Here is a 72,089-nt window from a genome sequence, read left to right as displayed (position 1 = left end):
ATAGCCCCCCCCCCCCCCCCCCCCCCCCGTTCGGCGCGAGACAAACCCGATGCAGGGGTTTAAAAAAAAAAACGCATAGTACTTACCCGAATCCCCGCGCTCCGGTGACTTCTTACTTACCTTGCGAAGATGGCCGCCGGGATCTTCATCCACAGTGGACCGCAGGTCTTCTCCCATGGTGCACCGTGGGCTCTGTGCGTTCCATTGCCGATTCCAGCCTCCTGATTGGCTGGAATCGGCACACGTGACGGGGCGGAGCTACGAGGAGCAGCTCTCCAGCACGAGTGGCCCCATTCAGAAGGGAGAAGACCGGACTGCGCAAGCGCGTCTAATCAGGAGATTAGACGCTGAAATTAGACGGCACCATGGAGACGAGGACGCTAGCAACGGAACAGGTAAGTGCATAACTTCTGTATGGCTCATATTTAATGCACGATGTACATTACAAAGTGCATTAATATGGCCATACAGAAGTGTATACCCCCACTTGCTTTCGCGGGACAACCCCTTTAAATAGAGCCAGCTGTCTTATTTAGGATGCTGCTAAACTCTCTTCCCCTCCCTTTTTTTTTCAGCTCCCATAGAAGTCTATGGGAGCCTCCAGCGTATCTTGGCAAAAGATAGGGCAAGACCCATCTTTTCACGCACAGTGAAACACTTGTGTGTATAAGACCTTGGGCTGGTTTGACGCAGCCGAGAAACTCGGCGAGATTTCTGTGTTGCGAGACGCAAAAATCTTGCGCGAATATGAACCTCATTCTTTTAAATGAGTTGCTCGGCCCGATATCGCACTTGCCCGTCTGTAGGTAGGCTTAAATGGTATCATGAATGGCTTTTCCAGGCAGCACATACTGACATGTCACACATAACATGGGTAGCTCATGAGCACTAATGGAAGTGATGGAACTAACTGATACAGTGCATTGTCTGAGCAGACCTATTGTACATATTTCAATAGGAAGCAAGAATAAGCCACTTTCCGACATGTCTGTCAGCACCCACAATCAGTGGAAAAAAGGACTGGAAATGCTGAAATCCAACATTAGACACATTAGATTGTTGGCTGATGCCAACTGTTGTGAGTTATATACTGGGCTTTATATCTTGGGCTTCTAAATTCAGTACTTTTTCCCTATTAATTTGCTTTGCAAACAGTGATTTAATTCATTTACTGTTAGACTCCACATAGAGCGGCATTTGTGTCATATTTTTAGAACAGCATATCATAAAGATAGCTTATCCCCCTGATGCAACCTCACTTCTACAGACCTGCCAAGTTACACAGTCCCACCATGTGACATAAAATTTTTGGATAACTACACGCAGTCACATGGTGATCCGGGATAATCCCGTAGTGAACTGCGACCACTGCTAAAAGAAAATAAAGACAATAAAGAAGGAAAAAAGGTCTGCTATCCTCAGAACCATGATTGGTTTCAGTTCAGTGGGAAGTACTATATAAGGCCACTGGATTAAAGCAAATTATAGCAAGAATCTCCTTTGTTTTGAGATGTACAGACACTCATTATTTGGGGGTCAGTCACCGAGTACCTCCATCTGCATAGACAGAAAAGGGCCTATAGGTAGGTTCAGTCCTGGTCCCCAGCCCCTACTTGATTTTACTGACAGTTCTCTGCTATTTTGTGTACAGCACTGCTGAATACTACTAGCTTAGCAGCTGACATAGGGTGCATTCACATGTAGCTGATTTACTGCGGATTTATGAGCAGATCTGAAGCAGATTTCACCCCTTCAACCCCTTAGGGCTCCTGCACACTGCCGAGAGCGATATCCGGCTATGATTCACAGCCCAATATTGCCCTTGCAATGCTTCTGAAAAGCCCTGGATGCTTTTCACATAGAAGAAGCCTCACATCACTAGGGGGCTGAAGGAATCCCCCATAGCAAGGAGAGAGAGGGAGGTAGAGCTACAGGGAATCTCCTAGAGATCTTCCCATATTTGGAGAGATAGGGGGCAGGGCTAGAGGGGGCTCCCCCGAGAGCAGTTGTGAAAGGGGGCAGGGCTAGAGAGGGGGTTCTCCTAGTGATTCCCTTCTAGCCAGGAGAGGGGGCGGGGCTAGAGAGGAATCACTATGCGAACCCCCTCTAGCCTTGCCTCCACTCTCGTGGAAGCCTTAGGAAAGCTCTCTAGCCTTGTCCCTATCTCTCCAAATATGGGGAGATCTCTAGGAGATTCCCTGTAGCTCCGCCCTGCTCTCTCTCCTCGCTATGAGGTGATTCCTTCAGGTCTGCTGGCTGTTTCGTGATCTTCTCCTATTAATTTCAATGGTGTCAGCGCTGCTCCCGCCGGCCCCATTGAAGACAATGGGCGATATGGCTAACAGAAAGAACATGCTGCGATTTGTTTTCTGCATCGCAATGCAGTGCTATGCAGGAAAACCGCAAATGTGAATGAACCCATTCCATAAAATGGGTTTCATATTTCTGCAAGATTTGTGTGTCACACAATACACGAATCTCGCACGATTTTATCGCCAGTGTGCAGGAGCCCTTAAAAGAGTGAAATCTGCAGCAGATACGCATCAAAATCTGTGACAAATCAGCTACATGTGAATACACACTCTGCATTAATAGCTTCCATTAAATGCCTGTTCCGTGAAAATCTTCTGACATGTAGTTAATGGAGGCTTTTAAAAAAAAATATATCACTTTTTATTGCGATTTTTTTTCATTTAAATTTTCAATAGAGTTGCATACATTTAGATTTTCAAACAATTTTCTACAATATTGCATTTATATCAATAGCTTTTTTGAGAATTGGACTTATAAGTGACAAACTTCATTGTATAATTAGGAGGCTTTGATGGATGCCTAACAGTAGCTTTCATCATCCATAGGATATAATGGAATCCTTTAAGAAAAAGTAATTTGTTAAATCAATGCCATTATAGCCTTGGGGTGATGGAAGCCACCGATAGGCCTCCATTTATCGTATGCATCAGCCATAGGGTATGATGATATTCTTTTAATGGATACATCATGAAAAGCTATTGGAAAAGCTCATGATGTATCCGTCACCACATTTCTGTGATGGGTGCCATACCATAGAATCTGTCATCCACATGTGTTTAATGGATATGTTTTTGTTTTTTTTATAAGAGGAGTCTGGAAGAAATATTGTGGTCTGCTGCGTTATTCCATCCAGGAAGGAAAAAAAGCTAAAGAAAAAACGGTATTCCTGAGGGATAGTGTCCGAATAGAAGCCAAAAGGGCCTCCATCTGGTGAAAGGGGGCCTATGAACCTATTCGACATGTGCAATGCAAGGCTTCACAGAGCATACATCATACAGATCACAAAAATGCAGTGTGAATGTAGCCCAATGGTGACTTCACATACAGAGATTCTTGGAAAACTGTCACAGAACTTTTTGATGCAGTGCCAGATGCCAGAAATGGATCCAGCAGGAAAGAGACGTGTAAGACTTCCTTTATATTTCCCACTCCTATTATAGTCGTGTCTAACCTTGGCTCAAAACACTGTGGACTTTTTTTTTTTTTTTAAGTTGCGTGTAAAATCAACCTTACAGATAAATAGATATATGAAGTTTTAAGACTTTGGGGTTAGAAAAAGTCCAGAATATATAAGCATGTGGCAATAAGATCTCTGTGGTTTCCATCTACTCTTCCTGTTTTGAATCACTGATCTAAGCTCGGAAGCAAATGTCAAATCAAGTATAGGAAGTACTGTGTGCTCCACTGAGAAATTAGTTTTTCAAAGATTTCTTTTGTATTTTATGTACGTCTTTAATGTCAATCATTGTCCTGTGTCTTGCATTGAATGGGGCTGAGCTGCAGTACCGCTAATGAATACATACAAAAGTGACACTGCTTTTGCGGAGGGGGGGGGGGGATCTTTTTTAACTCGACTCATAGAGCTTCCTATGATGTTACGAACTTTTATTTTACTGCCTGAAATAACTAAGAGCCTTTTCATACAGAACAATTCTAATTAAAAATATTGTGGAATTGTGCAAATCTGATGATAATCTATTTAAACTGAGCGATCAGTGATCTGCACATCGTCCATCGTTTATGCAGCATAAACGATGGACGATGAGTGTAAATAGCAGCTGTTCAGTACTGAACGGCCGCTATGTTAAGTCAGTAGACAAGGGTGGGGAGTGAGAGGAAAGAAATCTCCTGCAGCCCCCCTACTGTGAGCCAGCGATAATAGCTCACGTGCAGCAGCACGGGAGCTAGTATGTGCGGGGACGAGTGTCGGGCATCATTTGCCCGACACTCATCCTGTCTAAGTGGGCTTTAAGACTACCAATGCATAGTCTGATTCTTTTAAAAAGGCCATTAATGTATGATCAATGGGGTTAAGTTGCACTACTGGGCACAGCGGCCCCTACAGATGCGATGCCATGCCTATGTAAAATATTAAGAGAATGCTACCCCCCTCAAGGTTCCTTTACACTAAAGCAGTAGTCATTCAAGTGAATGGAGGTGGAGTGGGCCAGGATCGTTCCCGACCCCCGCCTCCATTCACAGTCAACAGCTTAGTGACTCCTCTTTAAACGGAGCTGAAAACCAAGCAACTCCAATAATTAAGCAATTTCTTGAGAGCCATTGAGACCCAAGGATTCTCGCTCAAAATCTTTTGAGCGAGAATCATTGGGTCTAAATGCACGGACATCATGCAGTTTTTGTTAACAATTCGCTTATCGTTGTCTTTCAGGAAGCCGAGAGACAACGATGAGTCTCATCAGTGCCGCGCATTGAGTTCGCAGTGGGATACCTCTGATACTATTGTTTCAGCTGGTATCCCGCTCGGAGAACACAGCAGAAGTATGCAGAAGACAAGTGGTCCAGCTGTGTTCTGTATACCCCGCTCGGAGCGCTCAGCTGTATACCGGCTGAGCACACTGTGAACACAGCAGGAGTATGAAGAGGACAGCGCTCTAGCTGTGTTCTGCATGTCCTGCTCGAAGCGCTCAGCTGAGTGCTCTGAGAAGACAACAGCTGTATGCAGAAGATTTAGACACTTATGCAAAGTGAACGCTCAAAACTGTCACTCAAACTGCCATTTGAGCAAATTTTCAGCGATTATCTTGCCGCACAACAATAATGCACACAACGATTATTGCTCAAAAGATGTCTTTTGAGCGAATTTTGAGCAATAATCGTTGTGTCTAAATGGGCCCTTACTCAGTGGCCTGCTGGTGACAGTGTGTACACAGGATGGTTTTCGTCTGAATTAGCTGTTTCCAGTGAGAATTTGGGTTATTACCCCATGCAAAGTACCCTTCAGGTTTATGGTCAGCAGGGATCCTAGGGGTCAGGTCTCCACTCATCCAGCATGATGGCTTACCCTAAGGGCAAGCCATCAATATTCAAAGCGATTGTGCCATCATCATCCTATTAGGTTATACTAATGTCATAGAGCAAGGTCCACCGCTCGTGTCTCTCCCCCCATGATTTAGAAGATTTTTTTCACACTGTGTTATTATGTACCAGTTTTTATATTTAACCAGGCCTGCTCATATTAGTTTCCGAGGATCCTCCGTCACGGACTACCATTACATTTCATAGAATGCTGAACGGATGGCCGGAAACTAAACAGACCCCATTATAGACAATAGGATCTATTCAGCACCATTTGGTTCCATCTTCAGCCAGTGAATTCCCATTTCCTGCTCCCATAACAGAGCAGGAAAACCCAAAGTACTAGAGTAAAAAAAAAGTGTGCAAATGTTTGTCAATATTTATGAAGCATCTGCACAACTCAATTTTTTTTGCATTGAGCTAAAGTTGTGTTTTTAGTGGAAGGTCAGTAATATTTCTTTATTTGTATTTTTAAATAGATGGCAAAAATGGATACTATTATATGCTATCCGCTTCAGGCTGCCTGTCCACAGGCGTTGCGATATCCCGTGGTGGATCTCTGTCGCGAAAGCCGCCCTTGGGGAGCAGGAGCCAGCTGACAGATCTCCACGATGAGCCCATCTGACAGATAGGCTCACTGTGGAGAATCGCGGCTATTTGCAGCATGCTGCGATTTGCCTCCCGCGAGCAGAGAGTTGCTATGATTCTCCGCTTGTGGACAGGAGGGCTGCGCTTTCCATAGCAACGCTAGGGAAAGCGTTCACTGCGTTCCCTGTGGCCGGATTATCGCCGCGGGGAATGCAGTGAAAATTCGCCCGTGGACAGGAGCCCTAACAGATCATCTTATTACTTTGTATTCTGGCACATCTTGTGCTGTCCTTGTATTATTAATGAATGGCCATCCTATAATGCTACATTTCTCATGCAGTACCCCAAGTAGAGTAAATGTCTTACTGGTTATGGCCTCCTCCAGAAAAATAATCTCTTTGCCATGGGGGCCCTGATCAATCAGCTGTTCACCCCTTACTCCGCATTCTGAAATGGATTGTCATGTTGGCACAAGCCCAGAAACCTCCTTTAATAGTAAAACACCCCTCTTTCAGCCAGTGTTTCCACTCGGGATGACTCGGTATAACCACAGATTGTATGCTTGTCCCCTGACTTCAGCGATTGCTGGCTACGCAATATGCTGCTCAGGAAATGTGGTCGCACAGTGTTGATAACAGCTGATTATGAAAAGTTCAGCAGTTGTAAACCTCAGTAATCAGTTCAATGTCGGGGAGCCGCCTCACCTGACTTCAAAAAGTAAACTGAAATAAAAGGATTTTCCTGAAATCTTTTTTAATCATCTGTTTGAAAAAGCTTTGTTCTAAGTCAATCCAACAGCGAGTGACAAGTGAGCATAACAGCAAATGTTTGCTTCAGTCGTCGAACTTTGGACACTAGAGCCCTTGTTTGTGCTCTTTACTAAACTGGTTTTGGCTAGACGCTCTTCACTCATACATATTTTTGGCAGAGAAGAAGGAGCCTGCACAGTCTATTTGTCTTTCTTTTCACTGATCATTGCTTAATTGGTTGGGGCATATGTGTCTGGATCTTGCTGTTAAGATGACTGAACACTCAAGAGATCCTACACATACAAGACACTAGTTGAAGGGACCGTCATACTGTTCTCCTATACAGATACAGTAAAAATGACTTTAAAAAGCTAAGATCTCTGCCCAGTCCTGTATATCAACAAGAGATAAACTCATCGTTTATATGCATTAGACTCACTAAATCATAGTAGTGGTAAAATTCCATATACTGTAGCTTAATGAGACAAGTGATAGCGCCAACTCATACCCTCTGTCTTCCAGAGGCCAATGGTCATATACGCCACCTGCATAGCTGCTGTTGGGATCCAGCATTTTCCAAGAGGTGAGCAGTACTCGGCCCTAGATTTACAGTATCTTGTCCTCTAATAGGTCTAAGTTTATCGACTTCGATGCAACTCCATCCTTTTAACCCTTTCCAATCCAATTTGTATCCTGGTTTTCCTAGGGGGCTTACTCTTTTTCTGCTATTATACAACGGCGCTATATGCTGGCTAAAGCCAGTACTGCATGAGATGACACGTTGGATTTGCTCTGACAGCAGAGAGGCTGGCAATATACAGTAAGAGAGCCCCTACGGATGTCTTTCAACATCGGAGCTGTACAGCCTTAAATCATAATGTCTTTAGAGATCAGACAATGGATTGGAAAGGGTTAACATTATTCGGCGGATAGGACCTTTACTTTTATTCCACTATTTTATCTTTTTGGGTTTTTTTTCTAACCCTGCAATACTACACCATCCCGGACTGACGTTAATAGTATACTTGGGTGAATTTTCAACTGTTTTTTTTTTTTGTTAACATAAAACTAATACTAAATATATGAAGAAGATAACTCATTTTTCAAAAGTAGTTGCACACCACTTGAGAAGTATATCATCATATAGATAAGAGCTCAGTACAGTTATTAAATTAGTAGCACTCTGATGGCACCAGTTTGAAAATTATTCTAATTCTATTTATGGCTATTATGGGTGTACATTTCCTCGAAACCACACCAGCCCTATCACTTGTAGTGTCATAAAACACTTACTTCCGCCCACAGTTTCACTTCAGTAGGAAGTAAATATATATAATATATTATCAAAAACATTGCATATTTTAAAAGGCTGCAGTCAAAATAATAGGAGCTGGTGACTTTAGATCATTTCACTTGCAAATAAGGGCTCCTTCAGATGAATGTATTAGTGCCATGTGGGGCGTGTCCCCCCTCCCCCCGCCATGTGAACATGCCGTGCCTATGCAAATACATAGAGCAAAGTATGCAGGCATGCATACAAGCAAGTCTCGTTCACTGCCCAAATATACTGCGCTGAGGCGAACATTTTTGTGCATACATACATTCGTCTGAGGGCGCCCTCAATTACATTTTATTCCACTCCAAATCCATTTGAGTAAGGCTTACACAGTTTTTGGCAACTATGTTTGGTGTATGAGGGGATACCCAAAAGGAACAGGAATCTTCTTCTGGTGGGCGGGGTGTTACTAGTACAGGCTTCTGTTGCTAGGTCTGCGGAACCCTTTTGAGACAGAATGGTAGCCAATGTTGTTCGGGAAGGTTGAGTTCAGCTCCAGTGATTTTTTTTTCAACAAGTTCAGTTTTTCACCTATTTTGTGATGGCTGATTCATATGAGAAACATGAAGCTGTGAAATTTAGTTGTTTTTTTTCTACTGCTCAAAACAATTGTTAGAAAAAGTTGCACAGAGCAAGATCGGATGAATCCAGAGGGTGAGGCAAGGGTGTCATGTTCCTTGTCAAAAATTCCTTAGGCGCTCTCACCCACTGGTGATAGGTTTTCTAGCGATGCGAGAGAGTGAAAATGCATGATTATGAAACCAATGATTTTCAATGGTTTCATTCTCATTCGCGATGTGTTCACTCAAGCCCCATTGAAATCAATAGGAGAAGAAGATCACACAACAGCCTTGGAATCCCCCATAGCAAGGAGAGAGAGGGGGGCGGAACTACAGGGGATCTCCTACATATCTCCCCATATTTGGAGAGATAGCCTGGGAAAGCCCCTTAGCTGTGCCCCCTTTCTCCGAGAGTGTTAATGGGGCTAGAGGGATTTTCAAATAAAAATGGCATGCCACCATTGCGTCACCCTCTGTATTCACCCGAGCAACTTTTTTTTTCTTTTTAATGAATGCCATGAGCAAAAAAATGTCATACTTGCACGCTGTTCATATGAGTCAGCCACCACGAGATAAGTGAAAAACTGAACAACTTGTTGAAAAAAAAATCATTGCAGCCAAATACAAACATCCCCAACAACATTGGCTGGCATACTGCCTGAAAAGGGTTCCACAAATATTCATCTAGCATCAGAAGCCTGAACTAGTACCATGCCGCCCAGCAGAGGAAGATTCTTTTTTTCTTTTCGGTACCCCCTTGTATATACTCATTAACCAGCCACGTGCCATAATGTCCTTTGACATATCATTAGCCAGTTTACTTTTGCAGACCATTTTATCAAATATTATGGTAAAGAATAGTTGACTACGCCTTTACAGTATTAACAGATCCTGATAACACATATACCTTGTGTTCCACTTAATTCTAAAATGGTATTCAATAGTAGACTTATGCATGTGTTTAAGCATATAGTTGTAGACACCTGAAGCAAATGTCAAGGACCTTTTATATGAGATGATTGGCCTGGTGTAATGAGCACTGATCGACAGAGGATAACAATCAGCACTCATTTACTGCCAATCATACATAGAAGGTCTTTGGTATAGAGATGAAAGAAGGTTAATGCGCTCATTTGTCCACATTCAGCTGTCACTGGTTGGCTCCATTTACATGGGGAGATGTGCAGCCAAAAAACCAAGCATTTCTATGCTATAATGAAAGCAATTATTACCCAATGAATGAGGATTTGCTCATTCACCAGCTGACTGTCAACATAGTTACACAGCCTGACGTTTGGGCAAACATTAGAGATGAGCGAACGTATCCGTTTCGAGTAATTACTTGATCGAGTACCGCTATTTTCGAGTACTTCAGTACTCGGGTGAAAAGATTCGGGGGGTGCCGGGGGAGGCGTGGCGGCGCAGGGAACAGAGCTCCCCCCCCACTCCCCGCTGCAACCCCCCACTCACCCACGGCGCCCCCCGAATCTTTTCGTCCGAGTACGGAAGTACTCGAAAATCACGGTACTCGGGCGAAAAAGGGGCGTGGTTGAGTACGCTCGCTCATCTCTAGCAAACATACATTCTGAACCTCTAAAGATGACATTCATCAATGTGCAGAAAGATGCAGTACCGGCATGCAGTGTAGACAGGGCCTTATAGAGAACATTCATCTTAGGACTCTTTCCCATGATCGTAGGCGGTTTTATGCATGAATGGGGCACAAAACTAACGTTTGTGTGCCTGTTCAGACGGCACGGGCCCAGGACATATACGCTGAGGCCGCAATGCTGTTACCTCCTCTTCTTTCCCCCGCACCGACTCACCTCCTCTCTCCTTCCCTCTGGCTGTTTGCAATAGTGGGTGGGGCAGGGGCAGGGGCAGGGCTAAGCACCCACCCCCTTCCCTTGTCTTCAGCCAGCAAAGGAAGGGGGCAGGGGCAGGGCGCAGCTTAGCTCCACATCCTCTCATTGCAAACAGTCAGAGGGGAGGAGAGAAGAGAAGGGAGAGGGAGTTTAGCAATCACGCTTCTAAATTCTCTCCCACCTCCCTTGTCCGACTGCTGTCATTGGCTCCCATAGGACTCTATGCAGTGGCCGACATATTCCGGGCACAAAGATAGTTCCAGGCCTATCTTTGCTGCCTGGCGCTATATTTGCCAGCCGGGCGCTTTTACGCTGCGGGAATATGACTGTGTGATCTGATGCATTGAAATCCAATGCATTAAATGGTAGCGTATGTTGGCTGGCCATGAAAGCGGCGGTCAATATACGCTTGTGTGAATAAGCCCTTAGGCTACTTTTGCACTTCATTTTTTCTATATGTTTTATTATTTATGACTGATGCCACTAAGTGGCATCTGATAAATAGGCTACCATTGTAAAAAAGTTAGCATGAGATACATGTTTTTTTTTTTTAATGGATGCCTCTGCACAGAATAGCTCAGTGTCCAGTACTAGTCAATACAGTAAAAAAAATGGAGACCATGACGGTTACCACTCAAAGAGAGCTCAAATTAGCCTCTCTTGGGTAAATGGGGAAGGGTGGGGGGAAGAAGTGGTCTATGGTTCTGTTTAGCATACGCAACAGGAGCCATGCTGCTGCATATGGTAAATGTATTGTTTCACAAGTGTTCCAAGTAGCTTTAGGGCCATTTTGCATATAACAATTATCATTCAGATTCTCGCTGGATTGCAGGAACCTGTACGTCATTCAGTGTAGATGTCTGCACAATCTAAATTAATAATAATAATAATAATCTTTATTTGTATAGCGCCAACTTATTCCGCAGCGCTTTCAGGCATGGATAAATGCAAAACAATACAACAATTACAATATAAGGTACATTGGGTTAGACACAAATGGTTTGGGGGTGGTACAGGAGGTGCAGGGGTTGGGGAACACAGGCAATAGGAAATTTTATGTACAGATCATTTATCAGAAGGCAAACAGGGTGGAGCACCATAGGGAGGGGCGAGGGACTAGGTCAGGAGATTTGGTATGCTTCCCCGAAGAGGTGCGTTTTTAAGGCACGTCTGAAATATCGTGCATCGGGAATTGTCCGGATGCCTTGGGGTAGAGCATTCCAGAGGATGGGTGCTGCTCTGGTGAAGTCCTGTAGGCGAGCATGAGAGGTTCGTATTACAGGGGCGTTAAGTCTGAGGGTGTTAGCCGATCAAAGTGAGCGCGCTGGGTGGTGTACTGACAGGAGGGAGGCGATGTATGGTGGCACAGCACCATGCAGAGCTTTGTGAGTGAGGTAGAGGAGTTTAAATTTAGTTCTGCAGTGGATGGGCAGCCAATGCAGCGACTGGCATAATGCAGAGGCGTCTGAATAACGACTGGATAGAAAAATGAGTCCAGCTGCTGCATTTAGTATGGATTGGAGCGGAGCGAGTCTAGTGCGGGGGAGGCCAATGAGTAGCGAGTTGCAGTAGTCGAGCCGGGAGTGGATGAGCGCAACCACGAGCGTCTTTAGCGTGTCCGTGGTTAGGAACGGACGTATTTTAGCAATATTTCTAAGGTGCATGTGGCATGTTTGGGCCAGAGATTGGATATGGGGGGCAAAGAAGAGGTCAGAGTCCAGTGTGACCCCAAGGCATCAGGCATGCCGTCGGGGGGTTATGATGGTGCCAGACACTGGAATGGAGATGTTGAGGGGAGGTCGGTTAGAAGGTGGAAAGACAAGAAGGTCAGTTTTAGAGAGGTTTAGTTTGAGAAAAAGAGAGGACATAGTGTTAGAGACAGCGGACAGACAGTCGGTGATATTTTGGAGGAATGGTCCAGAGATCACACGAGAGGAGGTGTATAGTTGGGTGTCGTCAGCATAGAGATGGTATTAGAGGCCGAATCTGTGGATGGTTTGTCCAATTGGGGCAGTATAGATAGAGAAAAGAAGGGGACCAAGGACCGAGCCCTGGGGTACCCCGACAGCGAGAGGAAGTGGAGCAGAGATAGAACCAGCAAAGGAAACACTGAAAGAGTGGTCAGAGAGGTAGGAGGAGAACCAGGAGAGAGCAGTATCCTTTAGACCAATAGAGTGGAGAAGAAGTGAGAAGGAGGTTATGGTCGACAGTGTCAAATGCAGCAGACAGGTCAAGGAGGATTAGTAGAGAGTAATCACCTCTCGACTTTGCAGTCATCAGGTCATTTGTTACTTTTGTAAGGGCAGTTTCGGTCGAGTGTAGAGAGCGGAAACCAGACTGGAGGGGGTCGAGGAGTGAGTTGTCAGAGAGAAAGCGAGTAAGCCGGGAGTAGACCAGGCGTTCCAGTAATTTGGAGATAAAGGGGAGGTTTGAGACGGGTCGGTAGTTAGCAGCATTAGTCGGGTCCAGGGTTGGTTTTTTAAGCAGAGGGGATATAATGGAGTGTTTGAATGAGGAGGGAAAAGTGCCAGAGGTTAGGGAGAGGTTGCAGATTGTGGTAAGGTGAGTAATGAGAGCTGGGGAAAGGGAGCGGAGGAGGTGAGAGGGGAGAGGGTCGCTGGCGCAGGTGGTAGGGCGGGCAGCGGAAAGGAGCCTGGAGACTTCTTCCTCTGTCGTTGGTTCTAGCGTAGATAGTGAGTAGGTGCTGGGTGCAGTGCTGATGAAGCTGGGATCAGGGCTAACCATGCAGCTTTCAGAGATTTCTTTTCGAATGTGGTCGATTTTTTCTTTGAAATAGGCAGCTAGTTCTCCAGCAGTCAGGTCTGTCGCAGGGGCCTGTTCCTTGGGGCTGAGGAGGGAGTGAAAGGTCTCAAAGAGTTGTTTGGGGTTGTGGGATAGTGAGGAGACGAGGGAGGTGAAATAAACTTGTTTGGCATGGTGAAGGGCTAGGCTATACATTTTAAGCATGAATTTGAAGTGGAGGAAGTCTGCTGGCAGCTTTGACTTTCTCCACAGCCGCTCGGCGCACCTAGAGCACCGCCGGATGAAGCGCGTTTGGGACGTGAGCCAGGGTTGCCGTGGTCTGCGTTTGACAGCTCGCGTCACGGGCGGTGCCACTTCATCCAGGGCACGGCTGAGGGTGGTGTGGTAGTATTCGGCTGCCAGGTTAGGACAGGGGAGGCGAGAGATGGGCGATAGGGAGGACTGAATAGTTTCGGCAAACTGTTTAGTGCGGACAGACTGGAGGTTCCTAAATTATCGTTTGTCATTCATTCGCTTATCATTTGTCATTCAGATCATGCAGGCATAAGACTCAAATGATGATCAGCCTATGTTAACAGGCAGTCATTCATCTATGAATGGAGACGAGTGATCTCCATCCCGCTCCGCTTCCATTCAACAAACATCGCTCCTGTATAAAAGCACAGAATGGTTATTGCTGGGACAACTGTTGAGCACTTCTGCACCTGAAAATTGTCCCATGTAAAGGGGGTCTAAAAGGTACCTCTACACGGGGCAATTATTGCCCAAATAATCACTGGAACGGTGACTTTATGTACTAGTCATTCTGTGTACAAGCGGTCACCAACAGGGAACTGAGGGAGAAATTGCTCACTTGTCGGAATTGCTTGGTACTTAACTGGCCTAAAAGTCATACACATATAGCTGTCAACCACTGATAGGACCGCCCATTGGACTCTTCAGCTCAGAGTGAACAGAGATATATAAATGAATAACACACAAGTTGTGCTGAATCATCTCCCATAACTCTATATATACAATCTGCTGAGCTCCTCCTGCTCTATTACGTGATGCCTGCAGTTTGGCCAACATGTTTGAGCTGGCAGGTTCCCTTTAAGTAGTTATGAGCTGAGGATCGATAAACAAGTGGTCAATTTCCGCTGATCTGAGCCCCAAGAAAGGGTTATATGAGAGTGTTAAATGTTCTCCTTTAGTTAAACAAGCTTTCCCTTTGACTGTTCTTGTTATTTTGCTGTGCCATGCCTGTGTCTTATCTACACTGCCATAAGTGACTGTGTCATAACAGCAAACCGCTCTGTGTGATGTTTATCGAAATTCCAAGACCGCAAATCCATTAACAACATCAGCAAGAGACATTATTATACACATTTATAATCATCTTCATGTCTGTAAGGAGAACATTTTCCCTTCAAGGAAAAGCTTAGGTATTCTACATCCCCCGGTGCTTTGGGGAAGCAGCCGTATAGTACTTTGCAATGTTGTATAGTTAAATTAAATAGGGTTTACATCTCCACATGCCCCAAAGAGCCATGGGAATGCTTCATTAACAAACCTGTTTAGGGCTGGCACTAATCAAGGTTACACTCCGGTTGGCATTGATATGGTACTTGGGGCACCATTATGTGGGAAGTCTTGCTGGCGCAGCTACAAATGTAGCAAAGTTTATCTTGAAACTCAGTGTGTTAAATACAGTGTGGCACATAACTTTTCTGGCTTTTCAGTGGCTTTTGTTGTGTTTGAAGGAAACGTGTAACTAGGTTCATGTTGTGTGAACCGCGGGCAGCATGAACCCAAGACAGAGATGCTGAATTGGCACATCTTTTATTCTGAAACACTGCGACATTTCAGGAAAAAAAAAACATACATACTGTCATAGAGTCACTCTGGCTGGCACTAATATAGTACGTAGGGGACTATTATGGGGAAATTCTGTCTGGTACAAGTACTGCATCCACAATCTCCCCAATGGCTGTAGCAGCTATGCTTATACCCCACTGATTTTCATATTTCATACTAAAATAAACTGATTAAAAGAGGAACTGTTGCTAAACAATATAGTGAGATGATGTTTGGCAAACGTTCCTCTTTAATCAATATTTAATAAACTGATATTATATATATATATATATATATATGCGCTAAACAATTTATTTTTATATATATATATATATATATATATATATATATACATACACACACAATTTTATACATCAATTTGTTAAAGTGTGTGAATTTGTACATAAAACTACTTGGAGACAGATTGTGATGTGACGTTTTTTACTTCAACGCCCCATAGTATTGTAGATGGATCAAAGCAGCAGGTAAAACTGATCCACTGCTGTAGAAGCGTTGCATACTTCTAAATGCTACAAAAGTGTAAGTGTGAATTCAGACACAGCAGAATGTTTTCTGCAGTGAATTTCACCATAAATCTGCAGATTTCACCGTGGATTGTGCTATAAATTCACTGCAGAGTTCACCATTGTCAAAATCTGCAGCATTTTTGCAACAGAATGCATATGCAGAGGATACGACTGGTTGGAAAATGGGTGGTGACCCCTGGATGCACCAGGACATCATCTAAAGAGGCTGCTGCAACCCTGCGAATAATACGAAGGCAGAACCTACTGTGGTAGGGACAGGTCTCACTCAAAAATATAGTGATCTGGAAGGTTCAGGTCAGAGACATTTGCTATCTTGGGTGAAATCTGACCCTTTGGGGATTTGTGTTGTGGTGCATTGTTCTTCGGGCTAAGAGACTGTAAAACTTTGCCACTGTCTTAAGGCCCCTTTTACACGGGACGATTATTGTTCTGGTTGTTCAAAACCCTGTGGGAGCGCAGGAGCCTGAATGATAGTCTGCCCATGTAAAAGCAGGCAGAAACTGAATGACTAGACGAGAATCATCCAATCATTCAGTTGTAAGTATGCTTTAAATCACGAACAATGATCATTCAGTGTAAAGAGCAGCCGGTCAACACTGAACAGTCGCTGCTTACAGCGAAAGGAAAGAGGCGAGGGAGAGCGGGAAGAGAAATCTCCTCCAGCCGCCCCGCCTCCCTGCTGGCCGCTCTGTGAGCAATCCAACGAAACTCGCTCCTGTTTCAGCAGGGGAACAAGTATACACAAAGACGAGTGTCAGGCAGAGTTGGCCCAACACTCGTCCTGTGTAAAAGGGCATTTACTGTTCGGTTCAAGTACAAATTGCCTAACAAGTGAGAGAAACCACCAAGCTACTGTACCTCTTCTAAACACTGTAACCATGATGCTTATGTACCACTTAAGCCAGTAAGCACCAAGAGCAATCTTTCCAACCTCTAGTCCTCAAGATCCCCAAACAGGTCATGTTTTCAGGATATTCTATAGTAAGAACACATGTGACAATGTCTGAAGCCCTACAATAATTACAGCACCTGTGCAATACTGAAGAAATCCAGAAGACATGACCTGTTGGTGTGCTTTGAGGACTGAAGATGGAAAACACTCACCAAGAGTGTTGTAACTAAGTAACAAAAATATACACTCTTGTTTTGTACTGAAGTGTCTAACATTTCTGCACCGTGTACTACCCTCTGTCACAAGGATGGTGGCTGTAATGCTTCAAGTGACATAAATGCCGCATTTGCACTAAGAAGTAAGAGTGAAAAGTGTTAGTTCTGAGTCATCGGGGGGGCCTGATCCCAAACATATGTAGGAGAGATAGGGATTGTAGTGTGAATATTTTAATTTGCTTCCATCTCCTTGGGCACATTCACACAAGAAGAAAAAAAAACCAAAACAATGTGTCTCAACGTGCCTGTCCTATAAAGACTATAAAACCTTAGTGCACAATAATAAAATGTGTCATGCTGGTGCTTATTTGTCTGCAAAAATGCCAAATTGCATGTGATCAGTCAAATTCACAAAAATGAAGTACAATCAAATATAATATGTGAATTTAGCTCATCTTCTGTAGTGCCACATACTGAGAAAATTCTTCTAACAATGTATCCACTGGTCTGACCTGGGGTTTATACAAGCTACTGTATATAAATAAATATCATATATCAATGCATCTCAAAGAATGCAGCATTCTGAAAGACATAATATTTGTAAGAGGGATAAACATCTCTATTTGGAGCAGGCATACAATGGTTTGTAAAGGAAGGTGTTCAGGGGTGAACTCGTTGAGCTATAGATATCACAGCAGGGGTTTGTATGACATTTATAAGCTTCTGGAACTAAGCACACAGTATACTGTTACAATATATAGTCTCTATTACCTGCCTCAGAAGACATTTACAAACAATGCACTATCACTAAAAGGGCAAGAAAAAGGCATTTATGTCCATCTTTGAGATATTTACATTATTCAAAAAAAAAAGTCAGATTAAGAAAATACAGGGTGGCAGATATAATGAATCACTGCTTTGTACTCCTGATTGCTGTGCCTTGTATATAACTAAATATTATTCTTGATAAGGGTCCAGTAGCAAAAATGTATTCTTAAGGCCTCTCTCAAACAAAGTTTTTTTTTTTAAAAGCTTGGTTCAGCCAGTTCACCAACAAAAGTTTGTTTCGGTTATACAGCGCTTTTATGGCTCTTAGACAGTGTTATGCGCCAGTGTGCAGGACTAGTGTTTAGTGAACTGAACCGATAGAACCCCGTTTTGGGTAGACCGTTACTAAAAGCTCAGTCTGGATTCATGCTAAACCGAACTTCTAGCAAGGTTCGACCCGAAACAAGATTCTACTGGTTCGGCTCACTCAACACTATATGTGACAGATCCTTCTCATGACAGACCCCAAACAAGCCAAATGGACTCCACTGATGTATAATGGAGTGAATGAGGTTCCATCATGATGTCATGGTGCGCTGTCATCAGTCAAATATGACAAAATCTGCAACAGAGGCTCTTAACAAAGCTATATGCTCTATTTAAAGGGGATGTCTGTCAGGCACTGAAGTGCCATCAATCTAACACACGATTAGCATGATAAACATCCTATGTGGCTTTAGTGGTAAATTCAGCAAGCTAGACATAAAATGGAGGAATTTATTAAGACTAGCATTTCAAATGCCAGTCTTAGGGTGAACACCCACTGGCGGTTTTTTCTCCACTGTGCTGCGAGAGTAAAGGTAAAGTCTCGCAGCGCAGTGCAAGAAAAAAAATGGCATCACTCCGGGATATCACCAGTCTTTTCAATGGGGCCAGTGGCAGCAGCGCTAGCCCCATTGAAAAGAGATGGAGAATGCCGCGGACTTCTGCCACAGCTGTGACAGGAGTTTCCTTCATCCCCGCGGGGATGAAGGAATCCTCTGCCACGGCTGTGGCAGAAGTCCACGGCATGCTATCCCATTGCTTTCAATGGGATCGGCACTGCTGCCAATCCCATTGAAAGCATTGCTTTCTGCCAAGCCCCCATTGTGATGATCAGGGAAGGGCTTGAAATATAAGTCCTCCGGCTGGCTCCCCTGCACTGCTGTTAAGCTCTTTCAGCAGGTGGGGATTTAAAAATTCCTGCTTCTTAAAAGGGCTGTGCTGATTGGCTGAGGGCTCAGCCAATAGCAGCTAGTGCTTAGCTATTGGCTGAGCGCTCAGCCAATGACAGATAGCCCTTAGCTATTTGTTAATGAATAGCAATATCTTAGCTATTCATAAATGAATAGCTAAACACTATCTGTAATTGGCTGAGCGCTCAGCCAATAACTAAGCACTAGCTGCTATTGGCTGAGCCCTCAGCCAATCAGCACAGCCCTTTCAGGAGGCGGGGATTTTTAAATCCCCGCCTGCTGAAAGTGATGGACAGCAGTGCTGGGGAGCCAGCCGGATGACACGTCTGAGCGGCGGAGAGGTGAGTAATTTTTTTTTTTTACCACTTATTTATGATTATCGGGGAAGGGCTTATATTTCAAGCCCTTCCCCAATAATCATACTGCGGGGCTTGCCAGAAAGCACTGCTTTCAATAGGATCGGCAGCAGTGCCGATCCCATTGAAAGCAATGGGATATCATTCTGCAATTCTGCCACAGGTGTCACAGCTGTGGCAGAGGATTCCTTCGTCCCCGCGGGGATGAAGAAAACTCCTGCCACAGCTGTCACAGCTGTGGCAGAAGTCTGCGGCATTCTCCCTATCTTTTCAATAGGGCTAGCGCTGCTGCTGCTGGCCCCATTGTAAGCACTAGCGATATGCCGGGTCTATTACGGAGTCTTTCTTGTGCTGCAAGGCGAGAGTTTTCTCGTGCTCTCGCAGCGCAAGAAAGAAAATTATTGCCAGCGAGTGTCCACCCTTAATAGGATTCCTGTAGGCACAAGCTGTGCCTAATGTATAAAGAGGTGCTTGCCTCTTCTACATTAGGCTCATTTGGTCCATCCGGGCACCTTCACAGAAATCTACACCAGTTTCTGGAGTGAATTATATACAAATCTATGGCACTAGAGGGGATATGCCCCCTATCCTTAAAACTTGCACGAGTCACAAATGTTTGGTTCAAGTAAGGCTTGCACCATAATTTGTGACTGTTTAATGATGCTTTTGCCATGATAAATCCCCTCCCATATAGTTTATCTTCTGTATTTAGCACACCCAGATTTTTCTTGGGTAAATAAATATCCATGCAAACACGGTCATGTGAATGAGCCCGTACTATTCAGCACTGCAATGTATCAGAATACACATACTTTCAAAATAGCCACTGGGAACAAGCATAGGCCCTGCTGGATTCTCCTGGCTTGGATTGACTAGATAGAAAAGTTTCTTCCAATTTCTGTATAGAGAGACCTGCAATATCAATGCCCGTACCTGTCTTGACTTTATGCTGCTTATGATTCAGGTAGTATGAACCTCGTAACAGGTCCTCACCATCTTATTTAATTACTGAAAATGTAATTACATGGGAATTTTGTCCATCAGTTAAATGAACTAGGTGCGGCATATCAGGAAATGCTCAATGAGTTATCACCCCAAGGAGAAGGGTGCTTACTTGTTAAAAGGCCAACACTGACAATTTCACAATAAACACAGTACATTCACTACTCAGTTGAGCTTTGGGATGTAGTTCTCCAGTAAGTTAACTATGGTGTCTCATATATGGCTGACAAAGTGCAATGAGTAGACTTTGGGGCCGCTATCCACAGGGCCCATGTCAGTTTTATTTTCTACAAAAGTATGGTATTTAACCTGCCCTAACATCTATTAAATACCACAATAAGGGAAGCTGTGCAAGTGCTATAACCTGCAAACAGTTATATAGCTACTAATGTAAACCTCCAATAAGACAATTTCCAGATTTTTGCTGAAGTGAGCTTATCATTCATTCTAGGATCACTTACAGTCATACAATTCATGTATTAAACCAATATTCTTCAGTCAGGGGTTTTACACCACATTGAATATCTGTATCAACTCTGATAAATAGTACCAAAATGTATCCATCATCAAAAAAGTTCTCATCAAATTCACAATGTGTAAAAGAGGCAAAAAAAGTAGGTTGATAGAAAAATAACCTGAAGCAGACAGTTAAAATAAAGATTCCTATAAGAATAATGATAGCTATCAGATAACCTATTTAGGGGGTTGTATGACTCTTCAGATACAATATATTAAGTGCACCCAAAGCTAAATAAAAAAGGATAAAAGATATAACCAAACAAATATGCAAGTGCATACTAGAGAAGGAAAAACTCAGAAAAAGAATGAATGTGGTCATGCCAATGTGTGCTTTCCCTCTGCTTCATCTGGATATACAGATTACATGCTACATAGCTACCGTATAAATCAAAAGTGCACATAGACATGGGTTCCCCATTTGGCTGTACAGAGCAAGGTTCCCAAGCTGCAGATTGACACTAGACTGTGAAAACTTTGTATTCTGCATTATATTCTCTGATACCAGCTATAGTGAAGTGTTCATTTTCAATATTTTAGGCCAGACGCACACGGCCGTGTCGGATTCCGCAGCGGAATCCAACCCAGTGCCCAGCCGGTGACTCCGGCATACCTGTGCGGATTTCTTATCTGTATGCAAATGTGCCATCCAGCATACATGCACAGTACATAGTGTCGCAGATTCCAGGGCCCGTAAACAGTGACCACTGCAGATGGGCCGCAGATCGGATGGCTTCTATTGACTTCAGTGGGTTCTGCACTAAAATAGAACATGCTGCGATTTTCCTCCGCGAGTGGAAAAGTCGCAATTGATTTCCGCCTCTGGACATGGAAAAGCAATTTTCTATATAGCATGTTTATGGGCAGTATTTGCTGCAGAATACAGAGGCGGATGCCTGGTCCAGATTCCGCAATGCAAATATGCCTGTGTGCATTGGGCCTTAGCTTGAAAAGTAGCAGTGATCTCTCTATACATTAAGACACTAAGAAGAATAGTGATTTGGACCTTTAAAAGGGAACATATCATCTATATGTTTTTACTCATTTAAACTAGGTAGTGATACATTATTTATTCTATTTTCTGCTTTTTATTATGGAGGTTAACATGTGATCCTGGTTGCTCTAAACAGCATTTAGAAATATGCTTTATAGCAGCAACACGGACCATAGAGACAAGACTAGAGAGGATCCACTAACTCCTATAAAGATAGTGTTGTGGACATGCTTTGTCATCTGGGAAGGGATCATTGTGCAGGACATTGGGGGCAGGTGAGCAGTGACCATTATGTGACATAGAAGATTGGAAAAAAAAAAAAAAAAAAAAAAAAAAATTCTACAAAGTTACTTTATCAGAATGCATGTTATTGCTTACACACCGTGTCTCCCCAATAATAAGGGATCGGGGTTGAAATATAAGCCCTCCCCAAAAAATAAGTCCTAGCTACACTACATGAAAAAAAAAAAAGCACTCACCTTGCAGGCAGCTTCCCCGTCCCTCTCGCTGCTCTATAGGGATTTTGGCAGTCTTCCGTATCATCCTGAGTGCTCAATGATGTCATTCAGTGAATGACTATGATTGGCTCATCAAGCGCCGGTCCTGAGCCAATCATAGCATTCTCTTATTTGAGGCGAGGCATTCAACCCACATTACCAGGATGAGAATGCCCTTTCAGCGCGGAGGATGACACGGAAGATTGCGCAGCGCCTGGAGAGCAGAGAGAGGGACAAAGATGCATGGGAGGTAGCATAAAGACACCCCCCTAAAATAAGACACTGTGGTCACTAAGGCCAAATTCACACAAACATGTTTTGCACACACAATACACAGTGAATAGAACTCATTGCTTTCAATGCGTTCATTCACATAAATGTATTTTGCCCAGGCATTTAGTTTGTGCAAAAAAAAAAAAAAAATGCATTTTCTTGCACATAAAAATAGCACATAATGAACTAATTAACATAATTGCCCATTTCAATGTATGGGAGCGTGGTTGGGTGTTTTTTGCGCATGAAAAATGTATAGCAAAAAACACACATGCGTGCAGAAATATGCAATGCCCATTGTACCAGTGTGTATAAATGCGCTTATGCCCGTGTGACACCACCCTAAGGCCTCATGTCCACGGGGAAAATCAGATCCGCTGCGGATTTGGGCTGCAGATGCACTGTAATTGTCTTTTATTTTTCATGCGGTAGATCAATTGAGCTATGTGCTCTATGAGCTCCCGCACGCGTGATCCGCACTAAAATGGAGCATGCCCATTTTTTTTTTCATGCTCCAGAAATTTTTAAATTCACTTTTATTGACCATCTGCGGGTATTCATCTACCAGCTGGTGGTCAATGCATCCCTATGGGGTGCGGATCCGCGTGCGGGAAAAACGCTCCAGATTTTAATTCTTAATTTGCCCGTGGACATGAGGCCTAAGGCTCCATTCACACGGGGCAGTTCGGTTGCAGTAAAAAAAACTGCACCAAAAAGTGCATTGGTGAAACCATGAGTGTTTTACCATGTCTGTAGTAAAATGTGGCAAAAACTGCAAGCAGTTTTGCAAATATACTTTTTGATGGCTTTATTGCAACCAAACTGCTTCATGTGAATGGAGCCCACGGATAGATGGTCCAAACTGAGCATGATCAGTAAATAAAAGTAGCTATAACTGACATTTAAGCCATTTTTTAATACCCTGCTAAAAAGTGCATTTGTAATTTCACAGTACATAAAAAGTTGCTTTGATACAGTAGTGTAACTGCTCTAGAGGAAGTAAAAGAAGTTATTGCATATTTCCTAACATTGACTGTTTAGGTTCATCTTTTAGAAAAGATTGAAACACTTTGGTAAAAGCTTCATAGTTAATCAATTTACACAGTTATACGGTATTTTAATGACCGCTTGTCACATAAGCTATAAAAATAGCTGACTAATGAGCAGCAAATTCTTCTGTCTCTTTGGAAAACATAGTGTGAAGAGAATCTAATGCAAAATTTATAGGATGCGTTCAAGCCATTAACAAGGACTCAGCATCTACACCACAGTGTCTGAGTCCTTGTAAAAACAAAAGTAACTTTTACAAGTCAGGGACTTTTTACGCAGTGATTTCGTTTCCACTCTTGATTCCAGTCTCAAAGATCTGTAAGAAGAGCTGAGAATGGCATTGAGCCAGAACACTGGACAGAACCATCTGACATGGTTTTCGTTCCTATCACTTAAGGAGGGCAAAAAAAAAAAGCACAGTAGGCTACTCTTTTCTGTCTACTCTAAATGGTAGTGAGGAATGGAAACCATGTCAAATCAAGACCAAAAAGGTCTCCATTTGACATATTTAAGAGTAAGGTTCTGTCCAGTGTTCTGTTGCAATACTTTTTTTGGCAATTGAACCATGAGACAGAAACCAACAGTGGAAACAAAAACAGTGAAAAGACCCTAAGGCTGCATTCAAACGTATATCCGCTCTGTTTTCATGCCGAGCCGATATACGTTGTCCTCGTGTGCAGGGGGTGGAGGATGGAAGAGCCAGGAGCAGGAACTGAGCTCCCGCCCCCTCTCTGCCTCCTCTCCACCCCTCTGCACTATTTGCAATGAGGAGATGCTGGATGGGGCAGGGCTAATTAACAGAGCTTAGCCCCGCCCCCATCCCGCCTCTCCTCATTGCAAATAGTGCAGAGGGGTGGAGAGGAGGCAGAGAGGGGGCGGGCGCTCAGTTCCTGCTCCTGGCTCTTCCATCCTCCCCACTCTGCAGATGAGTACGACGTATATATCGGCTCGGCGTGAAAACCGAGCCAATATACGTTCGTGTGAATGCAGCCTAAGGTAGTGAGGTTACTAGAGGCATATTTAGACAGCGATTATCGCTCAAAAAGTCTAATCATTGTGTGTCTTTACAGCGCAAGGTGATCACTCAACGTTGAGCGATCACTTTGCGCTCCAAGCGGGGTATACAGAAGACCAGCTGAGCCGCTAGTCTTCTGCATCCAGCTGTTCTCTGCTTGGAGCACCGGGCTATCATACAGCCGAACGATCTGAGCGGGGTATGCAGAACATAGCTGGACCGCTGTATTCTTCATACCCCGGTATACAGCTGTGCGCTCCGTGCAGCGTATGAAAAACACAGCTGGACTGCTGTGTTCATGGAGCGGGATACAGCTGAAACAATAGTATCAGTTGTATCCCGCTGTGAATTCCTGATAAGGCTGATCATTGTCTTTCAGCATGCACAATGTCTGTGCAGTTACATACAACGCTTATCGCTCAAAAGATGGCTTTTGAGTGAATTTTGAGCTATAATCGGTCTGAATGGGCCTTTACTGGTTAGTACTACAACCTCCCTCTCTTCAACATTTGCAAATGAAAAATAGGCATCTTGCTATTGTAGCTCATAGTGCCTAACATTTGCAATCCTCTTTTTATTAGCTCAAAAACCTCTTAACAAGCAACAGAACCTCCTATAATCATGTGTGCCAGTCACAAAGGCTACTTAATTGCTTTGGGTGTAGCAACAAAGACATGCGCTACCCTGTACATTTTTTTTTAGATTTCATTCGGGCGTGCAGGTATTTTTCCTAGCAAGATTAACCCAGAGTTATTCTTACGGACAACTTATTGATTGTACAAAGCTATATTACAGTGGAGGCGAGAAGGACAATTTTACTTTTATCCAATCTCAGGTCTAGGGACACATAGTGGGTTAGCATGCTAGTATGGTAATAAGTTATGCCAAGCCTCTGACCTGCTGGTTACGCTAATTGCATAGAACCACTGCCATTCTCTATCAATGGCAGCAGCTACGCTACATAATTAGAGTAGCATGGCCAACAGGAGCCTGGCAGTCTGTGCTACAGATGTGGCATGCCAAACATCCTTGTTGGCACTGCTACATCCGTATAGCAAGTTTGTCATTTTTAATAAAAGTTAATTGAAAAGCGCATGCGAGTTGAGCAATATTTATACATTCAAACTACTAAGACATCCACCCAAAGTTAAATTGTAAAGTGGTTTTCTAAGTGGATGGTCTTTCAAAGAAGATGGTCAGTATGTACAATATACAGTGTAACGGCAACTGAAAATCGGATCTGAATAATGGGGTGGTCTTCTCAAAGAGGTGGTCTTTTAGAGAGGTTTTACTGTTTTCTTTAGTACTACAGTTGCATAGAATCAATGTTGAGGACTGTAGCTAGCTGGACAGCACAGTGTTAACATGGAACACCTTCAGTATGTTGCAAGTGTATTCACATTAGGTGACAGGGAGTTGTGCAGAGATTCACTAAATGTAGCATGCCAGGAATAGAATTACTGCAAAATATTACAAGGCATGATCACAGCAAGGACTTGTTTTTTTGTCCTTCAATTAACTTAAATTTACAAAAACCCAAGCACCCCCTCTTTAAAAAGGAAGCTACCCTGGTGGTCAGGCTATTGCCATTCACTTCAATAGGATTGAGCCTGCAGTACTAACTCCGGCTGCTGCACAATGCATGGAGCTGTCCATTTCCTGCAGCACAACAGTTTAGAAGTGGGACAAGTCCTTCAAAGAGGCCATGTCACCATTCCAGGCATTCTATAGTAGTAAATAATTGTATTCTCCATGTAAAAACAATTCTGAAACTTTTTCTCCAATACTGTATTGTGTCCTTCCTAGAAATGTATGAATAAATTGACAACTAGATGTTACCAGTTGGGGAGGGAGTAGGGGTCCCTACATTGACCTGCCCAATCACTGCTGGCATTATCAGACTGCAGGGACACAAGGGTAATGGAAGCACTCAGCTTGTCTATTTTTTTTTTCTTATTTCTAGGAAGAACAGTACAGTACAAAGTTGTAAGATAACATGCTTCCAAACTGATTTCATGAAGGATACATGCTTTTATTAAAACAGGCATGTCAGGAGAAAAGTCTTTTTAGAGAACTTTACCATTTGCTTGTTTGGCAGTTATAAATCCTACAAACTGTTGCTGCCTGTAGAAAAGTTATTTTGAGAATATCAACATTGTAAAAATATTCATAATCATATGCAGCAGCCAAAATAGAGTTGAACACTTCGCACATAGAACCAACAGAATTATACCACTTTTCAGGAGACTAATCATCTTTTTGCAGCCCTCACTAAGGGCACCATAGGGTTGTAGAGACAGTCACAGTGATAAGTCTGCTGCAGTGTGTATGTGCAGTAGGTTTGGAGAAACTTGCATTTTTATGAATATGGTAGCAGCCAGACACAGAACTAGCGCTGGATATTCACAACAGAGCTGCCAGATACACACGCAGCTAAATACATGGAGGAGTTCCTGGATTCTGAGTGTAAACACATACAGTATGTCCCTATGGAATAGGGGCTTGTAAACAAATATTGATGGTCCGTCATGGAACAGAAGAACAAAAAAACATGCAGAATCAGCCAGAAATAATCCATTAGCTATATTTTTCTAAAATGTGTCATTTTTTGCAAAAGATAATGCAGCACGCTGCACTTTTTTTTGACATTTATGATGAAAACCATGGAAATCTGAATGGAGCCTGACCCACCCAATAGCATCCTGGTCAGTTTAGAGAAAAATCAGTAAAGGGCTGATGATTAGACAGGAGACACATTGCACTTTATACTGGGGGTTCTAAAGCTCTGTTCACATCATTGTTATTTAGCATACATGGTTGAACAGTGCTACCAAATATAAGCCCCACGTAAACCACAGTGTAGGCACAAATGTTGCAAACATCTGTTACTGTTGTATTTTTGGCATGAAGTTTGTATATTGCTTTAATGGAAAAAAAACAAACATTAGCAGACTACACTTTAGTATATTTACTAATATTTCTATAGTGAAAAACCTTAGCAGACTACACTTTTCAATAAACAGAAGCCAAAAGGTCACATTTTGCAAACATCTGACAATTGTATAGGCATAACATTAACAATGGAGAAACAATCCAACTTGTACACCAACCAGTGCCCAAATGTGATGTGAATACAGCCTAATTCCTAATGAATTAACTGGTTCACATACTGAGGAAAAAAAACTGCGTCAGCCAACAAAATCATTTCCATTGTGTTTAAGTAACTTCCCTGTTGGATCCAATATCAAGGGAGCTAAACTTCCCTATTGGATCTTATCCCAGTTTTGGGGGGGGGAAAAAAAAAAAAAAAGAGTGGGAACAAAACATCCTGCACTGTGCCGCAGCTGCCATGTTTCAATAGAAATGCCATCATAAAAAGTTTTAAGATTGTTGAACCCTCTTTGATTTGTATCCACATTCATTAACATGTAACTAAATATTAGAACTTCTATGGCATCCAAGGGCAGGTTCACACGAGTGGTATAACTCAGTGTGGACCTGCGTAGGGCAGCAAACTTTGCCTGCGCATGACAACGTATCTCACGCACACTGTCATGTACAGTCTTATTGATTTTTTTGTTTAAATTTTTCTTTTTCACTGCTCTTTTCTGCGATTAGCATGGCAATAATAGCAAAAAAAAAAATGCTCCTATTGATTTAATGGGGCCTTGCATACCTGTACTGGAGCATGTTGTTTATAACGCCGCAATCTTCGAGTGCTGTCTGCTCTATTTTTCTGCGTTTTTTTTTTTTTTTATTTTATTTTTTTTAAACACACCTCATACTTCAGAATGATTGGGTGCATTAAAAAGCGCTGTCAAACGCTGTACCATTCGTTCACAAACACCGCCTGAAATCACGTTACAATGCCGCAGTTTCCAGCAACATTTCATGTGCAAGAGTGGCCTAAGGGATGTCACTTATAAACGCTGTACATATGCAATGTAATTGCGTATTTACAGCGCTTTGTAAGCCCCCATAGAGAACTGTAGGGCTCTATCATGCGTAACACATAATAGAAACTGAGAAGTAATACAAGAAACAGCTACCAGTAAGGCCTCGTGTACATTACATAGTGGGAAGCACTATCTGTTGCACCACATGATGCCTTCTTGTGGCACTATTCTCTCCCCTAGAAGCTTTGCCCCTATATTACAGTATGCAACAACATCACCAGTTTTAACACACATTCCATATGAAGAGAAACACCATACTAATGCATCAATACATTTGGTGAATGTGTATAGTATGGAGCCTGTAGTACTGATCCGTACAACAGGCATCCATGATACAGCCTTGATTGTTACAAAACAGACTGAAAAAGCAAAAAACTAACAATATCTAAAAGATACATTATATGGAGACATTTATGTATATGCTAGACAGCAGGGAAAGACTGCTATGGACAGGCAGATGGGTGCATGCAAAAACTGGTTACATAAGACGCTAGTTTACGATCGCCCTACTGAGATCATATGTCATTTTAACTCTATGCCTGTACAGATATAGTTGCATTTACACTTTCCATACCAAGAGGTGCCGTTTTAGCTCTACTGTCAAGCTGTAGGAATTCTACCACACATGTCTAGATCCTTAAAGGCAAATCTGACTACTGTCAAATCAGATGACCAATAAGGTTTGCCATTCAAGCAGTGGAAATAGGAAAAAAGGGGGATGACAACCCTGCTAGGTGGTTACTAAAAAGAATGATGGCTGAAGAGAATTGAACAACTTGACAGATTAGTCATGTGCTTGAAGGTGCAGGCGATACACAATGGAAATCTTACAACTTTTAAGCTCTGTAGTACTAATATCATCATAGTCTGTAACTCAATGCAAAAATATCCCCTTCATTCTAACCATGCTGTTCATTTGGGAGTTTCTGAGCAGCTCTACAGGCATTATTTGCATTCAGCCATAGTAAACAGAGTTGTTCTTCTAAGAGTAAATGTGACCTTTCTGGTTCTGCACATAATGTACATGCCATATGGTTGGCAGCAGTAAAGCTTGTATTGCATATACACCAGACACCTGCATGTCCTCAGCTTAATATTGGAAGAGCATTTAATATACTATAGATCTAGAAAAATAACTATATATTCTGTACAACTGCATACAGCGCAAGCCACCATCAACATACCTGCAAATGAAAAGCTGGGCATGGAAGGAATTCATTTCACAACCTACAACCAATAAGGAGCCCAGTATTTAGGCGGGATTTGGTCTGTGGTGGCAAAGCAATCACATACAATCAGATAGTGTCATAAGATAACTTACTGGATATATTTGAAAACCCAGATTGACAAAGCAGTGATCAGCCAGCCACTTAATGGCCCGATTAACACTCCCTGTGGATTTCAGTACTTTGACAAGCATGTGGAAAATCTTTCATATTATGACTAATTGTTTTTTTACGCACAGTTAACGTGAAATGATTGCAGTCCATTTCAAAAAAAATATTCAGGGTTTTGGGTTTGTTTGTTTTTTTAATTGTTGGGTCTCCTTTAATCTATCCAAAGATGCATCACATCTCCTGGCTTGTATTCCCCCTTAAATAACTCATCTGAAACCTCTTCTCTTAGGGTGATATATTGCGCCATTCCTCTTAGCTGCATTCACATCTGCGTTGAAACTTCTGGCACAGATCCGGCACAAAATACCAGAAGAAAAAGCGCTATATTCAGTGTTTTTTCTTCTAGCATAAGCCAGGCAGCTGAGTAGAAAGCTAATGAACTCCATTATAGTCAGTGGGGTCCATTTGGCGCTGTTCGGTTCTGTCCTAAAACAGAGCCATGTGGACCAGGGGATTCCTATTTCTGCTCCCTGAACAGAGTAGGAAACCAGAACCCCTCTGATCCACCTGTGGAACCACCCTTAGAAAGTTCTGAATAAATTGACACTTAGGCAATATCAGTTGGGGGCGTGTCCCCACAGTCTAGCACTGATTGGATAGGATCACATTGTGCAGGGACACACCCTCAACTGATATCTATTTGTCAATTTATTCATGAGGACTAACAGAGGAACAGTATATTATACAACTTTGAGAAAAGAAGTTTGAGTTATTTCATGGGGAATAAGAGGATTTACTAAAAACAGACATGTGAATAGTGACAGGACCTATTTACGGCAATCCATTTTCATATCTTATTTAGAGCGGTCTTTAATGTTGATGTAAAGACTGTCCCCCCCCCCCCCCCCCCCATTCCCGTATGTCAGTACATTAAACACTGTCAAGAGTGTTGTCAGATACAAATAAAGGCTATGGTTTGCATGTTGTGTTGTCTGCCGGCGCCCTATGCAGCTCAGGACATGAGTCAGTGCTGCACCTGTTAGGGTTTATGTCACAGTGACAGCACAAGAGCGCTCGGAGCGGGCACTTCTCAACTACAGTATCGTTTCCCTCTGCAGAATGCTTGGAGCCCTTTACAAGGGAGAAACCCCTCCAATGTTTGCAGCACTGCAGTGAAAGAGCCATGGACAAGTTACATGCAAATCTCCTTATGGTGAATGGCATCATAGTGACCACTGATTGAATGCACTGAACTGTAAGGGACCTTTCACACGGGATGGAATATTCCACAACATTACAGAATACACCACCCCTAAATTCTGCACCAAAATCCACATGTTAGCAGTGCAGATTTTGAGACCGGATAGTCCGCAGGAGGGAATATTCCACAACGCTGTTGTGGAATATTCCATCCCGTGTGAAAGGTCTCTAATATTGCCAATTCATTTGTGATGTGTCAAGCTGCCAGATGGTGATCCTATAGTAACTATCATGCTTGGGCGCTATCCGCAGCTTGGAAGATTTGCTAATATCTAAGGCTGGGTTCACATGGGTGGAATTGCTGAAGAATTTCCATGCGGACTTTCTGGACAGAAATTCCACCTGCAATCTTAATCCTGAGACTAAAGCAGCAAACTGGACGATATTAGCAAAAATCTCGTCCACATGCTGTAGACATTCCGCTGCGGCCAAGTCATGCTAAAACTAACATGCTGTGCAGAATTCAAAGCCGTGGCATGTCAATTGTATAGCCGTTTCCGCTGCGGGCTCTCTTCTCTCAATGGGAGAGATGGCCGCAGCGGAATAAGCCACTTTTAAAACCCGCACCAAATGTCTCAGGAAATCAGCTGCAGAAATCTTGCAGAATTTCTGTGCAGTCCCGCTGCGGACATTCTGCGGGGTTTCCACTCCGTGTGAACTCAGCCTTAAGGTTCTGGAGATATGAGACAAAGTGACGATTATGGGGCCCATTCTATTCTACACTTTGAACATTACAGACTTAAATGACTACTTGCAGGGAACAGATGTATTTAGTAAGATATGCCCCATTTGCGGCTGCATCATTTGTACATTACAATAAGTCTATTTTGATATAAAGCAGTAGGTTCACCTGCAGTCCTAGATTAACCACAGACCATACATCTTTATATCTACATAATTGGCACCAGATTACATCCGCACCTTACGTTTCGAGTCCCTTTTAAGTCAAATATTGTGCAATATTGTTGCAAGCCTTTAAACCTTACCCCCTCCCATACTGTATACCCTGAAAATGAAAAAAGTAAAATATAAAAAGACAAACCAGGTAGAAATAGTACAATGACCTTTAATGAGAGCAACATACAATACTGTACGGCTTGGAAATGTGCAAAGAGCTGATCTAATGGTGGACCTGCATGCTGTGAGGTGGACAGGAATACCTTATAGAGATATGAGAACCCATCCCCTATAGAACTGTGACAAAGGACTCACTGGAGACTATATTCCTATGGGAAAGCCCCATGCTATGTATTACTGATCAGTAATTGATTAACGTGGCACTTTCTCAACCAGGAGACACACTAATCCTTGCCTCTAGGAAAACCAGTTACGTAAGGGATAAAAGACATTTTCCTGTCTATGGGCTTCGGTACTTTTTCAGCAATGCCCAATAAATCAATGGTGAAGTTAAACTGGATAGGCAAGATAAAAAATTACTCAGTGATAATCATCTGACCAGCAGGACTGCTTCAGTTAATTGATTATCTTCCAGAGCTGCACTCACTTAGCTGCACACAGACAGCATGAAACATCTGTTCTGCCCTCTCTAGCTGACTTTATACTATTATGATGTGGCTATACTTTTTGCTGGCCATCCCTCAATAACCCCTATGGTCACTAGGTCTCAGTTATGTGGGAGATGGGTTCTCCATATCGACTTTGGACTTTAGTTCTAAAATTAAGTGAACTCAACCTAACCTTTAACCCCTTCAGCCACCAAATTCTTCTTTTACAGGTTAATGCCTACGGACGTAGCGATTTTTCATTAGCTCCATAATGCTAGAGTAACTACCAATACAACGGATTCCATATGATTAGTTGAAATGCGAAGTTTATCACACTGGTTTTTAAAGTTTCAATTATTTATTGTCATTGTGACAGTCATTCAGCAATCTGATGAAAAGTGAATGGACTTCCAAGTGTGTTTACAAAATAGTTGCAATTAGGATATTGGAAACAATCCTGTACCCATGTTTTGCAGAAAAATAGTTATGTCCACAGCTGCATTATACATGTGTGCATAAATAGATTAATGAATGCTGAAGGCATTGTTGGAGAAGAGGTTAAAGAATTTAGGGTGTAGAAATGACAGTCACAAAAAATTCCTATACACTCTTACTACTCTGTTGTCGCAGACATCCATCTGGAATCATCATCCACCAAGTTAACCCAGGCACTGCTGGAGAGACCAGCCACCCCAGCAGTGCAGTGTTCATTATGCAATCACAAAACATTATAAAGAACACAAAAATAAAGTTAAAAACAACAACATTAACCTAAAAACAAACTTTTCTCTTTTATCAGATCCATGAGGTAGATTCTTCTTGCTCTGCCAACTAAATAAGACAGCAACACAATAAAAAGCCTTAATGCTTAGTGAATGTCCTCTTACCTTAATTTAAGAAGAAGTGAAACTATACAGAAATAAAACACTTGCCTAATAAAATGTATACATCCTGCGAGTCATGGGCACCGCCCAAATTTAAAGAAATAACTTTAATATAAAGCCCTCCAATTTCCTTCTTGTCAATACAATACAAATATCTTAGACCCTTGTATTGCAAACGATCCAGTTTCTTGTGATTGTTCCTTAAAAAAGGGATCCTACAACAAGCAATCCTCATGAGAGTTGTGATTCTTGCTGGGTTGATCTAGGTGATATTCTAGCATAGTACCTTCACAGTTCAAAAGGGAATCACTGGGAGTCTTGTCCTCCTTGAAGAAGACCTCAGTAGTCCTGTCTTTACTCAGTTGAGCAGCATCTGTTTCTTCATTGTACACGCTGTTCCCATTGCTCTGGGGATATCCATTGGTGTAGAGCTTAGTGCTCACCTTCTTCAGACACAGCAACTCCTGAAAAGCGTATCTGAAGTCTGGACTCCTGCAGTAGATGAGTGGATTAAAGGCAGAATTGACATATCCCACCCAGTTCAAGAAGGTGTAAACCTTGTCAGGGATGACATCTTTGTAAATCACCTGGACAATGTTGACTATGAAGAAAGGGAGCCAACACAAGGTAAAAGTGCCCATAATAATGCCCAGTGTCTTCAGTGCTTTGTGCTCCTTCAAGCAAAACTTGGAAGTCCTCCTGCTAACCACCTTGCCATTAGCATCTTGTTGGTTGTGAAACCTTCCTTCACATTTGTCAATCTTCTTCAGCTGTTTCTTGGCCTCCTGGAAGACCCTAATGTAGACAAATATCATAACCATCAGGGGTAGGTAGAAGGAGATGATAGAAGAGGATATGGCATAGGCAGGGTTGGTATAGAAGTAGCAGCAAGTCTCCAACTTGTAGCATTCCACTGCTTTGGGTTCATCAGTCCTATACCAGTGCATGTTAATGGGGAGGAAGGAGGTGAGGATGGACACCACCCAAACCAACAGGATGACAATCCGGGCTTTGCACTTGGTCAACAGGCTCTGATACCTGAATGGAGAAGTGATTGCAAAGTACCTGTCCACTGCGATCACACACAGAGTCTCGATGCTGGCAGTCACACAGAGGATGTCCACCGATGTGAAGAACTCACACCACAAGTTCCCAAACTCCCAAGTGTCCATGATGATGATACTGGCCCCCAGGGGCACCACGATCATGCCCATGACCAGGTCCGCACAGGCTAGGGAGGTGATGAAGTAGTTGGTGACTGTCTGCAGTCTCTGAAACTTGGCTATAGCAGTGATCACCAGGATATTTCCAAAAACTATTGCCAGGACGATGATGGACATCACGATGCCCATGCCTACCATCCAGGCTTCTGGCACCTTTCTGGAAGTGTCATTGGTGAAGTTACTCCCCAGCGTTATGTTATCGTTGGCAAAATCCATAACTTTTGTGAATAGAAGTTACCCAGCGCAGGAAATGCTGTTCTCCTGCATGTAGAAGCCTTGGCTGCGTTCACCCGTAGGGCAGTGGTGGTTGCCCGGTGTCGGTCATCTGCTCGGTGGTGACTCTCTCGGCAGCTCTGCACCACTGACACTTGCGGAGAGTTCTGAAGTGTTCTCCCCGCTCACTGCTTTTATCAACACCCCCTCGTGACGTCACGGGGAGCCGGCCAATCCCTGCGCAGGACGGGTGTCGCTCTGTACAAGTTGTGTGTGAGCCGGCTGCATATTAACTTTTTCCACCCCACTTCTGCCCTAATCAGCAATTCCAGCAACCTGATTGGTTGTTTGGGTTTGCTGGACGTGCACGAGGATAAAGTTACAGAGATGTGCAGGTGAAGCACGTGCTGAGCCGTCAGTGGCAGTGATCGGAGCTCCGTGCTCATGGTTATGCAATCCATATGGTGTGCTGTGTGAATATGGTGTGTGTTATGTGGCGTATATTAGTGTGTGGATATGTGTGTATGCAGGTATGTGTGTGGTGGTGTGCTAGCATGTGGTCATGGGTGTATGTAGTTTGTATGTGTTGTGTTATTGTTTTTATACAGTACATGTGGTGGTCGTGTGTATCTGGTACATATTAGCGTGTGTAGGCTGTGTGTGGTGTAACCAGAGCATATAAGCGTGTATGTGTGGTATGGTCCTATGTATGCGGTATGTGTGGTGTGGTCCTATGTATGATGTATGTGTGGTGTGGTCCTATGTATGATGTATGTGTGGTGTACTAGCATGTGCTTGTGTATATTCAGTACGTTGAAGCATGTGTAGGCTGTGTATATGTTGTGCAAGTGCGTGCTCCTGTTTATGCAACGTGTGTGTTGTGTGAATATACCACATATTTGTGTGCGCGCTGTGCATATTAGCGCATGTGTGCGCTAATGTACACACGCTAAAGTGCACGCACAAGCACACACGCTAATGAGCGCATGCAAACACGTGCTAATATGTGCTCTCAGACTCGCGCTAATATGCATCACACGCACATGCGCTAATGTGCACCGCGCACACACGCGCTAATATGCATCGCGCCCGTACATGCGCTAATATGCAGTGTGCGTGCTCGAAGACATGCGCTAATATGCATCGTGCGCACACACAAATATGTGCCATATTCACACAACACACACCACACATGCTGCATAAACAGGACCACACACTTGCACAACATATACACAGCCTACACATGCTTCAACATACTGAATACACACAAGCACATGCTAGTACACCACACATACCGCATACACACGACCGAACCACACATACACGCTTATATGCTCTGGCTACACCACACAGCCTACACACGCTAATAAGTACCACATACACACGACCACCACATGTACTGTATAAAAACACTAACACAACACATACACACAAACTACATACACCCATAAGCACATGCTAGCACACCACCACACACATACCTGCATACACACATATCCACACACTAATATGTGCCACATAACACACCACATGCTAATATGCACCATATTCACACAGCACACCATATGGATTGTATAAATATGAGCAGCGAGCTTCCGATTGCACTCCGGCTCACCTGCACATCTCTATAGGGGTGGCTGCACACAAGCGTGTTTTTGTGCGTACATAAAAGCAAAAATACTGTATGCTGTATGAGCAAAAATATGCGTCTATGTAGCTGCGTGCATTGTTTTTAATGGAGACGCGGCTGCTGCCAGCGTGCATTCACTATGGCGTACGCATGTCCTATCTTTGCAGGCACACGCATGTAAAGAACGGACATGTGAACACACCATAGGGAATGCAATGGGGATAATAGAAGCGTGGTTTTGTGCGCACGTATGCACGCACAAAAGCACACTCCTGTGAGGCCACCCTAACTCTATCCTCGTGCACAAACTTTAACCTCGTGCACTTCCAGCCAACCCAAACAACCAATCAGGTTGCTGGAATTGCTGATTAGGGCAGAAGTGGGGTGGAAAAAGTTAATATGTGAGCCGTGCTTTTCCCTCAGCTGCAGGTCAGCAGCTGCGGTCACTGGTGAGCAGAGCCCCCCCCCCCCCCTGTTTTTTTTGGCCATCTCAGCTGACAGAAGTGTCTCTAATGGCTCTTTATTATTAGGGGGGTCCACTGCATGACCCCAAACCAGACCCTCCAGACAGGAGTCCTGCCGCTTGTGTACACACTACCACTAGTGCAGTGATGTAATAACAGGAGCTGTATATATATTCCGCAGCTCAGGGGAGGCCGCTAATGTAACCCTTTCACTGCTGAGTACGTGACCTGCGCTTCTCACACAGCAGGGAGGACAATGAGGTACAAGTTTAAGGCTACGTTCACACCAGCGCCAATCTCACACAAGTTCAGTGCGTTCCGAGACGCGCAAAACTCACGTGAATATGAACCCAATTCGTTTGAATGGAGTCATACACATGAGCGATATTTTTCTCACCCCCTCACATCAAGGTAAAGAAATCGCAGCATGTCCTATTTTTTCGCGTTTTTCGGAACGCACCGCCCATTGTTTTCAATGGGACGTCAAACACGTTGCATGCCGTACAATGCCGGGCTGGGTGTCTCGATATCGCGCTCGCCTGTGTGAAGATAGCCTTAACCGCGACAAAAAAAACAAGATTTATGCTTTGCAAGACGCACAATTCTCGCACGAATAGTAGCCTCATTCTTTTAAATGGAGTCATATACATGAGCGGCGTGTTCTATATTTTCGCGTGCCTCAGAAAGCATCGGCCATTGTTTTCAACGGGACGATAAAACCTCACATGGCGTGTGATGTGCATGCGAGTGCGATGTGAGGTTTCTTACTGAAAACAATGGGAAATACTTGCCGATTCTCCGACGCAACTGAAAGCCGCACTGAAGGACCGCTACATTTACTGAAGTGATGGGAGGCGTTGTTGACAGAAAACCGCCATGAAAGCGCACATTGACGAGCGCGATATCTTGGTCTGATATCGTGCTCACCTATGTGAAGGTAGACTCAGGGTTATTCAATGTAAGCCGTCCACTAAGCCCTGTAGCAGGTATATATATATATATATATATATAGCAGGACGGGGAGAGACATTATACACTGAGCGCTTTAGCAGGTATACATATATAGCAGGAGGGGGAGAGACATTATACACTGAGCCCTGTAGCAGGTATACATATATAGCAGGAGGGGGAGAGACATTATACACTGAGCCCTGTAGCAGGTATACATATATAGCAGGAGGGGGAGAGACATTATACACTGAGCCCTGTAGCAGGTATACATATATAGCAGGAGGGGAGACACATTATACACTGAGTCCTGTAGCAGGTATACATATATAGGAGGTATACATATATAGCAGGAGAGGGTGAGACATTATACACTGAGCCCTGTAGCAGGTATACATAAATAGCAGGAGGGGGAGAGACATTATACACTGAGCGCTTTAGCAGGTATACATGTATAGCAGAAGGGGGAGAGACATTATACATTGAGCCCTGTAGCAGGTATACATATATAGCAGGAGGGGAGACACATTATACACTGAGCCCTGTAGTAGGTATACGTATATAGCAGGAGGGTGAGAGACATTATACACTGAGCCCTGTAGCAGGTATACATATATATCAGGAGGGGGAGTGACATTATACACTGAGCCCTGTAGCAGGTATACATGTATAGCAGAAGGGGGAGAGACATTATACATTGAGCCCTGTAGCAGGTATACATATATAGCAGGAGGGGAGACACATTATACACTGAGCCCTGTAGTAGGTATACGTATATAGCAGGAGGGTGAGAGACATTATACACTGAGCCCTGTAGCAGGTATACATATATATCAGGAGGGGGAGTGACATTATACACTGAGCCCTGTAGCAGGTATACATGTATAGCAGAAGGGGGAGAGACATTATACATTGAGCCCTGTAGCAGGTATACATATATAGCAGGAGGGGAGACACATTATACACTGAGCCCTGTAGTAGGTATACGTATATAGCAGGAGGTGGAGAGACATTATACACTGAGGGCTTTAGCAGGTATCCATATATAGCAAGAGGGGGAGAGACATTATACACTGAGTCCTGTAGCAGGTATACATATATAGGAGGTATACATATATAGCAGGAGAGGGTGAGACATTATACACTGAGCCCTGTAGCAGGTATACTTATATAGCAGGAGGGGGAGAGATATTATACACTGAGCGCTTTAGCAGGTATACATATATAGCAGGAGGGGGAGAGACATTATACACTGAGCCCTGTAGCAGGCATACATATATAGCAAGAGGGGGAGAGACATTATACACTGAGTCCTGTAGCAGGTATACATATATAGGAGGTATACATATATAGCAGGAGGGGGAGAGACATTATACACTGAGTCCTGTAGCAGGTATACATATATAGGAGGTATACATATATAGCAGGAGAGGGTGAGACATTATACACTGAGCCCTGTAGCAGGTATACATATATAGCAGGAGGGGGAGAGACATTATACACTGAGCGCTTTAGCAGGTATACATATATAGCAGGAGGGGGAGAGACATTATATACTGAGCCCTGTAGCAGGCATACATATATAGCAGGAGGGGGAGAGACATTATACACTGAGCGCTTTAGCAGGTATACATATATAGCAGGAGGGGGAGAGACATTATATACTGAGCCCTGAGGGTTTGCTGACAGACGACTGCTCAGGTGCCTTCTGCACTGACAGGAAGGAGGTAGCAGGTTGTCTGTCACTTCATGAGGGTCTTCCACACAGGGAAATGCAGAAAGCTTCTATATTCTTGTTTATTATGTTCACTTCAAGTCAGAAGTTGTAAAACAGGATAAAAAACCTGCGATACGTCTGGAGCGAGCGCAGAAATACTAAGGAAAGACATTGGTTTTCCAGCAGTGAAAGGGTTACAGCCTGTAGCTTACAGGAGCTCAATGGTGAAGGAGCTATCACTGGCGGGCACACTCACACGTGTGGAACACTCCAGAGCTGCACTCGTATACTGTCATGTCCGGCCAAGGAGACGCTGTGTACCAAATCCTCAATATAGTCATCACTGCAGTGTGTAGTACTGTCTGTCCCAAGTGTCACCGTGTATTCTTCTGTTGGCACTCGCGGACAGCCTCCAATAACACTAGAGTGGAAGGAGGCATCTGTGTGGAATCTCTGCTTGTATGGGAATAATACATGGAGGCATCTGTAATCATGTCTTCAATGACAAGAAAAGCTAAGAACGATACGATGAGGATCATCAAACTCCACTGCACCGTTTTATCTAATTAGTATTAAGGAAAAAAGACGTGAAAAAGGTTTTCTAAAACTGAAGTTCACTTAACCACTTAAGGACCAGGGTGTTTCAGTCCTAAAGGACCAGACACTTTTTATGGATTCTACCCATGTGTTTGTTTTACTGCCCCTTTTTTTCAGCTACCAAACTTATCTTTGCTGTGTTTTTTTTCCCCCGTAACATATTTTTTTCACTGCAAAAACCTTAAATATACTATTTTTAAAAAATTATAGTTTATTTTTAAAATTAGTAGATTTACGTTAAAATTAGTAGATTTAATGCTAAAATAAAGTACAGAAATAGGTTCCTCATTTTGTTTTAGACGTTTTGCTACATAATTTGTATAGTTTTGGATTGCAGGGTGCCTATGGCGGAGGCTTTGGTTGGCGTCAGCAGTGGTCATTTTCTTTTTTTTATAATTTTTTTTAAAATTCTGTAATTTTTTAACTTATTCTTGTAACTATTTTATTTACCATCTATGTCCCCCATGATGATGTATAAGACCTCTGGGGTCATTTACATTGTCTTTTTTTTTTTTATCTCACACTTCTCTACTGTAGCTATGGCTTGCATAGGAACCCCAGTTACAGGGGAAAACATCCCCCTAGTGTTACAGTAGTGACTAACAAAGTTGATCTGGTTCTGCTAGGACCCTTCAGCGCTGCTGTACCAAGGGACACCCGCCAGTCATGTGATGGCCAGGTTGAATAGCGGAAGCAACACTTCTGCTTTCTCTCTGCACTATATAGCGTTCATTGAGTGCTCTGTAGCTTGTAAAGGGGAACGCAGAAGCGGTTAAAAAAACGCTTTCGCCTTCTCCTCTGGATCCTCGGCTGTGACTAACAGCGGAGAAACCGACCTTCTTCTGCTTGGTTGCTTAAACAGAAGTTTTAATCCTGCTCTGTAGTTTTACTATCGGGCATAAATTTTTATGTGCTTGGTCCTTAAGGAGTTAAAAAAAACACCTCGTGACCAGTACCATGCTCACTGTCAAGGAAAAATAAACCTAGGGCTCGGGCTAACTTCACACTTCCGTGAATCCTGCCCCCATATCACACACCCCACCATGGGAATTCCCCATGTATGCGAGACGTAATCATGTCAAAATAGCCTGATATCACTTTGAGAAACAAGCCATCCTCTGCAGGATCGCAGAGTTTACAATAGGGGACCTCGCATTGCAACGTGTGCACCTAGCACATGGTACGATGCTGCTGCCCACCCCATTGAACACAATGGGATCTGCGATGTGAGCGCATGCACAAGATAGGATGTGCCGCGATTTGTTTCTTGCATAGCATAGCATCGCATCACGGTTAGAGATGAGCGAGTATAATCACTAAGGCACATTGCTCGAGCGAGTAGTGCCTTAGCTGAGTATCTCCCAGCTCGTCTCTAAAGATTCGGGGGCCGGCGCGGGTGAAAGGTGAGTTGCGGCGGGGAGCAGGGGAGAGCGGGCGGGAGAGAGAGATCTTCCCTCCGTTCCTCCCCGCTCTCCCCCGCCGATCCCCGCCACCCGCCGGCCCCCGAATCTTTAGAGACGAGCGGGGAGATACTCGGCTAAGGCACTACTCGCTCGAGTAGTTAGCCTTAGCGAGTATACTTGCTCATCTCTAATCACGGTGCCATGTAGGAAAAGATTGCTCATGTGTATGACCCTATTCTTTAAAAGTGACCTAATTTTTTAAATATAATATATATATATATATTTTTTTTATGGTGCATCTAGGCGTTGTTCACATCTGTGTCTTAGCCTCTGGCACAGTCAGGCAGCAGGAATAATAGCAATCCGTGAACCACAAGGTACAATCTTGTGTTCCAAATAATTTGGAAAGCCCTGAACCTCCCACCATGACCGCACATAGTCCCTATAGATATTTATTAGGTGTTTGAGCAAACTCTTTAATGATGTGTCTTGTGACTGCAACTTTAGGGCGCTTGCAAAAAGAACTGTTTTTGCCTCTGCGTGTCTTTGGTGTCCACCACAGTAGACAGAAACCCTGGCATGGATCTATATAGATGAGAACAGACCCAGGTAGAAAAGATCCCTACACCTCTCTTATACCTATAGAATGATTCACTGAAGAAATGGTATACTGAAACATAACATTTATTAGCATATACGGTAGCTAGAAAAGAAAGAGCTGATAACTCTACTAGCACAAATGTAACAATCTGCGATATCTTGAAGGGAGATGTTGGTATCACAGAGGTCCTTGCAGATCGACCATCTGTCATGTATCATAGGGATCGTAACTTAAAGGAGATGTCCCGAGGCAGCAAGTGGGTCTATACACTTCTGCATGGCCATAATAATGCACTTTGTAATGTACATTGTGCATTAATTATGAGCCATACAGAAGTTATAAAAAGTTTTATACTTACCTGCTCCGTTGCTAGCGTCCTCGTCTCCATGGAGCCGACTAATTTTTGGCCTCCGATGGCCAAATTAGCCGCGCTTGCGCAGTCCGGGTCTTCAGCAGTCTTCTATGGAGCCGCTCGTGCCAGAGAGCGGCTCCGTGTAGCTCCGCCCCGTCACGTGCCGATTCCAGCCAATCAGGAGGCTGGAATCGGCAGTGGACCGCACAGAAGAGCTGCGGTCCACGAAGGTAGAAGATCCCGGCGGCCATCTTCAGCAGGTGAGTATGAAGACGCCGGACCGCCGGGATTCAGGTAAGCGCTGTGCGGGTGGTTTTTTTAACCCCTGCATCGGGGTTGTCTCGCGCCGAACGGGGGGGGGGTTAAAAAAAAAAAAAACCCGTTTCGGCGCGGGACATCTCCTTTAAGGGAATGGTTAGTACATAGTCATCTGGAACCGATCATGAGAGTTGGATCTTGGTTGGACTTGAGAAAGAGAGTTGGCACATTTAGATGTGGTAGCTGTAAGGCGTGCAGTTTTATCGCCAAAAGCACGTCCTTCAGAAGGGCCACCATGTAACTTGAAATGTGGGTATTTTTCAACTTTTGATCTTAAAATGTTGTGCATATGGCCACCTGTCTTTGCCCTAAAAACTATGTGGGCAAAATGACCCAACAATTTTGACGTAGGATTCTGGCGCACGTAGAGAGCATCATCCAGGAAGAGGATACACTGCTACATCTTAGAGAACATCATAATGGTAGACCAAAAGTCCTGGGTAACAAGCTGATACCTTATTGGATGTGATCGTGGGGGTGAATACTGTATAGTGGGGTATTTCATCATGAGGAACATTTGGTTGTAAGCCCCTCTTGGTATTAATGCATTGAATTATGGCTGCGGTCAAGTGATTTGTTGGCCAGTATTACTGTATTTTGTACTGATGTGTGAGTGATTTATTTATTGTGAAGGACATCTGGTAGTAAATAATGTCTGACCTTAATTGTTTGCAGTTTTCTTGTGAGTAACTCGTTGGGGCGTCCCCGGTGGGAGTTTTTTTTTAGTGATATCTGTGATGCATCACTATACCAGCAATGTTATGTTCATTGATCTATATCTCTTTTTTGTTATTGGACGCTGTACTACATTTGAATGTGGTGACTCTGCTATTGTATAACCACCTTGGGTCATCTTGTCATCGGTGTGGATGATGGAACATTGACTTCCCATTGCTAACAAGCTAGCTGGATAAGGCCATCTCAGCTACTGGCAGAATTTGTTAATTCATTGATTTTATATATATATATATATATATATATATATATATATATATATATAGTCAGCAATTAGGTTGACAATTTACCCTTCTATACCAATGCTGTGTGGTATATGGTGAGAGCAATGTTTGGCTGCATGCTGACTTTTGGGCAACTATTCTCAGGGAGATTTTTCTAGCAGGCTTAGCTCAATAGCTTTCAATACAAAGGCTGGACTAGTGAATTTTCTTGCATGGGTCAAGGTCCTTGAGGGTCTGTTCCTTCCCCTGTGTTAATGAGGATGAGGGCCTGTAAAGAGGCAACTAGGTTTTTGCTGCTAGTATTTCTGAGGGTTATGCTCTGCCACCCATATGTTACTCTATCTCATAGTACCACCATGTGGTGAATATATGACCGGGGTCACTTCATGTCTGGGACGATTTTTTACATTTTTTTACACTTGTGCTAGTATAATCATCATCAATATCTTTTTTTAGTTATATCTTACTAAATGTCATTCTTTAATACACCATATTTCTCAGTGTATAATTATATGAGTATAGGAGAGGTTTATAGCTCTGTGAGTCTGCTGCAGGAAGATGAGTGTAGATCACCAAAGTCTGGAGAAGTGGCGACCAGGGCAAAGAGGGAGTGGAAAAGGTGGGCATATTGTGTTTTTTTTACATACTGCCATTTTTTTTAAAGACAAGTACTGGGCTGGACCTGAGAGCCTCCTTGGGTATGGAGACCCTGGGAAATTGTTCAGTTTGCTGTCTGAAATGCTGCCCTACTGGGAAAATCCCTAGGGGCATGACTTAAGCTTTACAGACTCCATTATAGTCTGTCAAGTGCCGTTTTCTTTCTATCATGGGACGATCTGTACCCGGATGGAAATCCCTATTCTTGTTTTCATGGCAGAACAGGAAAAAAGAAACACAGAACACAGATGTGAACATGACCTAATGGGTGGTTGGCATTAGGATTTTACCATCTGTCAAGCGTATATGTTTTAATGCAAAAAAAAGGTATTAAAATGTATTGCTTGACCTACCCATTAAGAAAAGTGTAGCAAACCGTGTTCCACAAAAAAGTATGGAAATATATACCGTATATACTCGAGTATTAGCCGACCCGAGTATGTGCCAGGTCAATAAGTTTTACCACATAAAAGTGTATATACTAGGTAAAAAAACAAAACACAATACTCACCTCTCAGCCAGCGGTGCAGCAAGCTGCTTCAGACTTCTCCCCATTGTCATCTCCCTGGATCGATTTTCAATTCCCCCGCCGTCTGCGCTATGTAACTAAGCGCTGTGATTGGATCGAACGCCGGCCAATCACAGCCGGCACTCGATAAACCAATCACAGCCATTCAGTGATGTCATTCACTTAATGGCTGTGAATGATTGAGCCGATCATTCTGAAGCAGCTTGCCACACCGCCAGGGGGAGCATCGCACCGGGGACACAGACACCAGCGGAGAGGTGAATATTGCATTTTTTTTTTTTTTTACCTCACTCGAGTATAAGCCGAGGGGGGCTTTTTCAGCACATTTTGTTGTGCTGAAAAACTCGGCTTATACGCGAGTATATATGGTAATATATTTTAAAATACAGTCAATGGAAAATGTAGGACTGTTAGTTTTTCGTTCTCAGATGCCTTAAAGGTAAACAAAAATGATCAACTATAAAGCTTTATGTTTTTTCTCCCTGCCCTACCAAAAAAATAAATAAAAGTCATAAAAATATATTATATGTACCCAAAAAAACGGTACCCATAAAAACTTTGTCTTGTCACGCAAAATAAACAAGCCCTCATCTGGCCATGTCGATGGAAAAAATAAAAAAGTTGTGGCTTTTGAAAAGTAGAGATAAAAATCCACAATAAATTTTTCTCATCCTTAGGACTAAAATAAGCCATGTCATTAAGGGGTTAAGATGGTATACATTTATATCCAATTTTTATGTACCTTTAATGTATATTTTAATTACACATGGCAATCCTAATGTGAACAGCTTCTTAGTGCCATTTTTTATGTGGTTTTCAGTTTGTACATGTGTTTTTCCTGGCATTCAAGTCCTATAAATCCTATAAAGAAGCTTCTGGGAAGAGACAGAAAAATAAAAGTCATACTAAAGCATTCGCCATAGACATCGCCTCCCTGCTTCCAAAAAAAGCATACAAAGATGCCACAAGTTGCACCATGAAGCAGAGTTGTCACCCAACTTTCCTACACACATAGCTTTCTAGCCAGGCTAGTAATAAAGAAATGCACAGGGATTAGTCAAAAAGACCGATCCAGTGCTAGGTCTAAGTACTGGTGTCCTATATTGAAAAACAATGAGGTACTTGAATAGGAAGGTATGGATGTGCTACACGATGGTATGATGCATGGATGCATGGGCCCCTGGACCACTTTGAGCATGCTTCCTTTAATTTAGTCATAGCAGCAGTTCCACAGGACTTAGAGGGATGTGGAAAGTGGATTTCTCCTTCTCACATGCTACTCTTCAACTTTGCAATTAGTTTTACTCTCTATCTCTTACAGGAGCCACAATACAAAACTGAAATCCATGTTCCGGGGCCCCCAGGAGCCCGTGCATTATACCCTCGTGTACAGCATCCATGCCTTCCTATTTAAGTACGCTATTGTTACTTCAATATAGGTTGAGATATAGCACTATTGTTAATTAGACCTTGTAGAAATGAAGGATGTATCATTATATTACTAAACAACGTTTCCATTTATGAAATCTCAGAAAAGTGCTTTCAAACTATATTGATGGTCATTCAGCTTTCCCAGTAACCGATATAACAACTACACAGAAGAAGATCACCTCAAGATCTTCTATTTACTTGTGATCTTTTACCTTTTTAAGGGTGAATTGCCTTTCAGTTTGACATTTACAGTGTTTCTCTTTTTAGCCTTTTTTTGGTGTTGAACAAGATGGAACATGCAGTCATGTTGTACTCTATTAAAATATTCCAACAAGCTGTTCCCAAATGTTTTAGGGTAGAGAGCCCCCATAATGCATTGTGACACCTATATCCAGTACAGAATAGGTGATCATATACCAGTATGCAGTACATTGAGAGCATCTTCATTGTGTCCTGCTCCGTTCCTGAAGGAAATGATACTGGCAGCCGAACAGTAGGAAGGACATTGCACTGGGAGGCAGCATAACCCGAGAAGTAGTTTTGCCCACGCCTGTTATTTCATTCCTAAGTCCCAGTGGCTTTATAGGAGTAAGCTGATGAACCCAGACTTAGTTATACAATTTAATTTCATTACTAGTAAATTTTTGCTTTTCATGAAATGTGCCTTTTCTTGATATATTACGCAGCATGTGTGCCTATATCCTTGAGGAAATTCTTAGACAGCCACAATGGAAAAGATCATTTGCAAAGGAAGTACATTGTAATGTGGAGTGATTATAGTGCATGAGGGAGAGTAAGGCCGCCTGCACACGGGCGGAAATCCCGCGGCAGTATTTCCCGCGGGATTTCCGCCACTGAAAGTTTGCATAGGAGTGCATTACAATACGCACTCCTATGCAGACAGCCGCGGTTTGGCCGCGCAAAATCTCGCGCGGCAAACAAACCGCGGCCAGTCCTATTTTTGTGCGGGGCTCGCACTCACCCGTCCGCCGGCTCTGGTCTGCGCATGCGCCGGCTGCGCGGCAGCCGGCACATGAAAGAGCCGGGGCCGCCAGGCGCAGGTGAGTACGCGCTCGTCCCTGCAGGCTCTCGGGTCGGGTCCCGTGGCGAGAATTCTCGCTGCCGGATCCGACCCGCTCGTCTGCAGGCGGCCTAAGGCTGACTGCAGACGGCCGGGTCGGATCCTGCTGCAAGCCCCTACAGGGACCAGCGCAGCACTCACCTCTCTCGAGGCTCCAGCCCTTTGATGTGACGGCTGCTGCGGAGTGGGAGCGGCTGCAGCGGCTGCGGAGTGACATGTGCGAGCCCCGCACAGAAATAGAGCATGCCGCGATTTGTTTTCTGCACATGATTTTGCGCGGACAAATCGCGGTCGTCTGCATAGGATTGTGTTTTCTTTCAAAATGTATTTATTGATTTTCTATGCCAACAATACAACACGTCAATCGAATGGATGCTTATTGACCACACAGGGTGTTCTCTTATCTTGTGGCGCAGTCCGGGTCGCAGGCTAGTGCGGGTTCGTGCCCCTCCACTTTTTCCTTTTTGTACATTAAGAGCTTTATCTTAAAAATATTTATTGGTTAAGGGAGTGCCCACCTAGGCCATGGTGTCGCTGTATGAACCTCGGGGTCTGAGCATCACAATTTCTATGGAGGGCTCTTCCTCTCAGTGCCCTTTACTTTTGGTTATCTCTATCAACTGATGAGCTTCTGAGGGAGTCGCCCGCACCGCCCGCCACCCAGAGGCCGCCACCTCTGAATTTTCTTTTAATCCTGCGGAATTGAGCAATGTGCGTTGCAAACATATTTTATAAATAACATTGTATTCAAACAAAACCATACAAACAGAAATACTAATATGCCCCAAGCAGTGTTGGGGGACGAAAAGAGAAAAGGAGAGAGGAAAGGGGGGGAGGAGAAGGAAAGACTAGGTACAGAGGGGAGGAGGGGACGGAGGTTGCGGGTTTGGCTGTCTCTTAAATTCGCCGAGCGTATGAAGATGCTGGGAAGAAAGAAATTATGGAAGCCGGCGGGCGAGTTGGGAAGGGGCCCCGGTGCCACTTGGACAGACTACCATCTCTATCAGGATTGTGTTTTCTAATGCAATCCTATGGCAGCTTCCACTTGCGGAAATTCTGCCCGTGTGCAGGGGGCCTAAAGTAAACACTGAAATAACATGCTATAAACTACAGCTCATATACAAGCAGTCTGCAGAGTTTGGACTTGAGGGCACACAGAGGTAAGCATATCTTCAAAATTGCTCTCCTTCAAACCATTCTGAACCAGGAACCTGGTGAACTGAGCCTGCCTGCCTATCCATCTATCTGTCTGTATGTCCTTCACATGCATTCTGGATGTACTGAAAGAGAAAAGAAATAGCAGTAATGCAGCATACATCTATGTTCAATCATCATTTTCATGAAGATTAACATGCTGCACATTTTTCAGGAACAAATTTAGGCTTCATACACACGATCGTATATCGGCCATGCTTTCACGCCCATTCGATATACACTGCCCATCTGATGCATTGGTTTACAATGCATCAGTTCAGATGGGCATATTCCTGTAGCGTAAAAGCGCCCAGCTGGCTAAGATTGTGCATTTGGCCGGGCGCTTTTACACTGGCCAGGAAGGATAGTTTAGGAATACGGTGGCGGCTCCCATAGACTCCTATGGGAGCCTATGGTAGCTGCCGGAGAAGGGAGGTGGGAGAGAGTTTAGCAGCGTGTCTGCTAAACTTCCACCCCCTTCCTTCTCTCCGCCCCTTACTGGCTATTTGCAAAGGGAGGAGGCGGGAGCTAGATGCTAAGCTCCTGCCCTGTTCCACTCCCTCCCATTACTGGCAGCTGGCAAGGGGCTGAGAGTGAGCCGGAGCTTAGCACACTAGCTCCCACCCCCTCCCCTTGCCAAGAGCAGAGCTAAACTGTCTCTCCCTGCCCGATGGCATTTTGAGCTCGGCATATATGCGCCAGGCCGTCTGATCAGGCGCACAAACGGCGATTTGTGCACCAATTCACGCAATATTCGGTCGCACTGTGGTTGTGACACAGCTGATCGAAAATCGCTACGCTCGTGTGAAAGAGCCAGATTTTGCCCACGCCATAAGAAAAAAATTATCCGTTGTAATAGCCATCATGAATTTCCAACCATGGATTTTGCAATTTAGCTACACACTAATTGGTCTAATTAAATCTGCCACAGATCCTCCAGTTAACATACTTCAGATTTGTTTTAGGCCTCTTTCACACTACTGTAAGCGTTTTTGCACTCGGCATGAAAGAAGAATACCCTTGATCAATCCCAATCTTAGTTAGCATATTATTGGCCATTCACACGGGCGGCTGCCGCATAATGGCGAAAAAATACGCTGCTGCGCGGAAAGCCTTTGGTAGGCAGAAATCCTCGGAATCAACTGTCCTCTTTTCCCAACGTTGGACATAACTAAACTTCCTCCCCCTCCCTTTTTTTCAGCTCCCATAGGAGACTATGGAGGCTTCCAGCCTATCTCATCTAAAGATAGGGCAAGACCTATGTTTTGACATTGTGTATAAAATTAGTCGCTGTTTTCGGTTACCGATGGACTATTTTTCCAAGCGCAATTTATTTATGCGCAAAAAATTGCTCATCTGAATGATTACATTGGAATCCAATGCTTCAGATGGTCGCGGTTTTTGAACGCAGCTACTAGAGCTGCTTACATACCGTCGTGTGAATAAGGCTTTAGGCAAATCCATGACAGGCAGATTTCAGACCCATTTACACGCAAAGATAATCTTTCAAATGATTTAACAAATTTTGAGCGATAATCGTTGCATGTAAATGGGCCTTTTGGCTACATGCACACTAATGTAGTTTCCGTCCCACTTTAGGACTGATTTTTTGGGAAATGGGACCCATTCATTTAAATATGTGTATTCAGATGGCCTTTTTTTACTAGGATGAATAGTCAGAGTAAAAAAAGATGGCATTTTTAACTATGGGGCAGAAAAGGCAGCATTATTATTTATGGGGGCATAAAGTTAGCATTATTACTTATATGGGCAAAAAAGGTAGCATGGGCGGCACTAATGCAGCACTCACTGTGTGACACCTAATTACTATCTGGAGCACCTAAGGCCTGTGTCACACGAACGTATTTGAGCAGCCTTCATCTCCCTAGGTGTTATTTACAGCTGGCCTGTGGGCCATGGCAGTGAAACGGTGTATGGCAGGGGGCCTGTGGGCCCCCGTTTGCTTAGGGGCCAGGTCACAATTGTGACCCCTTGCGGTACGCCAGTGGTCCCATGCAAAGAAATATCTCACCCCTCCATTCAACCTAATGTATAGTCCCCATGTAAACTCCACACCCTCCCTCCCATCATCTCCTCTTAAAGTTCCATGTAAAAAACCCAACACTCCCTCTGCCTTAAGCCCCTCAACATACCTCTCCAACATACAGTCTCATGTGAAACACATCTCTTATCCTCTCTTCTGCCCCATCTAACATACAGTATCTTATAAAATCCTTCCTCCCCTCCTGTCACAAGTACACACATGTAGATGAGCTCTGTGCTACTGCAGCCTCTTGCTATGAGCCACAGTGTAGCTTCACTTTCCCCCCACCCCTGACTCTTGTTCTCAAGAGTCCTGAGTTGGGATAGGAGTGAATCTATGCTACAACATCAGGTCTTGTCAGTGTGATCAGAATGGAAGAACTTAGTAGAGGGAGAAAAGAGAACTGGCTGTGGTTCATTCTCCTGGTCCGGACAGCTGGGCTCCAGACAACTGGTAGCCAAGGTCTGCATTGGGAGCCCGGTCCACCTGTTGAGTACCCCTGCTCGATTATGTCATACCCTCTACTAGCTAGAACAGATAATCACTATGAACAATTCTTACTCTAGTGGACTCGGCCCATCCTTATATTACAATTGTCGTATTTTGGTGCATATTACCCACCGAAATAACCACTTGAAATCAACGCTTTTGCGTAAATATGCAGTAAATACTCTGGAAACCGATACAAGAAATCAATGAGATTTCTTGCTTTTTTTTACGCACATAAATACGATAAGTATTTATGAGCATAAAAATACCAATAGGCAGAAATACACTTGAAATCAACATATTACGGTCCATGAGTACACTGTGTATTCACGAACCAAAACCTGCATACAGTCGTGTGAACGAGCCCTTATATGCTGCTTACAGGTAGGACAGTATGTAGATGTGACAAACATGCTGGGCTAGCCACATAGGTTTTATGGGGATGATCTCAGCTTATTTGCAATATTAGTAATCTCATATTTGTAAATCTCTGGGTGACATTTGGACTTCTCAGAAGGAAAATGAGGGACAGCTTTAGGGCTTCTTCACACAACCATGTTTGCATCAATATTTGCGTGCATAAATTCTGCACATGCAAAACACAAAGAATAGAACCCATTGGCTACAATGGGCTCCTACCCATGAGCACGTTTTGCGTGCGCATTATAGGCGCACGGAAAGAAGTAGAAGCTGCTCTATTTTCCTGTGTTTTGCGCATCAAAGGCCCCCATAGAAGACTATGCAAGATGCGCAATTAGGCAAGCATGACGCGTGAAACACTGCGCAAAATGCAGGGAAAAAATGATATCTGGATCTATTTAGGCTTATTAGCTTTTTAATCCATGGAAAGGTTGTGTCACACCCATGTGAAATGGCCTTGCATGCTCAAAAAGTACAGTAATATGTGTAGACATGTGAGCAAATGTACCTCATCCTTCCTCGTTCAATGCAAACATGTTGTGCTGCGGAGAGCGGTTTTGTGTATACAGCTGTCTGAATAAGCCCGTAGGCCCATGTTACACGGGAGTAAGTGCATTTACACGTGCATTTGCGCTGCATGTTTGTGTGATGGGCGTTCCATCTTTGCGCATGCCTGTGTATGTTTTACTATCTTGTATGCACTTGCAAACCCTGCAATGGGCAAGTAGTATAATTAGTTCAACATGTGCAATTTTTCTGTGCAAATACGCAGGAAAATATAGCATGCAGCGCGTAATACACAATGCAAATAAATTCATGTCAATGGCGCTTTTTTTACCTTCTCGGGCTTTTCAAACTCTGAGCCATGCAGCAGGAGTTAAAAAACAAAAACGGAAGATAGGTGCTGCCCTATCTTTCCAGCATGTAGTTAATACTACATGCGGGGGAACATAGGGCAAGTCCTATCTTTTCTCGCCCGTACCATTAACAGGAATATGTGGTGTGTTTCTTGTCCTAGGAATGATGTGTCTAAATTGCGCAATGTTGCCTCATTGTTAATGTTATCTAGAACTCCCTTTGTGGATAACAGATATTTGACTTTCTGATTGTATTCGCTCTTTAGACATTGCTCGCCTTGTTGTTAAAGGGTGTTTGTCACCTTGGAACAGCACCATAAACTAATGCTCCTTTTAGACGAATTGATTCTCATTAGAGATGAGCGAGTATACTTGCTAAGGCACATTACTTGAGCGAGTAGTGCCTTAGCCGAGTATCTCCCCGCTCGTCTCTAAAGATTCGGGGGCCGGCGGGGGGAGGGGAGCGGCGGGGGAGAGCGGGGAGGAACAGAGGGGAGATCTCTCTCTCCCTCTCCCCCCCCCCCCCCCCCCCGCCGCAACTCACCTGTCACCCGCGCCGGCCCCCGAATCTGTAGAGACGAGCGGGGAGATACTCGGCTAAGGCACTACTCGCTCGAGTAATATGCCTTAGCGAGTATACTCGCTCATCTATAATTCTCATTGAATGAGTCGCAAGTGACGTCACCACTAACTCATTCGCACTGGTGCAGTCTGAGAATGGTCGCTATGAATCGTTTGCCTCTTGCTCAGTGTTCCACACTCCTATGTAACACACTGAGAAGAGAGTGTTTAACTGCAGCAATAAATGCACGAGCCAACAATGATTTTTAGTCCTGCTGAAACTGAACGACGAACAAAAAGTTCACAATTCTCTTTTGACATTTGGTCATTGGCTCATGTTTAAACCGAATGATTACACCATGGAACACAATTTTTGTAACAAACAAGCAGATGACCGGCTTATAGTAGCTTTAGTGCGCTGAATTCAAATATGATATCCGATTTTTTTCTGCCATGTAAGGTTTTCCGGTTATGGGAATAATGTAATCCAATTGCTGTTGTATTTCCATTAACCTTACTTAATAAAAAGAATCTGTGTGCCATGTAACACTCATCTCACACAGGGGCTGAAAGGCAAGAGTAGAATGTCACTCGCCATTCTCATGGTATGGCAAAAACAATGAGACCGCCATACTGACTGTTTTTTCTGCATGACAAATACCAAAGGTTTCTCTAGTAAATAGAAAGATAAATTCTGTATCCAGATATGCCTCATGATGCCAGATTACCTATTCCTGATCCAATTGGAGGGTTGCTATTGGCCTCTAGCTGGGCAGCATCCCTGGGACTACTATGGTCGTCACTATTACTACTTGGGCCAATATACAGGACACTGTTAATACTAGGGCCACTTTGGGGGTCACTATTACTACTGAGGCCCTTGTGGGGGGTCACTATTACTACTGGGGTCACCATGGGGATCACTATTACTACTAGGGCCAGTACTAGGGTCACTATTACTACTGGGATTACTATGGTGGTCACTATTACTACTTGTGCCAGTATACGGGGCACTGTTAATACTGGGAGCAATATGGGGGTCACTATTACTACTGGGGCTAGTATCAGGGTTACTATTACTACTGGGGCCACTATGGGGGTCACTATTACTACTGGGGCCAGTATCAGGGTCACTATTACTACTGGGGCCACAATGGGGGTCACTATTACTACTGGGGCTACTATAGTGGTCACAATTGGGGCTCATTCTAATAGACGTAAGCACATTTCACTCATGCAAATGCGATATGTATTTGTTCGACAAAAAAATCACTTACGCCCACGTTTTTCGCCTGCTCCATCGTGTTTTTAAGTGCACAAATACACTGCATATTATCGCATGAAAAAAGATAGTAGACAGGCTCATTGAAATGGTGTACAAATAAGCAGGTTTCCTGCGTATTCACTGCCCGTTTGTGTTGGCCCATTCACTTCAATGGCTTATTGCAGTGTGTCATACACCCCAACAGGGTCATGCTGAATATTTTTTCACGTGATTGTAGATCATGCGAAAAATACACTTATGTGAATGAACCCTTTGAAATCAATGGGTTCTATTCACTGCATATTACACACTAGACATCTCATTGAAGACCGTTACATAAGGAAGTAAAATCCGAATATGACGGACGACTTTTCCTGGTTCTTACAGGAGGAAGTCAAGAACCAAGCGTGATTTTCCACCAATAACAATAATAGTAATATTACGGCACGTCCAAACTACTATTTCTAACTTGAAACTGAGAGTCGCTGCTATTATTCAATGTTACCCGTGGAATCAGCAGGTTGTAATTTTACAGAAACATATCAATTACTTTGTTATGAAAAGATCTAAAAAATTTGTTGTACTGTATTATTGTTCACTTTTGCTCTTTTGAATGATTTTTTGAATGATGATCATTCTACAAATGCAGCATAACTTATGGTACTGTTTGCAAAGCTGTGGAATGTATTTTTTATACTTACTCGCTCCCCAGTTCCTGACTCTTTTCAGACCGCAATCTCCCATAGAAGTCTTAGTTTTATCTAGCTTTTTTTGTCTGCTTTTTAGTGTAGTTTTATGAAACTTATCAGTTAACTTTGTAGTTTGCAAGAAAAACCTTGCTAGCTGTATAAGGCCTGCAAATAATTCATAGAGGCGACTTTAAACAACGTCTGAGGCCGCTGACAAACACTGTGCGTATTTGCTGTTTCCCTGTTTGGGTTTGTTTTTGTTATATATTAACGACAAAAAACATTGCCAACTAAATGCCACCTGCACACGAGCGTAAATTCCGCGGCGGGATTTTCAGCAGAACTTCCGCCACTGGAAGCCTGCATGGGATGGCGTTAACTAACGCAATCCTATTCAGATGGCCGCGATTTGGCTGCGCGAAATATCGTGCAGCAAATAAATCGCGGCATGCTCTATTTCTGTGCGGGGCTTGCAGAGCCCCGCACAGAAATGTCACTCACCCGCCGCCGGCTCCAGTCTGCGCATGCGTCGGCTCCAGTCTGTGCATGCCGGCACATCAAACAGCCGGAGCCAGCGGGCGCTGGTGAGTACGCGCTGGTCCCTGCAGGCACTCAGGTTGGGTCCCGCGGCAAGAATTCTCGCCGCCGGATCCGACCTGTCCGTCTGCCTAAGGCTGCCTGTCCACGGGAATTTTTATTGCGTTCTGGCCACGGGTAACACAGTGACTGCTTTCCATAGCGTTGCTATGGAAAGCACAGCACCCCTATCCACGAGCGGAGAATCATAGCAATGCTGCGATTTGCTACAATTCTTGGCGGTGAACCGATCTGTCAGAACCGTCAGCTGTCTCCTGCTCCCTGGCTATGCCCATGGACAGGCAGCCTAAGTCCTTTTTTGAAAGGGGGCGGGGTTTCTTTTCAGCATAGTTTTATGTAACTTTTCAGCAAACGTTGTAGTTTGCAGAAAACCACTGCTAACTACATAAGGCCTGCAAATAATTTGTAGCGGCCGGACGGGCAACTTTAAGCGACATCTGAGGCTGCTGACACGCACTGTATGATTTGCTGTTTCCCTGTTTTAGCTTTCTTTTTGTTTTATATTAACAAAAAAAAACAGCCAATTCAATGAGCCGCAAACCGTGGGTGGCACAATATGTGAGAACAGAAGGCCACACAGGTAGGTTACATGCAGAATTTAATTCTACAAACCCTACTGCTAGCCATGTAAGGTCTACAAATAATTCATAGTGACTGAACTGGTGACTTTGAACAACATCTGAGGCCACTAACAGAGAACTGCAATATTCCCCACGCGAAAGGTTAGTTTATCTGCTTTGCTGCTGAAATATACCCTCTCCCAATGTACAGACAACATGTTATATAGGCATATAAATGTGATGCAGCAACTTTCTCTGGACCCTCTAATGCAACATAGTTTAATTTCTCTGCTGGTATACAAGCTTTCCCACCAGCAGCAATATATCCAATGTAGAGTATCTGCTCCTAGTAACAACAGACCACATGTTATATAGACATAAATGTGATGCAGCTTCTTTTTCTGGTGCCTCCAATATAACTACGGTATACAATCTTTAGCACCAGCAGCAATATCTGGCCCTAACAACAGACGGAGTATTATATAAGGCATATAAATGTGATGTAGCTTCTATGTCCTTTGCTCCACTGTAAAAAGTCTGCAGGCTATACTGTGCCTCTGTTATATATAGCTAGGTCATGTGATGCAGGCGTCCAATGAAACTGCTGCTTATATGCAAGCATTCACACAGCCCCATTCGTGGAAAAATAAGAAAAGCTAAAAGTCTCAGGGCGACTTCAGACAACTGTATTGCAAAATATGCTCACAGAATTTTCAGCATCTTTTAGTGCATCTTGTGGAAATATTTCGCTTGTCTTAAAGCACCTCAAGCAGTGGTGTAGCAATAGGCGTCAACTGCAATAGCTACTCCACTGGTGGCATTTTTACATCTCACCATCCATAAACAACCTAATAACAGTCCTGTGACTTTCAGCATCCGTATTAACCTTGTGAAGCTGGAAATCTATCAGCTCCTTTATTCCTTTATTTTCATTTATTTACTCAGCTATGATTTCAAGCTAATTCCCATAATTATTGAGACGTATACAGAAAATCTCACAGCATGTGTTTTTGTACATTATTCAGTTCACCATAGATTATGAAAACAGAAACGTAATTCTATGAGAGTGTAATCATTTGTAAAGGTCTATTGTCAATGTAGCATTTACTCCCTCAGATAGGTGTGCTTTTGGATTGCATCATTGAAATTATATTATTTTCAAAGGTTTTTTCAGGTCCCAGCAAATAAAGCTGATACCAAAATTATGCAGCTGTACTAGTAATGTACTAATCTCCGGGGTCGGGGAGTGTGACAACTCCCTGCTATCAGCTACCGGAGGTAGCCGACAGCTTGGAGCTCTCACCAAGGGCCACAGTGTGCAGTTCCAAGTCATGTGATCACTGTTATTTAACGGATATCGGTGATCACGTGAAAGTTTTCAAAAAAAGTTTAAAAAGTTAAAGTTTCATCTTCCCTCACCGATTCGATTGGTGATGCGAGATGAAACTTCTTACTGGAGGCTTTCGGATTTGTCCCTGAACACGATCATCCTCCACGGACCTTTCCCAGCTTCTGAGCATGAGCCTGCAGGCAAAATGGTGGACGCATGCGCAGAAGCTGATGAGGGCCTGGGAAATTTAAAATCTCCTTGCTCCCAGCTACCTGAGGTAGCCAAGAGCCTGGAACAGTGACCGGAGGCCCCGGTAAGTGTTCTCTGGTCATGTGATCACTGTTATCCAATGGTATAAAATGGTAGAGATCTACTTCATTCAGATCACTACCTATAATGCCTACGTAATTTACAAAAAGTCCCCGGGAACGCTCACTTTCCTGCAGTTCCAGGAGCAGCTTGTTGAGCGCCTTCTGTTTGAGACCGCCGCATCTCAGTAAGCTTAAGAGACTGAGGAGGTCCGAAGACTCATAGAACGCCACTTTTTTGGGGGGGTATTTGTTGACCTCAGTGGCAGGGTAGAGTGTAAAAGGTGTTGTGTTTGCAGGAAACATAGGAGGAGGGATACCCAGTTTTATTGTCCCATGTGCCCATCCCAACCAGTCCTCTGTAATTACCCGTTTTGAGACGCACCACACAGTTTTACATTATTGATTTTATCTAAGAGTTAGGGAATACCAAAAAGAGGGTTGTGGGGGATTCTTTTTAGGGAGTCGATTAAAAAAAATCTTTTTCTGCACAAGTGAGAAATGAGGCCTGGAATTTATGCAGTTGTGCCCTGAAAGCCAATGGGTGTTCCCTCCATTATAAGCCTAGCCATGTTTCCTGTAAGTAGATTGGGGCTACAATGGGGTTGCTGATATAAAGGAACTAGTGCTATAAAATTTGGGGTTTGTCTCCCCAGTTTTCTCTGCTTGAAAAAAAATGTCATGAAATTGTCATATTTGTGAAAAAAAATGAAATTTGAAAGAAATTAAAAAACTGTGGGGTTAGAATGCTCACCTAGATAAATGGGCTTAGGGGTCTAGTTTTTAAAATGGGGTCATTTGTTCGGGGAGTTCTATTGTTTTAGCAGCTTGATGGCTTTATAATTGTGCAATAGGGGGGTGAAATTTATTCAGTTGTGCCTTAAAGCCAAAGGGTTTTCCCCCCATTCTAGGCCTAGCCATCTGTCAAGTAAGCAGATTGGGCATATAATGCGTATGTTTCTGGACACAGGAGAGACAGAAGAATCCGTTTTGGGGGGCAAATCCTCATGATATAGCTATAAAAGCACGAGGTATTGGTTCGTACATTGACCAATGAACTTAAGCTGCAAGGCTATGACAAGGCTCCTCATGTCTTGCGGTGCCTACACTAGCAAGACACATGTACTAAAGGACTCTAAAGGCCACCCTAGCCCAGAAGTGGCAAATAACTCAGCAGGACAAAGCAGAGACAAACTGACACAAAACTGACAGAAAATAAACGCAAGAACGGACATGAACCAACAAGACACCAAACATACAGCAAGCTGCAACGGACAAGGATACATGACTGCTCACTCTGGACACAAAACACACAGCAAGCTGCAACGGACAAAGATACATGACTGCTCACTCTGGACACCAAACAGACACTGACAGGAGCTGGGTTTATATGTGAGCAAAGACCGGGGGGATTGGCTAGCAGGAGATCACCACACCCAGCCAGCTCAATCATTCTACACCTGTGGAGGTGTGCTGCTAGAAACCACAGGTCCGAGCAGCACAACCTAACACATTATTTGCGGAAGGTAAATTAATACTGGGGTCAGACCTCAACCCTACTTTAAATTTTATCCTAGACTTTTCTTCTGGGATGTCCCAGATATCCCAACAGGCTAGGAAGAAACTGCAAAGCGCACTCCAACACATACAGGTCATTGATGTTTGTAGGACCCTTAACCTGTCAACTAGAGACTACTCCTTTTACTCTACAGTGCATGGCACGCACCAAAGATTAGACTATTTCTTTATTTCTTCTTCTCTGATTCATCAAATAAGAAATTCAAGCTTAGATAATATAACAGTATCCTATCATGCCCCTGTTTCAGTCTGCCTTGCTTTGAAAGACTCCGCATACAAAAGCTGGAGCTGGAGGTTGAATGAGTCACTACTAGATAAGCAAGAGATAAATAGAACTATCTCTAATAACTTTAAACTATTCTTTAAAGAAAACATGCAATCTCCAGAAAAACAACTGCAGTTTGGCCCTGGGTTTGGCTTAGAAAAAAAACATAGATAAAAAGAGATTGACGATACTTTATCACAAATCTCGAATCTAGAACAACACTTGAAACAAAGAAAAATACAGGAGACTCAAACAAAGCTGGCAGAACTGAGGGAGAAGCTTAAGGACATACTTAACAATAGATTTGCATAATTCCTATTATACTCCAAACACCAACTTTATTCACGCGGTAACAATGGAGGTAGACTCATGTCCTCCCTGATAGAAAAAGGCTAGGAGCAAAACACATATCACCAGCATTAGCGACAAGTCGGTAGGGACATGCCAGGAATTTACAAAAATAGCGCAAACTTTTCTATCCCGAATTGTACAATCTGAAAAGGTCTGAAACCATACAAAAGATGCCAAAGTAAAAAAAAAAATGATGGTTTGTGGTCTTTGATTACTCCCCCTTCTCTGAACCGAGACAAAGCTTCTGAACTGGTAGCACCAATCTCACTGGAAGAATGGACCTTAGTACTAAATAGCTTCCCACCACACAAAAGCCCAGGCCCAGATGGTTTTCCTTTAGCATACTATAAAAATTCAAATAACAAAAATATTACCACAATTGGTTCTGTCGTTCAATGCTATACTGAAAGGAGCTCACTTACCCAAACAAGGGCAGGAAGCTTTTATTACACTTATACATAAAGGGGGTAAGGACTCCCTTCTCTGCAGCAGCTACAGACCTATCTCCCTCTTAAAACTTGATATTAAATTATGGGCAAAGCCATCCCAAATTTGATTAACGATGAACAAGCTGGTTTTGGGGCAGGTCGGGAAGGAATTGATAATTAAGTTCGCCTCTTGCATGCAATAAAATACGGCCAATGCAAAGGGATCCCATTAATTCTATTAGGAATCGATGCTGAAAGGCATTTGATAGAGTAGATTGGACCTTAATGCAGGCTGTATTAAAAAAAATGTTACTTCCCCCTGCACTAATCTTTTCATTATACTCCAATCCGCATGCTAAAATTAAAGTAAACAACATCTTTTCCCCTCCCTTCTCAATGACTATGGGTACGAAACAGGGATGCCCATTATCCCCCACCCTTTTCATCCTCTCACTGGAAATTCTTTTACTAATGGTGCCACAGAATAACGAAATACAGGAAATAAAGCTTAACCATCAGTTAAAACAGTAGGATTTGCAGATAACAACCTTTGTCTTAACAAATCCAGAACAGAGCCTTTCAAAAATTAACAATATTTTGCAAATGTACGGCTCCATCTCAAATTTTAAATTAAACATATCTAAGTCCACTGTATTAAATATTACCATCCCCCAAATCGTTGCAAATAAAGTCCAAATGCCCTCTCACTTTAAATGAGTCGAAACCCACATTGAATATCTAAGAATTCAGATCATGAAAAACCTTGAAAACCTGTATAACAAGAATTTTGCCCCACTTCTAAAAGAAACTACTACTTACAAAAATATAACCTTCCTTTACTTTCCTGGTTTGGTCGGAAAACTTTTTTATACAAGCTACAAATGTTACTGATTTATATACTAAACTCCTTTTTTAAACATATTAAATCAATTTTCACCAGATTTATGTAGAACCACAGGAGACCTTGACTGGCTCATAAACTCTTGGTCTAGAAGAGGGAGAGAAGTGGCATCAACCTCCCTGACATGTATCAATACTACAAATCAATCCAACTAAACAATGGCTGGAACTAATAAAACTCTCGAAAAACCAAATAGTAAGTTCCTTAGCTCAAGCAGACTATGGAGAAACCTTTTTCCTGATCATGTGGAAGTAAAACTAGACAACCTCACAAATCAGTTATGGTCCCATCCTGACAACCTAACAATAGCAGACCTCTGGTCTCAGCGTGCTCTCAAGGGCATATCACTTACAGATAGGCTTCTATCTCAGACAACAAAAAACCCTCAACCATCCACAAATTATATAAATAACTAAAACTTTAGATAAGTTTAACAAAACCTTCCCATCCTCTCATTCGCTGACTGATCTGGAGCGAATTGTAGTAGGCCAGTGTAGCCATAGTAGGAAAGTTTCACTCCTCAAGAAAAAGTTTATTGCCAATCAAGACACCACTAGGCCAACATACATTAAATCTTGGGAAACGGAGCTCAATATAAGATTGTCAGATAGGGAGGTGAAGTCAATCTTGGGCAGCTCACATGGCCATTCTAGATGTATTAGGTTACAAGAGAACTATTACAAGCTCCTGACACGTTGGTACAAGTCGCCAGAATGGCTTTTTGCATGTAAATTATCAAACTCAAATATTTGCTGATGATGTAAAGAACATGTGGGTTCCCTATCGCACATCTGGTGGTCATGTCCACTCATACACCCCTACTGGTACTGGAGCCAGATTGAAGCTATAATAGGAGATGTAGTGAATAACTCTTTTAGACTACTCCCAGAATATGTGGTCTTATCCAGACCGTCGGCTGACTATAGACCCTCCAAAACCAACCTGATCACACACCTTATTTCGGCAACAAAATCCCTTATCCTCTTATTGTGGCTTGGCGAAGGTTAACAAAATATGTAGGTTTGAGGAGTTGACGAGCTGGTTGAATAAGTCTCATGAGAAATTTAGGCTGAGTGTTATCCATTTACCTACCAAAAACGCACAGGATGGTCTGGGAACATAGCCAACCAATCGCCTAATGGAGCCCTAATTTTCGCTATAGTCTGACTTATTTTTTCTAAAAATTTACATTGGGTAATGTCTATTAAGGAGATATACTACTAGTCACATGATTTTCGGAAATTGCACGTGATTCCACCTCCCTCCCTTCCTCCCTTCCCTTCCACTTGCTTCCCTACACCCCCCCATGCTCCCTACTCTCTCCCATTACTTGGCTCCCACAGCCTTAGGGCGCCCCCCCACTGGCGATTTTTTTCCCTGCGAAATTCGCAGCATTTTTTTCTCTGAAGGGGTCTATGGGACTTGTAATGTTAAAATCGCGATCGCGCAAAATCGCGATTTCGCGGTAAATTGCGATTTTGCGTGATCGCGATTTTAACATTACAAGTCCCATAGACCACTTCAGAGAAAAAAATGCTGCGAATTTCGCAGGGAAAAAAATCGCCACTGGGTGGGCGCCCTTAAAATGTTAAAATTTACACCTGTAATTTGCAATTGAGTTGTTGTACAAGTGTTTAACTGCAATGTGATTAATGCCGGAACAACTTGTATGCCTGTTATCTTAATAAAACACAGAATTCACAAAAAAAAGTGACACGTGTGAGATTTCCAAAATTTGGCGTGGTCACTAAGGCGCAAACAGACCTGATCACTCAGGAGTTAATACAGAGTGAAAGAGTCATCACACAAAACTGCAGGTACCCTTATGTTTTTCAGCATTAGTGTCCTTGATCTCTGGAACCTAAGTCATAAAATGAGCAGTGGTAATCCCTTTTTGCTTGCTTCTGAAGAACTAGGCAAATAGAAAAAAATGTTTACTTGCAGTCTACAAAAATCAGCAAAAACTTAACAAGATACTGTCATGTTAACTCTAGTTCACGTGCCTGCCAAGTGACTTCAGGGGCTACCTTCACTAGTAAACTGACTAGCTTCAAATAAAGTCTGTGGTCTATGAAGAGAATGGGCTGTATGATGGTATCATTGCAGAGGGATGAATTAAGGCTTCATGGGACAACGTTCTAGAATTAGAGACTAGATTAGGGCTAGTGCCAAACGGGCGTATGCTTATTTGCGTGTACTTCAGCACAACTTTTTTGCGCACTGAATGACCTTTTTTTGCACCTGTATTGGCATACTTTACTGTTCTTTCTCCATCTGCAGGGCATGTTCATTTGCCCGTAGCAAGCAAAGACGCACTAATTGAAATGTCTAATTCATCTAATGAGTTCCAAATATGTTCTTTTCCCAGCAGAATTACACAGTGTATTATGCATCTCCTTATTTATTGAACATGCATTTTTGCACCCCCCCCCCCCTACTTGAATTCTATGGGGACCTTTGCGCAGAAAAGTAAAGCATGCTGTATTTTTTGCACGCCCAAAATGCACATGCAAAATATGGAAATGTGAATGAACCCATTGAAATCCGTTGCATGACTATATTTTGTGAACGCAAATACGCCTATGTTACGCCGGCCTTGGCAATTACTAGTAAAGAGAAACAGCACCTCAGCTGTCCATAGGCTACGTCTGATATTATAGCTCATTCCACTTCAAATGAATGGCACTAAACTGCAATACCAAACATGGCCACTACAGGATGTGGGGGTGTTTCTGGAAAAAAGCAGACCCTTTTTTCTAGCCCGGGACAAATTTCCTTGAGGATATTTTCACATGTAGTGGAAACGGTACAGATTTTCCACGGCAGAAAATTTGCACCAAAATCCACATTAAATTCTGCACCAAAGTCCGCGCTGTATGAATGTACCCTAAAGCTCCAGTTTAGTGACAAAACAACATGTGACTTACAGTATGTATCAGATACAGCATGCCATGTAATATGATTGCATTCATGTTCTCATGTGATTCTTTCCTTCTACTCTGTATGATGTCACCCTGTCTGTAGCTGGCAAACAATAATTCAAATATGGTCTTAAGAGAGTACATGGCAGCGAGAAACCGAGAAACTAGAAGCAGTTATGAAAGATGGCTTTCAGAGGATAGAATGTGAATTGAATACGTAAAAAAAGGTTGTAATTTACATAGAGTCTGTGGTTCCGCTGAGTTAGTAAAGGTTATTGTTTGTGAAGGAATTAAAGGGGTTGTCCCGCGAAAGCAAGTGGGGTTATACACTTCTGTATGGCCATATTAATGCACTTTGTAATGTACATTGTGCATTAATTATGAGCCATACAGAAGTTATCAGAAGTTATTCACTTACCTGTTCCGTTGCTAGCGTCCTCGTCTCCATGGTGCCGTCTGATTTTCAGCGTCTAATCGCCGGATTAGACGCGCTTGCACAGTCCTATCTTCTTCTTTTCTGAATGGGGCCGCTCGTGCCGGAGAGCGGCTCCTTGTAGCTCCGCCCCGTCACGTGCCGATTCCAGCCAATCAGGAGGCTGGAATCGGCAATGGACCGCACAGAAGACCTGCGGTCCACCGAGGGAGAAGATCCCGGCAGCCATCTTCACCAGGTAAGTAAGAAGTCACCGGAGCGCGGGGATTCAGGTAAGCACTGTCCCATTTTCTTTTTTAACCCCTGCATCGGGTTTGTCTCGCGCCGAACGGGGGGGGGGCTATTGAAAAAAAAAAAAACTGTTTCGGCGCGGGACAACCCCTTTAACCATTAAAAGTGTTGCAGATCTGTGAAATATCCAGGTGGTGTCAGACAAACTTGAGATGGGCTGTAATGTTTTATTGTGCACCATTAACTTACTTCTTGGCATCCATACATGAGCACCATTCGTGTCCAGTGTTTTTCTCATAGTGGACACATGAACAGAGGCTTTTTCAATATGCAGGGTCCTCTTTTGCTAGTACTTTTGGGAGTTTTTTTATTACTTGTTTTAGGTCTGTCTGTTCTACTCCTGGAGTGATTTTAGCAGTATATCTATTCCAAGGAAGAGTAGCAAGAGTCCTGAATTTTCTCTGTTTGTAGATAATATGTCTAACCATGGATTGATGTAAACCTAGGGTTTTAGTAATGCTTTTATAGCCTTTTCCAACTTCATGCATCCCTTTAACACTCCTGAGGTTTTCTGAAAGTTGATTGCATTGAGACATGATTCACACTAACCAATGTTTCTTGAGAAAGAAAAAAATATCAGTAACCAAGCTTTGTGAGCCTCTATCGAATGGGCAAAGCACTTGTGAAAGTTACACCACCTCTAATCTCCATAAGACCTCTTTTACATAATGTAAATACGAAAAAAAAATCGCTCACTATTCCTTTATAGGTTTTCATCACTGACTTTCAGTCAGCATAAAAACCATCGCTGGATCATGGGCTTGTCGATGCGTGTAAATGCTCCCCACTCAGTGCTTTGCATAGAAGGTGAAGCGCTGAACAAGAAGCTCACAATGCAGCAGTAGTGAAGTCAGTGTAATCTCTCTGCACGAGCGCTAACGACCTTAGCGGTGATGTCGGTGCTCATGTAGTCATTTACCCGTCTGTCATCGCATGTAAAAGGTCCATTACCTACTTTTACTCCCTGCACAATGGATTTTTGCTTAATAAAAGACATAAACCGGACAATTGTTTTTGCTATTAGTTTAGTAACATTGTTTGTCCATAATGATCAATAGAGAAATCCAGGTAATTCCAAAAGATTCACTTTTCTCTTGCCACTGTATGTATAAAACCTAGCCAAGCAGTAAGCCACACCCACTTTTTGCTTGACTTTTGGGGACCTTTTACACATGATAAAATAGGCCACATGACATACCGCAAGCAGTGGTAAATTCTGCACCAAAATCTGCAGTTAAACCCGCAGATTTTGGCTGCGGACTTTGCTGCGCCCTGCAATGTAATTCCATTCTGTGTGAAAATTGCCTTACAGTCTAACGTGAATATAGCAAATAAGTCTAAATTCTTGCACAAAATGTCCAAAAACATGTTACATAGCAGATAAAACAATGGAGAAAATGTATTAGAAGTGTCCTAAAATGAGACAGGATAAAGTTAGAACTAAGAGGCAGAAACAGCATCGCATTTATTACAGTTGCATGTGCTCTATGATAAATCTGACACATATTGTTAGACACATTAGAGACCTTTTTTTTCTTTTTGCCTTTTTTTTGTTGATTTACATTATAGCAATATTTTGCACCAAAATGATGGATCGCGCCATGAATGAATTCGGCACATTCTGTGAATCCTCTTAGACATGACCCCTTTTTCTAGACACCTTAGGAACCTGACTCATAAGGGCTACAAAGGAAGGAATTTATCAAAGCACTTGTATCAAGTTCCTGACATAAAGGAGTTGTAAACCTTAGGGCTCACTTTGCTGGTGCTAAAAAATTGCATCTTCTTACAGTTTTATGCTACACATCACTTTTTAGGAGGTGGGTGGGACTTATGGATGGGTGGGCCTAACGGATTTATTATAATTTACATCGGACTTGTAAATTATGGGACAAATCTATGAGACTTTGCGGCAGCCGTAAATTTGACTTTATGGCACACAGATGGAAAAGAGACAAACCCCAATTAACTCACAGCGGAAAAATCTGCAGTAGAATCTAGTCATGCTGAGGATTTTCTAATCCGCAACATACTTTGCATGTGTAACAAAGTCATTGCAGATTTTGGTGGAAGATTTCTGCTTTGTGTGCTCATACCCTTAGGAGCCCTAACTACAAGAGATCATTTCTTAGTATAGGAAATATTTGAAAAAGGCAACATTTCTGGCAAAGATGCCCTTTATCAAGCCTGGGTAACGGTGAAACAAGGCAACTGTTGTCATGTAGCGCTCCATGACAGCCCAAAACATTGCCTATTGTATATCTGAGACCACCATTAGATCAATATTACAAGTTATCCCTTATCCACAGTATAGAAGATAACTTGCTGATTGGTTCTCACCGCTTAGACCACACTGATCCCCAGAGCAAGGAAACAGAAGTCCCAGGTACCCCACCCTCCTCACAGAGGGCTAATGCACCCCCTGCAGTGAGGGGGAGACTGAATGGAGCACTGGTTGTGCAGGCACACTGATGCTCCATTCAATTTCAATGGGACTTCAGAGATACCCAAGTGGCCACCACTCAGGTATTCCATCAGCCCCAACGAAATTGAATGATAAAAATACTGAACATACATTTTTCTGATGCTACTTGAAGGGAGAAGCGACTCCTGCAGTGACAGGCAGAGAGGGACACGGGACCCCCATTTTTGAGATCGGCAGGGATCTCAGCGCACTGATCAGCAAGTTATCTCCTATCTATAGATAGGGGATAACTTTTAACTTTGGTACAACCCCTTTAAACAATTTTTACTAAATTAGCATCTCAACATTGGTGTGTGCTGTCCTCTTTGTAAACCTTCGACTGTTACTGGTTCTTGACAGTGGAACCATTAGAATTTTTACCACTACTCACACTAAGAAGGGGAAGCCAGCTTTGGCTTGTTCAGTTGCTAAATCTGTCTAAAAATCTCAGTCCATTCAAACCGAACTCTTTTCTAAACACTTTTCAAAAGTGTTTACTGATGCTTAAAACTGATTCTTTCTTGCGCAAATCAATACTAAATTCTCTACATTGCTTTGCACCAAAAAGAAGGCGAAATTTATGCTAGAATTCTGATGCAACACCTATAGTAAAGTGTTCTTTATGCATTGAGCCAAAGCTGAAAGTGGATTCAGCAGGAAGAAGTATAACCTGTGCGGATGATCCTCAGTTCAATATTACCATAGACTATCATTGGGCATCTGCAGGTATTTAAATATTGGATCGCACACGGCGAAAAAAACGCAGCATGCCCCATTTTCTGCAGATCCTGCTGGGATAGCTTCCACTGAAGTCAATGGAAGCTGTCCAGTCTGTGGCATGCCCGCAGCTTACTCTGTGGATGTGCCGCTGATCTGCAGGAAAGCAGGAAATAAAAAAAAAGAGGCACAGCGCATGCACGCAGCACGCCAGCTAGTGTGCCGAGTGCATCTGCTGTGCAGAAGAAAGAAGATCCAGCCATGACGGAGGAGACCCGCGCCGGATCCGGACAGGTGAGTGAATGTATTTTTTGCCTCATGTCTGTTGGCACAGCAGGAATCCGCTGTGGGATTCCAAACTCAGAATCTGTGCATGCCCGTGGACATGAGGTCTTGGGCCTCATGTCCACCAGCATAATTGAATTGCGGAATCCACATGGTTCTCCCATGTGGATGATCCACAGTTCTATATGCCCATAGACTATCATTGAGCATATGCTGGTCTTTAAATACCTGCGGATGTCCTTTTTTTTTTGGCATGCTAATTGCACGTGTGGGAAAAACGCAGCATGCTTAATTTTCTGCAGGCTACCATCAAAGTCAAAGGAAGGCATCTGGATCCGCTGACATCGCGGACGTGCCCCGGACTGTGGGAAAGCAGTAGTTTAAAAAAAAAGTAAAAGAAGGCACGGCGCCGGTGTCCCGAGCGCATCCACCATGCAGAAGAAAGAAGATCCGGCCGCGATGGAGGAGAGGCACGCAGCGTCCGGACAGGGCAGTAAAATGTATTTTTTGGCCTCATGTCTGCAAGCCAGGTGGAATCCGCTGTGGGATTCTGCACTGGGAAACCATGCGGGCCCGTGGACATGAGGCCTAAGTTCTTGCGTTATATTTCCCATTCTTTTTGAATGCACTTATAGCTTTAACTCGAAATATTGCATGAAAACATGTAAGAATACTGAGTTTTAGATAAACAATTATTTTAACATCAGCAAATTAATATTGCAACACTAAACAAACAAGCTGATTCTCTTAAGCACTATTTACCAAAGTCTTTCATCTGCACCCATAAAAACAGTCTTTCTACATCAGAACAAATCTCCTAGCGTCCCATAGGTCAACTTGATAAAGCAAACGTCCCCCCCCCCCCCCCCCCCCCATTTTCTATTGTACTGATATAAGCATTTAATACAGAGATCAGCGTTCATATCTTATCCGGCAAGATCCTTTCCAAAGACTCCTAGCTTTACAAATAGCAGTGCCTTATGTGTATGGACTATTTAAGTTTGCTAGAAAAACACATCTAACCTGATGCATTTAGTAGGCTTACAAGGTTGTAATCTTTCAGTGGCTCCTGCTGGTAGTCACAGTTCATATTTTCTGTAAAGTAAGATAATAGGAAATGTAAACATTCTGATTAACAAAGTCACAGAAAATATATATTTTTCAAAGCTTTGGAACACATTTTAATTACTTGGCACCTAAAAAGAAGCTACAGAAGAAACTGGACTTATATTTATAAGGAAGACCTACAGAAACTGGCGTAACTATAGGGGATGCAGGGGATGCGGTTGCACCCGGGCCCAGGAGCCCTGGGGGGCTCATAAGGCCTCTCTTCTCCATTTAGGTAGCCCAGTACTATGAATTAAGCATTATAGTTGGGGGCCCTGTTACAGGTTTTGCATTGGGGCTCAGAAACTTCACGTTACGCCCCCGCCTACAGACCTTCTATTGAATAATCCATCACCTGCATTCTTTGCTAATGTGTCTGGGCCACTGCTAAAGTCCGCTTTCAGACTAGCCTATTTTTGCTCCATATTAGGTCCATGTTACGGTAACTCAGATTCCTGGAAAGGCGATACTAAGCTGTTCCAACATGAATGCCAGAGGGAGACCTGCCAATCATCCAAGGGAACATCAGCTGCAATTACCGGCTGCAGGCACCAAGACAGTATTCGGATATTCACGTTTTGGTGGTGTAATCGTGAGTGCCATCACCCAAACTTATCACCAGTAAAACAGATTATTTTGACTTCATCATTGTACAGCCTCCCTAAAGGTACTGTGCTAATAATTTGCTCAGGGGACAATGACTGCATACATCAGTTAGCAGACTGAGTTATTTGGCTGACTGAAGTCCCTGCAAAACCAAGTTACTTCTGAGGAGACTCCTGTTTTCTTCCAGCACCTGTGGAGCTATTTACTCCAGGCCAGGGTAACCCATTTATTGACTGAGGTAATTCTATAGTGCACATACAATATAAACCCCTTCCCACTATATGACGTACATTTACGTCATGCAGGTGCAGGGTATGTATTAAAACAGATCGCGGAGCGGCCTCTGTTCATACAGTGCGGGTGTCGGCTGTTTATTACAATAGCTGGAATGGGCCGCGCGGCCGATCGCAGCTATTAACCCTTTAAATGCCGCTGTTAGTTCTGACAGCAGCATTTAAATCCCCCAAACAATGTTCAGGGGTCACGTACAGCCCCCCCATCCTGCCCGCAGTTAGATCGCAGGGAGCCGTGCGGGTGTCATGGCAGCCAGGGTCCTTCTGAAAGGCCCCAGGGCTGCCTTAGCAGACTGCCTTGCAAGCCATCCCCAGGGGTATGATGTAAATCGCAGTATGATGTAAAGTTATAGCACTATATCCTACTGCAGGAGCGATCAAAGCATTACTAGTAGTGGTCCTCCAGGGTGGCTAAAAAAAAGTAAAATTAAGACCAATAAAGTTTTATTCATTGTAAAAAGAAAAGTAATAAAAGTTTAAATCACCCCCCTTTTGCCATATCTATAATAAAAAAAATCTAAATTATAAAACAAAAATACATATTTGGTATCGCCGCATCTCCTAAAAGTCCAATTTATCAAAGTAGTGCATTATTTACCCCGCACGGTGAACGTTGTCCGTAGAAAAAAAGTACGCCAGAAATGTACTTTTTCAGTCACCCTGTTTCCCAGAAAAAATGCAATAAAAAGCGATCAAAAAGTCGTATGATTCCGAATTGGTACTAACGTAAACTACAGGACATCCCACAAAAAAATGAGCCCTCGCACAGCTACGTCAACAGAAAAGTAAAAAGTTATTACGCAGAAGATGGCGTCAGAAAATAATTTTAAATGATTAGAGGTCTTTGAAAAAAAATAAAAGTAGTGCAGCAAAAAAAAAAAAACTATACACATTTGGTATCGTAGCAATCCTTCTGACCCGTAGAATAAAGTTATCATGTCATTTTTGTTGCAGTTTGTGCGCCGTAGAAACAAGATGCACTGAAAGATGGCGGAATGTCATTTTTTTTTTCATGTTACTCCGCTTAGAATTTTTAAAAAGTTTTTCTGTACATTATGGGGTATATTAAATAGTACCAAATACAATAAAAAATACAACTTGTCCCGCAAAAGACAAGCCCTCATACAGCGACGTCGATGGATAAATAAGGGAGTTACGATTTTTTTAAAGGGGGGAGGAAAAAACGAAAATGATAAAAAAAGGGCCGCATCATGAAGGGGTTAAGGACACCCTATTTGTAGGTTATGGACTGAGATATAGCGTTAATCAAACATCAGCAAACTGTTTTCATTGTATCTAAATAATAGCGTTGTATGTTTTTGCCATATCATTCTTTATTGTACATTCAGTAAAGCATTATTGATTCTGCTGAACTGATCTAAAGCCTCTCCATTACTGGCATCCTATTCCATAGCTGCAACTAGTTTCACCATCGTCAAAATTTTAGCGGAACTTATTAATGCACGCCACCAATACTTTCAGACAGAAAAAAAGGCTTCCAATTACCAGTAATGGAATGAGGTTCATTAGGTAACTAGTTATGTGACACTGTGAAGAAAATTACTGGAGCCGTGGGAAAGAGGGGTCAATTTATTTGCCTTTTGTGCTGCAATTTCACATGAGATTTTCAGCAATTTAGGGGTTGAGACTTCTATCAGAAGAAA

General features: G+C 43.1%; 1 protein-coding gene across 1 annotated transcript; it reads right to left on the bottom strand.

Moving 5' to 3' along the window:
• Positions 1–32,011: 32,011 nt before the first annotated feature.
• On the bottom strand, positions 32,012–34,952 carry ADRB2 (adrenoceptor beta 2). Its single transcript, XM_066591287.1, has one exon. It carries the CDS (start codon positions 34,786–34,788, stop codon positions 33,565–33,567), a length of 1,224 nt encoding a protein of 407 aa, XP_066447384.1. The 5' UTR covers positions 34,789–34,952; the 3' UTR covers positions 32,012–33,564.
• Positions 34,953–72,089: the final 37,137 nt, after the last annotated feature.

The sequence above is a fragment of the Eleutherodactylus coqui genome, chromosome 2, assembly GCF_035609145.1.
Source record: "Eleutherodactylus coqui strain aEleCoq1 chromosome 2, aEleCoq1.hap1, whole genome shotgun sequence".
NCBI lineage: Eukaryota > Metazoa > Chordata > Amphibia > Anura > Eleutherodactylidae > Eleutherodactylus > Eleutherodactylus coqui.
This window is presented reverse-complemented; position numbering and strand designations above follow the sequence as displayed.

Excerpts from the sequence above, each read along its gene's own strand:
- ADRB2 (XM_066591287.1), bottom strand. The coding sequence starts at position 34,788 with ATGGATTTTGCCAACGATAACATAACGCTGGGGAGTAACTTCACCAAT.